Below are 72,089 nucleotides of genomic sequence, written 5' to 3'. Positions count from 1 at the left end.
CTAAGCTCATGTGTGCTAGGGCAGGTAGAGGTTAGGTTGCGTGTGCTCAAAGTATAGCGTAGCACCATGCTGAGGGTGGTTACGTAAAATAGATTGGACCCCTAATGCTTGTACATTAGTTCGTACCCTGGTGGTTATTCCGTTATGATTTTATGCATTCGATAGAGGATAGATTTTGTTCGGTTGCAACACCAAGAGAGTGTTCCCTTGAATAGAATATTTTCCTGTTGAGTATGCTTTAAGTTGAGATGATATTCTCGTGATAAAAAATTGTTACAAGAGGTAGGCTATAAAAAGGACTTGAGATCTCAGATAAAGGTACGTTGTTTCTAAGACTGAAACTAGTTACTTCTTGTGTTTCTTATAAGCCCTGTACTGACGTCGGAGTGCAATCAATAGGTTCGCGTTCCAACTTAACAAAGAGAAGAGCATATTCCAACATAGATAGACAGAGTCAAAACTTGTCTTCAGAGTCAACCGGCGAGCAGGTAAGCGGTGAGAACAAAAAACATTTTCAATTTTTATGAGTAATTTGTTTAGAGGATAAAAACTAAAAAATTCAATTAATGAATATAAAAATATAAAAATATAAAAAAGGTAAAGACAATAATCTAATCTCATTTATGGATGATGGTAATAATATTAATAAATAATAATAGAAATAAATGTTTTTCTATTTTTTTTCGACTTAAAAATGTCCTTTTAATTTTTTTTCTCATCTATTTCTTTTTTATTAAATCACGTTCATTTCTTCTCATGTTTATCACTTCTTTCTCTTCCTTTCCTTTCCTTTATTTCTATTTCTTCTACTGTTTTTCCTCTTTATCAAAATACGGACTGTGGGTTTATGACTCACCTTTCCGTTTTCTTGTCATAATTGGGAGGTTAATTGCCACAATTAATTGCAATCAATGGGAGATTAATTGCCGCAATCAATTGCAATCAATGGGAGATTAATTGCGCAATCAATTGCAATCAATGGGAGGTTAATTACCATTAATTGTATTTATTATTGTTGTCTCCTAGAACCACTATATATAGTGACTTCCTTCAAGCAATGTAATACACAACAAACAGCAACACACACTTGCTTCCTCTCTCTTTTCATATACTCTCTATTTTTGTTCTTGGGTGTAATTGTTTAACCCATATAGAGAGGATTTGTTTTAGGGCTATTTATCTATTAGTCTGAGAGGAATTCATTGTACTCCCAGTATCATTATAGTGAAATTTTTGGCTCTCTCGCCGGTGGTTTTTTACCTCTATTTAAAGAGGTTTTCCACCTAAAAATTCTGGTATCATTCTCACTTTACTTGTTACTTTAATTTCACATAATCTTTGGTTGAAATTATCACGCTTCCGCACACGATATCCCTACAAATTGGTATCTTGATGGGAAACGATGCTCAATGCAAAGTTGTTGGTGAAGGAACAGTCAAAATCAATACACATGATGGAATTGTTAGAACTTTAACAGGTGTCAGATATGTCCCTGAGTTGAAACGGAATCTCATTTCCTTAGGCACCCTTGAATCTCATGGGTGTAGATACTCAGCTGAAGGTGGAGTTTTAAAAGTGTCTAAAGGAGCTCTTATGTTACTAAAGGCAATTCGATGTGATAGTTTGTATGTGCTGCAGGGTTCAACTGTTACAGGTTCTGCAGTTGTTGCCTCACCCAACAAAGATAACACCAAGTTGTGGCATATGAGATTAGGCCACATGAGTGAGAAGGGAATTCTAATCCTCAAGAAGAAGGGTCACCTTGGTAACCACTGTACTGGAAAGGTTGATTTCTGTGAACATTGCATTTTTGGTAAGCAGAAAAAGGTTAGTTTTTCTAAAGCCATACACAGAACCAAAGGTACCTTGGATTACATTCACTCGGATCTTTGGGGTCTGTCAAAAGTTCCCTCCAGAGGTAAATGTCGTTATATGATGACAATTATTGATGATTTCTCACGAAAACTATGGGTGTATTTTCTCAAACATAAGAATGAAGCATTTTCCACTTTTAAAGAGTGGAAATTATTGATTGAGAATCAGACTGGAAAGAAGATAAAGAGGTTAAGGACAGACAATGGCCTTGAGTTTTGTTCAAATGAATTCAATGATTTCTGCAAGAAGGAAGGCATTTCCAGACACTTCACCATCCCAAGTACTCCACAACAGAACGGGGTTGCAGAAAGAATGAATAGAACTATCTTGGAGAGAGTTCGTTGCATGTTCTGCCATCTGGTTTGAGCAAATCTTTTTGGGCTGAAGGCATGTTATCTGATAAACCGCTCTCCTAACAGATCAATTGATTGCAACATTCCAGAAGAAGTTTGGTCAGGTAACCCTGTTGATTATTCTAATCTTAAAATATTTGGTTGCCCTGCTTATTCTCAGGTAAACGAGGGAAAATTAGAACCTCGTGCTAAGAAGTGCATTTGGGTTATGGCTCAGGGGTTAAAGGTTATCGTTTGTATGACCCAGAATCTCACAAAATAATTCACAGTCGGAATGTGACCTTTAATGAAAATGCTATGCTCTCTTCTGTAAAAGATACTGTCATTTCCTCAATTGATACAGGTGGTCAGGAAGAGGCTCGAGAGAAGGTGGAGTTTGAGATTAAAACACCCGCTCATGAGGAAGACGTTCCCAATTCCTCCAGTACTCAAGATCATCAAGTCACTGTTATTGATGGTACAAATGAACATTTGAGTCCACATGAGCAATGTCCACCTAAACGACGAGGATTACCACAGCCATGGTCTATGGCTAAAGAACTTCCACAACAGAGACCAAGAAAACCGACTCAAAGATTAATTGCAGAATCAGCCAACATTGCTTATGCATTAACTATTGCACAAGAGATGGGTGAAGAAGGTGAACCCAAGAATTACTCTAAAGCTATCTCTAGTGATGACTCAACAATGTTGATTGCTGCAAGAGATAAATTTTTAGTTAACAAGTTAAAGGCTCAACTTAGCAGTGAATTTGATATGAAGGACTTAGGTCCTGCCAAGAAAATTTTGGGAATGGAGATCAACAGAGATCGTCAAGCTGGAAAACTTTTTCTATCACAAAAGAAGTATGTTCTTAAGATGCTTGACAAATTTGGAATGCGAGATTGCAAAGCTGTTAATACTCCAATTGCCGCCCACTTCAAGTTGTCATCAGATCAGTGTCTAAAATCAGACGAGGACAAAAGACGCATGTCACATGTCCCGTATTCAAATGCAATTGGAAGTCTCATGTATGCAATGGTATGTACTAGACCTGATTTAGCTTATGCTGTTAGCATTGTTAGCAGGTTCATGCATAATCCAGGCAAGGCACACTGGGATGCCGTTAAATGGATACTTCGTTATCTGAAAGGTTTTCCAGCTCTTGGTTTGGTATTTGATCAACATAGAGCCGATCCCGGAGGAGCAGTTGGCTATGTTGATGCTGACTATGGTGGTGATTTAGATCGGAGAAGGTCACTTTCAGCTTACATCTTTACCCTATGTGGGTCTGCTATCAGCTGGTATTCTTCACTTCAAGCCATTGCGGTTTTGTCCACCACTGAAGCAGAATATATTGTTGCTACAGAAGGTATGAAAGAGGTTATATGGCTTCGAGGCTTGGTAAGTGAACTTGGTCTTCAACAAGATGTTCTTGTTATATTTTGTGATAGTCAGAGTGTTGTTCACTTAACCAGGAACAGTAAGTATCACTCAAGGACCAAGCACATTGAAATTAAACACCATTTTATCCGAGACATTGTTGATACAGGAGATATAATTATTGAAAAAATTCATACGACCGAAAATCCTGCAGACATGTTGACCAAGCCACTTCCATCGGCTAAGTTCGATCATTGCCTGAACTTAGCTGGTATTATCCATACTTAATCAAGGCTTCATGTCGAGAGAGTGTTCCAGTCAAAGGCAAGTCAAGGTGGAGATTTGTGGGTTTATGACTCACCTTTCCGTTTTCTTGTCATAATTGGGAGGTTAATTGCCACAATCAATTGCAACCAATGGGAGATTAATTGCCGCAATCAATTGCAATCAATGGGAGATTAATTGCACAATCAATTGCAATCAATGGGAGGTTAATTACCATTAATTGTATTTATTATTGTTGTCTCCTAGAACCACTATATATAGTGGCTTCCTTCAAGCAATGTAATACACAACAAATAGCAACACACACTTGCTTCCTCTCTCTTTTCATATACTCTTTATTTCTGTTCTTGGGTGTAAGTGTTTAACCCATATAGAGAGGATTTGTTTTAGGGCTATTTATCTATTAGTCTGAGAGGAATTCATTGTACTCCCAGTATCATTATAGTGAAAGTTTTGACTCTCTCGCCGGTGGTTTTTTACCTCTATTTAAAGGGGTTTTCCACCTAAAAATTCTGGTATCATTCTCACTTTACTTGTTACTTTAATTTCTCATAATCTTTGGTTGAAATTATCACGCTTCCGTACACGATATCCCTACACGGACTATTATTTTTCTTTCTTTCATTCCTATCAAAAACTTAAAATGTTATTTTGCTTTTCTTTTCCTTTATTTTCTACTAGTTACCATCAAAGAAAGCTATCATGAGACAAAATTGAAAATGGAAGACAAGTGGAAGTAACCATATTAAGTGGGATTCTTTCTATTGAGTGCTAAATCATGATCACACATGAAAATATATTAGTAGCAAACATCAAAACTCATGGAGAAATGAAGGAGAGCAATATTGTGGTATGTGGGAATAAGATGAAGCATATTACATTTTAGATTTAGTGCGAAATACTGTTGTGTCAAAGACTTTGAGAAAAAAACGTGTTCTTGGTATAGATAGGTTGGTCTGCAATATTGTGCCAATGCTGTAAATCAGATTTTTCTTCACTTCTGAATTTATACCTCCCATTGAAACTATCTCAGCATATGCAGCTGGTTCTTTATTGCCCTCAAAAGATATTGGCACTGACCCCTTCAATATCACCATCACAAACTGCACATATATAGCTTTCAATCATTGTACATTCTACCACAATGTTATCATAAGTGACATTAATTTACTTTTTTTTATAATATGTTAAATATAATTTTCAACCCTCTATTATTAGAATATGTTTTTATCAATGTTATTTTAAATAAAAATAATCTTTAACGTAAATTTTATTATAATGTTATATAATATCACGTGAATTATGAGTGATTATAAAATATTTTAGGATCTTAGTATAAAATATTAAACACACAAAATCTGTTTGCAAACTAATACTATCTATTTTAATAATTTTTTATTTACAAATATTTAGGAAATCTGAAGTTTAGACTAGAAAAAAAAAACTAATTTCACCTAAAACTAAAGTTAAAGGAAAAAAAAAACATACATATATATTTAGAGCGTTCTAATTATTTATATCCAATATTTTTGAAGTGGAGTTTTATATTTTTTACTATGAAAGAGAATGATGAGATCTCATCAAACTTATAATAGTAGGGTTACTGTGGGGTCTCACCAGATAATTAAAAGTGGGTGAGATGTGTTCAGTAACCATTTATAATAAAAGATGAAGTTAAACTGTTGTGAGTGCAATCACTGCACTGCACAGCACACCACAACAACTACCATTCTCCCACAAGCCATCTCCTTTTCTCTTGCACACTTGATTAAAACTAGAACTATTGAAACATATCCACGTTATTTAACTATTTATTACAGTACTATCTTTTATTTCAATTATCACATTTTTATTTTATTTTATAAAGTATTTAGATCTAATTCTTATACTTGCTCAAATTTGCAGTTTGTCATCACACGTTTATAACTTAGTGAGTCTGAAATTATATTATTTTGTTAATGGAAAGCTAAAATAAAAATCATGATATTCTTTCTTCTGGAACCTTTTCAGTTTAGTTACTATTTTTTTTGTTTTTTAAGAAAAAACTCTCAAAATCGATAACATGTGATGTTTATTACGTTGAGAATCCCAACATCAACATGAACGAAAAATAAAATTAATTTATAATATATAAATGAGAATAATTCTAAATTTTAAGATAAGTTAAATTTATATTCACTTTTTATATATATATATATATAATTAAAATTTATTTTAATAAATTTTATTAAATTTATTGTATCATTCGTCATTGAATCATTCAGATATATTTATTTTTATGATTAAGATATACATATCTGAAGAACAATTTATTCAACCAATAAATGAGAATGAATTAAATTTAAAATAGGAAAAGTTAACGTTATAATAGATAGTTACATTTTTTAGCATGAATGTCAGGAAATTACTTTTGTAGGATAAAATAATAAAGGAGTGCAAGTATAAAAATATTTATAATATCAATCAATAATAAATTATTTCCTCTATCCTTATGTATAAGAAACTTTCAACTAATTCACACCCTTTTATTAAAAGAATTAGTTAAATTAACTGAAACTAATAAATTAATCAATAATTTGCATTAGTGTTACAAAATAATCCATACCATATTCAAAATTAAAGTAATCGAATGTAAGTAAATTCTTATAATCAAGGAATATTTATTTTGAATATTCATTAATTTGTTTAGTAAAAAGATGTCAATTAATTAAGAATATTAAAAAAAATCATCATTAAATTATAAAAAAGAGTCATAAAAAGGAAATTAAAAAGAAAATGTCATAACCACACAGTGTTATTGATATGATCTTTAAACTGTGTAAACTTAGTTTCTATTCTCTATCATTTAATATCCTATCTTCAATGGCTTTCATTATCTTAAGGATGACAATGTTTGCATATGGAGTGCTGAATATCCTATTCCATTATTTTATATCCTAGTGATCCAATTGTTCAACAATATCAAAAAACACTAAAACATTGCACTCTGCCCTACACTTAGAGAACCACCCAACTTGCCTGTCTTTTTCAACCAACTTCTTTAATTGCCCATTTGGATTAGTTTATTTCATTTTCTAAAACAGTTTGTGTTCATAATATTACCAAGTTTGACTCACCTTATTCCACTTGAATCAGACACAGTAATGACCAAAATTCTGTTTATCCAATTTTAAAGCAGTTACTATATTGAACACACATGTAATTAATTAGTGTTAGAGTTTTTCACCATATCTCTCAACTGCGAGACTGAGGAGTGTGGTGGAATCATAGGATCTGATTGCAAACTATAAAACTAACTCTTAAATTAGAAAAGTGAGATTCTAATGTAAATTTTACAAGGTCTTTAAGTTTTCCAACAACAATCTTCCAAACGTTTTACCTATTTTCATCTAACAACAAATAAGTCAGTGAGTTCAAATTGACCATTTTATGCCAAATCGATGATACTTGGTAATAGTAAGTTAGTATGAATCAATATTCACTATCTGAAGATTTCAAGACTCTGACCAAACTATGCAATAGAAAAGAAAAGGGGCAGTTTCTCATCTGCAGAGCAATGAAAAAACTTCTGGATATTCACAGTTAACAAAAATCTGTCAAACATGTAATTTAGATTATAACAGATTGAGTTGTTGAAAGTATAGAGCTAAAAAGTGAACAATAACAGAACTGCATCCAGATTTAGAAGATCTGAGAGTCACAAGCATGTCTAGAAACACAACAAAAATGAAAATTTGAGGCAACCCAAAAGAATTTTCACACAGACTAAGAATTGAGAACAGATTAATTGGAAAAAAAGAGTGACTAAAGAGAAAGGGAGTGTGGCATACCTTCTCTGGTTTGCCGATAATAGTGGAAACAGCAGTAGTGGCTTGAGAAAAGATTGGATCGATGTTGATTCCATCTAAGTTAATGTTGGTGGAGATGTAAAGGCAAGGCATATCTTATCCTATCTTTTGCCTCTGACTCTTCTTCTCCTTTCTTATTGGGAAACCAAATGATAGTTTCAACCAATTCAAGTTGGAGTTTGCTGCAACCCCATCTTGTATGTGCATGTATTTATATGTACAATTAATTGAGTGGAAAGCTGACTTTCACTGTTTCCACCAATTGCTCGGCCTGGACAGTGACATTAATCTCACCCTTTCTTTTTCATTTTCATAAAAACATAAACAACTCATTTTCTGACTTCCTTCATTTCTGGTCTAACTTTCTCAGTTCTGCCTAATAACCCAAGACTGATGTTAGATTAAATGAAGTTACATTCTCTGTAATTCAACACAATTGTTATGATTTTGAAGTTGTAGATTGTCTGTTCTTATTTATTCACAGCAAGGGAAATTACAAAATATTTCCCTTTTTTTTTTCTTTACATGTTCTGTTTTTTTAAAAAGAAAAAGTATTTATCTTACTAAAACTTAATTTCTTCTACAAAAGGGATATTTTAAACTTTAATGTTGTCCAAATTTATTTGGAGAATTAATTATTTTGTTCTAATATGTTTTGTTTTAATTTAACTCACTTAATATATGTTAAGAACTTAGCCCCTTATAAATAAATACTTTATGTTAATTATTTTATAAATTTGATCTCTTCATGCACATAGATCTTGAATTTCAATTTAATTAATTTTTAAAAATTTACTCCTTTCATAAATAGTCTCTTGTATTAAATTGGGGTTAAATTACTAGATAAGAAGAAATCTCGACTATTTATTTATTTGAGTCTCAACCATATATTCATTTTTTTAAATCATCTTCTCAAAAATTAAAATAAATAAAAAATTTAGAATTAAAAAAAATAAAATATTTTTGCTCTATTAATTAAGTTTTATGAATTTCCCTTTTATATCTTATAGTTCATATTTGTCACTGTGTTTTAAATATGCAAAAATTAGTATAGCAAAACTAAAATAAAATAATGAATGGTTAAATTTTAAGAGAAATAATTTACTGGATAAAATATAGGTTTTAAGGATAAATCGAATAGCAATTAGATCTTGAGGCGTTTATTTTGTAAAATAAATAAATCTTAAGATCAATCATTATAAAATTAAAGTTTATAATGACTATTTGTGAAAATAAAAATAAAAATAAGTGAGATAAAATAAAAATTTAAAGTATTATTTTCAAAAGAAATAAAAGTAAGGAGAATTATTATTTTTAATATTTTGACAACACATAAGTTTGATACAAATTGGACTTTTACATAAATGTAATAATAGATTTGACCTGGAAAGTCTAAAGGGAAGCATGATGAAGGTCTCATCCCCAAACATCTTCTAAGAACTTCCTTATTATAAGTGTCATCCACATATATTTTTATGTTAATTTGATGCAATTATCATAGCTTTAAACTATATTTATCTTTATTTTTGTTAATATAGGAGTGAAAATTTTTTTCAATAGAAGTTCTCTCTTTCATTTCCCTTTCCATTTAATTTTTGTTTTTAAGGAATTTTAAAGAAGACAATTTTAAAGATTACAAGAACCCTAATCAATGGAAAGATTAATGACAAAAAAATAAGAAAAGTTGATGTTTTTGCATAAGAAAGACATGGTTGCTTGCTTAAGTCTACCTTCATCTTAAGATCTAGAAGATTTGTTAAAACATTTTGAGATATACAAATTAAGGTATTCTAAACCAAATGATACCTTTGCATTTCAAGATATTAAGCATATACCGGTTTTACATATGTAACAACACTATAAATAAATAAAAAGTAATTAGATGATTATATCTTAATCCAAAGTTGTATTTGACATTTGATGAAAATATATATAGATAAAATTTTATGAAATATTTACTTATTTATTATATTTTTAATAGGTTATTACTTTCTAGAATGAAAACGTAATCACGTAATTAGTTTTTTTTTTTTTTTTTTTTTTATATCTTAGAAGTTATGTAAAGGCAATATACATTACAGATCATGAAATATATATGGGTGTTGTTTGGTATTGGAAATCCATTTCATAATAATAAATTCTCATTAATTTTATCTAATAATATAATATTATTAAACATTTAATACCACTATGGCATTCTTTTATTCATGAATAGGGTTACAGTATTTCTCTTTAATCATGAGTACTATTACAGTATACTCTCAGCACAAAATACGGCAAAAGTTTAGCTAAGTCAAAGTACGTAGAGATACGGTAATTAATCTTTGACTAGCTTTGTTAAGACTATATGAGAGTGATAAATATTATTTATATTTCTCTTAAAAATTAAAAATATTTATTATATATTTTAGACTCAGATTTTTTTATCATTGATCAAACTGTTGAATTTTGTTTTCGTTCCCAATGATTTTTCTTTAATCTTTTTTCTTTCATAATAAATTTTCATTTTGATTTTATCCTAATTTTTTAATTAATTTTGAATAGTGAAATAAAGTGTTTTAAATAACATTTTAGGGATAAAAAAATATAAAAGATGAATTTTTTTAAGATATATTACATACCGAAAGAAAAATATATTTTTCAGATTAACAAACATATTTAAATCTGTATTTTAATAATGTATTTCATATAATTTTGGTGTTTTAGAAAATGTTTTGGCCGAATTATACGATGCTCCCACATTTTTCAAATTACTGTTTTTCTTAAAGCATTTAAGTATATTTTTTCATTTTATTGGCTACTTTAATCTATTTTATAACTTTTCTTGGAATCGCTGTCTTTTTTTTTTGTCTCAGATGCAGCAAACTGTCAGTTAATAAATAAAGTTAATTTTGATTTTGTTAGTTTATGGGTGCACAGAGGAAAAAAAATTAAAAGTTATTTATTTTCTGAATTTGAATTAATATGCACTATTTGAATGTTTTTGAAATAAAAAAATAACATAGGTTCATATATATCTTTATTTTAATAAACATTTTATCAAACTAATAAAAGGCCAATGATTTTCTACACTATCATCTAATAATAATTTCTTGAGTTTATTTTTTCAAAAATAAAATAATATTTTTAAATCGCTTAAAAAGTATAATTTTTTTTACCTTCTTAATTATATATTTATTAACGATCTTAACAAAATTTGTATAAAATGTTTTATTTAATTATATTTTTGCTTTCGAGAACGCTAATTTGATTTCTTAAAATTTGCTATTAGATACTAAAATTATTTTTAAGAAAAATTAAATTATTTTTTTAAGTTAAAAGACTAAAATTGAATTAATGGAACTAAAAATATAATTAATACTGATGCTAAGTAAGTCTTATTTTCCTGAAAAAAACCTATTCCCTTTTAATTGTAATATAATGTAGAAGAAGTTGGTAATTTTTATAGAATTTTTTAGAATTTTTATAACACATAAAATTTTATTTATTAAATGTCCTCTCTTACATGTAACCTCTACTATCATTGAGAAATGCGCAAACCTGATATTTTTTCCAATGTAATACAATTTTAAAAGAAAATTTCTAATATGGACAATTTTTTTTTTTTAAAAAAAAAGTAAATCACAAAATCAATATATGATTTATTCAAACGAAAATTGTCAAATCTATTTACGATTTGAAAAAAAGCAGTACATTTCATATACGATTTCTGTATAAAATCATATAAAAATTATATGTTTTCAGTGTAAAATATTATGATCCATCAAATTAAAAGAAAAATTAAAAAAATTGAAATATATGAAATATACAACTTTCAATTATTTTCTAAAATTGTATATAAAATATGTGTTTTTAATTTTAAAAAATAATATATAAAATAAAATAGAAATTTAATAAAAAAAAGGAAATTAGAGAAATATGTTTGAGTTACCTCTTTAATTTTTTTTATATATAATTGTATCGACCCGTCCCCGGGTGTTGACCAAAGTCAAAGTCAAAGTCAAAGTCAAACATATGGTGAGACCCACCAAGGGGCCCCAAGGAAGAAAGTCAATAGATTGACCACTTTGGGCGTCGCTAGGTGAGGGCGTCGCCAGGTTGAGGCGTCGATAATGTCACCCCCCGATACCTAAGGGTAGGGAAAACCGTGGAGGGGCGGCATAGTAAGAGGCCACGGTACGGGCGAGGAGGCCTCGGGCCCCGGTACCTCAGAATAGTAATAAAGAGAAGAGAGGTGGCTTCAAGGCCATAGTCCCAGTACCAATGGGGAGTAACTTGACTCGTGAAGTACCCACGCCACTTCTAGAGAATCCCTGGGAGAGATACGACCCAGGAGAGGGCCACGCCCAGGGGTGAACCATGTGCATGGTACGAGAGGAAGGCAGATACACTCCCAGGGCGAGTGACTAGAAGTTGGGGCGCATGAGTTGGCACACAGGTAGTCACCCCTCGCGCCATATGTACTTCGAGGAAGGAAGACTTACATGTTGGAATTTCCCTAAGTTGGGTTACAGTGTCGTAAGGCCTTCCACGTGGAGTTGCGGTTAAGTTAGAAAGGCCACGTGGCAGTAAGCACTGAAACCCAAGGTATATAAGCTTCTCTGAAAGCTTAGTAAGGTACATTTTACAGATTTCACACAGACTCTAATCATTTGCTCGCTTATGAGTGATTGGAGAGAGAGAAGTTAGTTACAATTCTGTTACACACCTTCAGAGCATTCAGTTACGGTGCTCTGATACGGAGGTGTTTGGTGTTTTCTGTTTGCTAACTTGATCGTCGGAGTGCAAACGGCTGCGAGGGCGCCCTTTGCTCACTTTTTTTCAGGTACTCACGGCGGTGTAGGGTGAAGATCTGAATCGGAGGCGAAGGAGTTCTCGGTATTCGAGTCAAAGCAACGCACGAAGATCTTCTCGGTCAACCAGCAGGAACATTTGGCGCCCACCGTGGGGCAGATTTAAAACATCAGTCCCACCGCAATTCTTCAGGGGTTCAGTCGTAGTTTTCATGATAGTTTCCAAGAATATTCCAAGATCCACCGTTCATCGTTAAGTTTACACAGTTTCACCGATCGCTTTCGGTCTAGTTCAAGTTTTAATCGTTCGTTGGTGAAGTTCAGATCAATTCACCGTTCATCGTGGAAGTTTGCTCAGTTTCCACCGTTTGTTCGTAGTTTCTTTGGAGTTTGCTGAAGAACCACCGCTGTTCGTGGTTTGTTCGTGATTTGCTCTGTTTGCACCAATCATTTTCCGGTCCAGTTCAGTTTCCACCGTTTTCTTCGGTCTTGATCAGTTTCAACCATCTGTTCTCCGTTTTCTTGAAGTTTCCACCGTTCGTTCGCGTTTCCGTTTCTTTTTCCGGAAAAGTTGTCAAGAACCACCGTAACAGTTGAAGATTTCCAAGAATTGCAAGAAAATGAGGACAACCAGGAAAAGTTCGACACATGCTGAGAGTGGAGATATGACCATGCAGCAGGTCATGAATATGATGCAGGGATTGCAGGAAGCAATGGAAGCATCAAATGTTGAGCAAGAGCGCATGCAGGCGGATCTCGCGGCGTCTCAGGCAAGGGGGAAAGGCAGAGGACAGTCATCCAGGAAACACTCAAGACGCCGCAAAAGTTTGTGGCAGATAATAGGGTGGATGTCCTCCATATCAGCACGACGAGGGGAAAGCCGAGGAGTCATCGGTCTTTAATTCAAGACACGGCGAGGGCCCCCAGAATCAGCGTTTATGCGGCCTCGCCCGAAGAGGAGGGTGGAATGCAGGTGTGCGTCTTGGAAAAAGGGGATACATGGATGACGCCTTACAGGCGATACATCGTAGATGGGATTCTCTCAGCGGAGCCTGGAGAGGGCAAAAGGATAAAGAAAAATTCCGCAAGGTACACTCTCATCGATGGAGTCTATTCAGGCATGGGTTCACGCACCCAATTCTGACATGTGTGAGCGGCGACGAGTGCACGAGGATAATGTCGGAACTCCACGAAGGGATCTGTGGAAGCCACGCAGGGGGGAGATCACTAGCATCCAAGGTGATCTGTGCGGGGTTTTACTGGTCGTCAGTGAGGGAGGATTGTCTGAGGTATGCCCAGCGATGCAAGCAGTGCCAGATGCACGCTGATTGGCACAAGGTGCCTCCAGAAGAGTTGAGGTCGATTTATAGCCCGTGGCCTTTCCACACTTGGGGAATCGACATTCTGGGGCCTTTCCCTTTGGCGATGAGGCAGATGAAGTACTTAATAGTCGCCATCGAGTACTTCACGAAGTGGATAGAGGCAGAACCAGTGGCGCAAATCACTGCACATAAGGTACAACACTTCGTATGGAAGAATATCGTATGTCACTTCGGTGTGCCGAGGCGTATCATTTCAGATAATGGCACTCAGTTCGCTAGCCTGCAAATGAATAAGTTATGCTTAGAGGTAGGCATCAAGCAGGTGTTCGCGTCTGTCGAACACCCCCAGACAAACGGACAAGTGGAGCCCACGAACAAAATATTGTTGTGGGGGTTGAAGCGAAGACTTGAGAAAGCTAAGGGGGCGTGGGCAGAAGAAGTACCAAGGATCGTGTGGGCTTACCACACCACGCCTCAATCTTCCACCATGGAGACGCCGTTCAGCCTAGTGTACGGGTCGGAAGCCATGATCCCATTAAAATTCACGAGAGCTCCCCTCGTTTCCAAAGCTTTGTGGCAGAGGAGTCCAACGAGGAAAGAAGGGTGAATCTATACCTGTTAGATGAGGCCAGAGAAGAGGTGAGGATAAAGGCTGAAGCTGTGAAAAGAAGGGTAGAACATCAGTACAGTTCTAAGGTGAAGCCGCGACAGTTCCAAGTAGCTGACCTGGTTATGTGAAAGACTCATCCATATGAGTTGGAGAACAAGTTGTCTCCCAAGTGGACCGGACCCTTCAGAATAACCGAGGCTAAAGGGAATGGTTCGTACAAGCTTGAAACTCTGGAAGGAGGCCCCATTCCACACAGCTAGAACGCAGCCAATTTAAAGTTTTATTTCAGTTGAAAACATTATGTAGTACACAGTTTTAAAGGGGACACTCTTTTTCCCTCTCGGGGGTTTTTTAATGAGGTCACCCAAGTAAAAAAGAAGTTCAAGAATACTTTGTCTCATCTCCCTTTACCTTTTTTCCTGTAATGTAAGGAAACGCTAGAGAGAAAGGCGGCCGCTCTAGGCGTCGCCAGGGGCAGGCATCGCCAGGTGTGGGCGTCACCAGATGAGGGCGAGGACGCCAAACGCGCAAAAACAGCTTGGACGTGGCGCCACCCCAAAAGGAGCGGCGGGAGCGCACTCCTCGGGCGTGGGCGTCAAGTTTAAAAAGTACAGATAGCAAAGTTAAAATTCGGGTGTTTAGTCCCTGGGCAGGGGTTAACGGATTCCTTCGGGACGCCCCCTCCCTAGGTGAGAAAGGCTAGCCCCAGTGTCTGATGCCTCGATACCTCGCAAGGAAGCGACGAAGGGCGTTTCCTTCGAGTATGGGCATCAGGCAGTGAGGAAGTTTGGAGCAGTGGAGAGCCAGGCGACTCTGGTGTAGATACACGCCATATAGGAGAAGCGCCATCCTTTGGGAAACCTTCTCCTTAGGCGTAATCACCAAAGTCCCTGGTCGTCTTGGTGTTTAGACACACCGGGGACGATACGACAATGCTTTCAGCATGCCTCTCCCCGGGCGTGGACACCAAGAACACTGATTCGCCTTGGTGTTTTTAGACACTCCGAGGACGAAACGACACTGCTTACGGGAAGGCCTCTCCTCGGGCGTGGGCACTAAGTGCGCAGAGATAAGGGCTAGTTGCCTTGGTGTTTAGACACCCTGAGGACGATACGGTACTGCTGTCGCATGCCTCTCCTCGGGCGTGGGCACCAAAGTGCGACTTTGTCCCAAGTGTTTAGACACGATGAGGACGAAACGACCTTGCATTCAGCAGGTCTCTCCTCGAGCGTGGACACCCAATGCAAGAAAAAGGGCTTCGACCAAGATAAGTCCTCCTCGCCCTCGAGCGATGTCGAGGCCACAAAAGAGCTAAGTCTTCCCTCGCCCTCGTGCAATGTCGAGGCCATAGAAGAGATGGACCCTCCTACATCTTTAAACGATGACGAGGCCAGTTACACCTTTGGCAGTAAGCGCCTCAAGGCATAAGGAGAGTAAGTAAAGATCGAGTTGAAGTTGTTACAAGTCAAAGAAGCAGAAGGGATTCGAAGAGCGAGAAGAAAAAGCATAGAGAACACAAGTTATCAAAGGCATTAAGAGTAGAAGAGAATGCACAGGAGTATGAAGACAAAGAGCAATCATATTCAAATACGTGGAAAAATATGTTCACAGCAATTGCAAAGTTGAAAGAAAACAACTATCTACGCATGTACAGTATTACAAGTTCTGCAAAATTACAAAGGGAGGCTAATCCTCAGGAGCCTCTAGTGGCACAATCTTGCCTTCAACTATCTCATTGAAGGGGTTGCAGTCGGAGACGTTGATTCCTGGGTTCGCGTAGGCCGCATGGGCAAGAGCCTCAGCAAACCCGTCGGTGAACGCAGTCGCAGCTTCTTGGACCAGCCTCTCCTTTGTTGTTTGGAAGTGTTTTGCTTGTGAGGCCAGCTCCTCATCTTTGGCCGCTACAGCTGTGACCAGTTCTTGTTCTCTAACCTCTAGAGCCTTAATCATCTCTGCTCGCAGCGTTGTGTTTTCGGCCTCCAGTAAGTCACAAGTGTTCGCCTTGGCCTCAAGTGCTGCCTCGGTCTTGGCTAGTTTCTGCTCTCGGTCGACGCAGTGGTCTTCAAGTTTTTTCTGTTGAGCCTTAGAAGTTTCCACTGCGTCTTTGAGGTCCGCGACCTGCACGCGAAGAGGAACCATTTGCCCCAGGAGTTCAGCATGGGCTTGCTCCGCCTCGTGCAGTCTTTTGCTAGCTTCCTCCTCGGCCTTCTGAGCCATCCTCAAGGAGTCCTTGTAGGCCTCCTCTTGGTGGGCCCAGCGACGTGCCAAGGCTTCCTTCTCCTCCTTCAGAGAAGCGCATTCCTTCTCTAGAGCTTGAAGGGCGGAGGCCTCGCTAGCTTTGGCCTTGGCTTGGTCGCACCAAGTGTTGGCACAAGCCATGAAGGCGCCAAGATAGAAGTTCATGCCTTCCTTCTTAGCTCCCTCATCTTGGCTCCCTGGGGAAATCTTGTGGAAGTAACCCCACAACATTTCTTGGACTGGTGGAGGAAGCTCTGGTGAAGATGCAGCTTGAGCAGGTTCAGATTCGACCCCGCCCTCCAAGGCCATTTGTTGTGGAGGTGAGGTGGCGCTTGGAGGGTGCTCCCTTAGAGAATCAGCACCATGGTTTGAGGAAGATGTGGAGGAGACAGCCTGGGGGACAGCCTGGGTGATCCTTCTTCTCTTGAAGACTTGTCCTTCAGCAGACTCCTCCTCACCCTCAGAAGGCACCACCACCACCCCTTTACCTTTGTCAAGGGGGGCTGGTACAGCAGTAGTTTCGGCCAAGGCAAGGGGCATGGCCGCGATAGGAGGTGGTGAGTTTGGGGGGTGAATTGGAGAGGGAAGAGTTTGGGGAGTTGTTGTTGGAGGTGGGTTTTGGGGGCGAAAGGTTAGGGAGGTGGGAGCGGTTTCAGAGGTTGGAGGTATGGAATCCCCAATCCCTTTGGACGAAGCTTCACTCTTAGACTTCAAAGCTTGGGCGAGTTTCCATCTCCTGCTCTTATCCATCTTTGAATTTGCATCAAGAAGACAAACACAGTAAGAGTTAGGCACAAGCTAAGTTGCTGCATGAGAAAAGCAGATAATTCATGTACAAGCAAAAACAAGCAGAAGCAGAGAGTAAATAGTTAAAGAGGGTGATTCTCGTACTTATGTAACGGGTGAGGGCTTCAGCGTCGTATTCACGACTTATCAGAATAGAGGTGTCGAGGACCCCCACGCTGGCCAGAATTTGACAAACCTCTCGATCAGTCGAGGGCAACTCATCTAAGGACTTGGGTTTGGTCAGCTTGACTTCTCGCACCCAGTACAGGGGGAAGCCATCCAGAGCAGCATGGTCGTGCTCAGAGCAGCACACCCTGAAGAATTTTCCCCTCCAGCCTCTGTAAGATTGCTGGAATAGGGAAAGGAGGACTCTTTTGGCGATGCCACTGAAGCTCACCTAGAGGCTTTTCCCTTATTTCTTGACTTCGAAGAAATGTAGGAAGATGTCGACGGAGGGAGGTTGCCCGAAGTACCCACACAAGATCCCGAAGGCCTTGACGAAAGCCCAACTGTTGGGATGTAGCTGGGCTGGGGCAACATTAATCTCCGTGAGAAGTTCCCTTCCAAACCCAGAAAAAGGCAAGCGCATCCCAATGCGCTTGAAGACGGTTTGGTAGAAGAAGAAAAATGGTATCCCGTTGTTGGACCTCTCTTCCCCACAGACAGGTTCGCTTGGGGTGCAGGGAAGCACAGAGATATCCACGTCGTGCCTCCTAGCAAAGGCGCGATGTTGGTAGACGCTTAGGTCGCCGATGTGGTCTCTCCAATCCTTCATGGAGGTTAGGCTCGAGCACTCCGAGAGCAACTCGTCGAAGGCCCAAGGGTAAAGGGCCTTATAGTTGACCCTTAGAGGTGGAGGATTGGCAGTCATTTTTGTACGCGCCATTGAGAAAAGCTGAAGAATAAAGAAGAGAAAGGGTTTAGCAAATGAGGTTTAAGGTGAAAAGGGGAAGAAACCCTAGGAAAAACCCTACCCACGTGAGAGATTGAGAAGAGGGCAAACAGAGAAATGAAGAAGAAAAGTGCAAGTGCGAAGGAAATAAACAGATCCAGGCAGTGATATTAACATAAAAAGTCAAGAGAAAGAGCCATCGAAGGATAAAAATCATACCTTTTGATGATCGAGTTAAGGAAGATTTGAGGTTTGAAGAGAGAATGCAGCGGAAGCTTTGAGAAGATGAACAGTGTAAGAGAATGTGAAAAGTGATGAAAGAGTAACTGGAGCGCGCGTTTTTGAAAGATATAACGTAAACTTGAAGAGCGCGAGAGGCGTTAAGTTGTGGCCGTGCGATTGGGTCACGTGTTAAGAGATTAAAGCGTGACTACGTCACCATAACAGAGAGTGTCATGTCAACTGTGCAGAGAATGTCACGTCATCAGAAGTGCCACGTGGACAGTAGGGCGAGGCCTTAGTCTTAGTCTTTTCGCTGAAAACAATTGTCAGCTCAAGACTTGGGGGCTTGTGTACCGACCCGTCCCCGGGCGTTGACCAAAGTCAAAGTCAAAGTCAAAGTCAAAGTCAAACATACGGTGGGACCCACCAAGGGGCCCCAAGGAAGAAAGTCAATAGATTGACCACTTTCGGCGTCGCCAGGTGAGGGCGTCGCCAGGTTCAGACGTCGATAATGTCACCCCCCGATACCCACGGGTAGGGAAAACCGTAGAGGGGGCGGCACAGTAAGAGGCCACGGTACGGGCGAGGAGGCCTCGGGCCCCGGTACCTCATAATAGTAATAAAGAGAAGAGAAAGGTGGCTTCAAGGCCATAGTCCCGGTACCAGTGGGGAGTAACCTGACTCGTGAAGTACCCACGCCACCTCAGAAGAATCCCTGGGATAGATACGACCCAGGAGAGGGCCACGCCCAGGGGTGAACCATGTGCGTGGTACGAGAGGAAGGCAGATACACTCCCTGGGCGAGTGACTAGAAGTTGGGGCGCATGAGTTGGCACCCAGGTAGTCACCCCTCGCGCCAGATGCACTTCGAGGAAGGAAGACTTACACGCTGGAATTTCCCTAAGTTGGGTTACAGTGTCGTAAGGCCTTCCACGTGGAGTTGCGGTTAAGTTAGAAAGGCCACGTGGCAGTAAGCACTGAAACCCAAGGTATATAAGCTTCTCTGAAAGCTTAGTAAGGTAAATTTTACAGATTTCACACAGACTCTAATCATTTGCTCGCTTACTCACTGTACGCACGAGTGATTGGAGAGAGAGAGAGAAGTTAGTTACAATTCAGTTACACACCTTCAGAGCATTCAGTTACGGTGCTCCGATACGGAGGTGTTTGGTGTTTTCTGCTTGCTGACTTGATCGTCGGAGTGCAAACGGCCGCGAGGGCGCCCTTTGCTCACTCTTTTTCAGGTACTCACGGCGGTGTAGGGTGAAGATTTGAATCGGAGGCGAAGGAGTTATCGATACACAAGTCAAAGCAACGCACGAAGATCTTCTCGGTCAACAGGCAGGAACAATAATTAAAAATATTTTTTAATTGAATAATTTTTATAAATATTTTTTTATTATATACAATGAAAGAATGAGTGAATTCTTAGAAAATAATTTTTTATTATATATAATTAACAGATTAAACATAACTTTTTTATTTTTAATACATGAAAATGATTTTAAATTTTTAATAAAATTAATGGTGTAATATTTTAATAATAAAAAATAATATAAATAAATTATTTAAAAAATATTAAAATTAATCTAATTCATATGATAAAAATTTAAGTTGGTAAGATCACAAATCTGAAACACTGAAATCTAACTGGAAAGCTAAAATAGATAAAAAAGAACATGTTTAAAAAAACATGAAACTCTGACATTTAGTAAAAGCAAACAAATATGACAACCTAATTTAAAAATTACGTCATTTAATTTAAAGATGAACAGACTATTTGTACTGGACCAGACTTCGGACATCGACACTTGTGGAGCAGGTTGATTTGGTGGTCTGGTCGCGATAGTGGGCTACACAAGTGGGACCCCAGAGATGCGTGTGTTGAAACCTGTATATAAGAAAGGCCTAGTCTATGAGAAAGTTCGTGCATGAGGTGTGTATAGTACAATCGGGTCTAGCACAAAATATTCCATGAAGACGCCAAGACCCAAGAGTGCTAGGGTTTTCAGGGGAAGTTGCATGCATCATACGTAAAGGATTAGGGCACCTACAGAACATATGAGCCCCATAGTGCTTGTACATGAGTTGGTACCCTGACAACCATGCTGTTAAGATTATGCACTCTAAAGAGGAAGATTTTGTGCAGTTGTTGTGCTAAGATTGTGTAACAAAGTAACAGATTGTCCTCCCAGTAAACCTAATTTTACTAGAGATAAGGGTCGTTACAATGACGTAACCTAAAGTATTCTATAAAAGGGAGTTGAGATTCCTGGTAAAGGTACACCGTTTCTAAGCTTGAAACTATTTACTTACTCATTGTTTCTATAAGCCCTGAACTGACTTGATCGTTGGAGTGCAATCAACAGGTAGGGCCCCCTCTGTTTCAACGGAGTCGCTTTCCAACATCCAAGAGGAAGCACAAAATCCATCGGAAATAAGAGGAGCCACCGCTTGCCTTTGAAGTCAACCGGTGACTAGGTCAATCGACAAGAACATTTGGCGCCCACCGTGGGGCCCGATAAAACTAGGTCCCATCCACAGTTGCGTTACAAGCCATCTAACAACATGAGGAATATGAGACAGGGTGCAACTACACTTGAGGAAGGCGACAATGTCACCATGCAACAACTCATGGAGACCATTCACACTCTTCAACAAACAGTGGTAACGTCCAAGGATGATCAGGACAAAATTCTGGCTAAGGTTCAGGCCGAACAGACAGCCAGTCAGAATCGATTCTAGGTTGATCTAGACGCATAACGAATAGGAAATGAAGAGTTGCGTAGGGCCAACGAAGAACTGTGCAGAGATCTGCAACGTATGGGGTAGCGCACGACGGGGGAGCAAGTCCCGCCCTTTCCAGTTAGGGCTCGCCCCATGCCCTTTTCCCAGGCAATCATGAATGCGATAATACCCACCAACTTTATGACTCCAAAAATCACCTTTACGAGTATCGAAGACCTGGAGGCCCACATCACGGCCTTCCACACCCTAATGATGATCTCGAGAGGAACTAACGATATGCACAACGTTGGACTGGTTCATCAGTCTCCCCGATGGACACATCACTTCATTCGACCAGTTCTCAAAATTGTTTAGGGAACAATTCATCGTCAACCGGGCTCCCCCCTCCCCCCATCTCCTTCGATATCTTCAATGTGAAACAATACCAGGGAGAGCCCTTGAAAGACTTCCTGAACCGGTTTGGGGCACTGGTGGTAAAGCTGCTCACCAAAGACGAAGCCATGATGGTGCACACCTTCAGGCGGGGAATGTTATCAGGACCTTTCAGTGATTCTTTGATAAGGTGTCGTCCAAAGACGTTTAGTGAGATTCACTTTCCAACATCGACGTAGAGGAAGAGGTGACGAAAAAACGTGGAAGCATTGGACCAACAAGACCTCGGGGAATTGGTCGTCCTCAACCCATGACGGTGCACGAGGCTACGACAGAGAAGAAACCCCCGGCTAGGCAGGCGCCATACGAGTCGAGAAAGCATCAGACCAAGGCATGAACAAGGGAAGGCGCGCCCATAAGGCATAACTTCAAAATAGACCTCAAGGAGATGATCGGTATCCCCAACGTGGCCGATAAGCTGAAGTCACCTCCAAAGACCGACAAAAGATTGGGACCAAGTAAGAACACTTGGTGTGAATTCCACCAAGCCTTCGACCACAACCTGCCCAACTGCTTAGCACTCAAACACCAACTAGAGGAGTTGGTGAGGGATGGTTTTTTGAAGGAATACCTATAAGAAAATCAGGAAACCCCGACGTCGGTAGCCTCAGCAGGAGATTAGGGGCATGAGGTGCCGGTTCATGGGAGGTTAATATGATCTTTGGGGGTTTTTTGGGAGGAGGATGTACCGCCTCCCAACGAAAGAAGTATGCCAGAGAAGTCCCCTGAGCCTGATCTCTTCTTGGTAAAAGATTATGAGTTCAGGCGCCCTAAGTATGTGTTATAAGGCAAGACGACCTTTGTCAGAGTAAGTTTTGAGTTCAGGTGTTCTGAAGTTCTGTTTGCCACAACTCCAAGTGAGTTTAAAGTTATCTATCCGAGGTTAGGGTATGCTAACCTACCTCGAGGTTGTAGAGTAGACTTTGGAGTGTAAACAACACTCAAGTCATATACTCCAACTAAATTACTTATCAGAGCGCAGGTAAGCCAACCTACCTCAATATTGAAAAGGAGACTTGGTGTTGTAAGCTAACTCCAAGCAAAAGGCATTAATATGATAGACATGGCGTGTGAATTGACACCCAGGTCAGATGTCCTAAAGGAAAAAGATATGAAAGAAGTGCCTATGTGGCTTATCCCAAGAAAGATGACCTTTCCTTGGTAAGATTCCAAGGATAGGAGTGTATATGTATATGGTGATTCAGATGGAACGACCCAAGCTCAGTAAGACTCTGAACTCGCGTGCCCAGAATCGTAGCTAGCCATGACTAAGATTGTTTTGCTTAAGCTAGCAAAGATAACTTGTCTTAGTAAGATTCTGAGTTCAGGAGGTACTAAATCGCAATTAGCGGTAGCTAAGAAGCTCGCAACTAAAGATATAAAGAGCAACCTACCTCGATATTGGTGAAACCATCCGAGATCGAGCACTTTGTGGAAAAGAAGCAAGAAAACCTTGTGGGGGTATAGTTGCAACACGAAGGTGTTAAGATTAGACTTAGTGTGTAACACTCAAGTCAGACACTCTAAGCCACAAAATGCCATTTAAGGGCAAACTTGGTGTAGAGATCGGCCCCAGGTCAGAGGCTTAGGTCACCCGTGATCTCGAGGAAGGATGTGTGAGGAAAGCGGTTAAATTTTCCAAGTTCAAAAAAGTCATGCGCGACCAAATTAATTCCCTGCTCATGTAGCTATTTAGTGCTCGAACAGGTGAAACTTCCTTTGCGGCCAGAAGGTACAAATCGTCCATAATATAGCTTCTTCGAGAGCACTATGATTTACCATGCTTAATCAAATGCATTACGTTGATAATGTTGTCCGTTATATTACCATCAGTTAATTAAGGCATACATTGGCCTAAGCTAGTTGAGGTTTATTGGGTTATCACCTACCCCCTGAGAAACTGTTGTTAGCCACCAGAGCACTCAATAGTCTCTCCGTTGAAGCAAGCTCAACTCGAGACTAGGGGGCTTGTGTACCGGACCAGAGCAGTGCTCAGTGATCGGACATCAGCGCCTGAGTCAAGCAGGTCAACTCGGTGGTCTGGTCGAGTTAATGGGCCACGTAAGTGGGCCCCAGGAAGGCATGACTTGAGGTTTATTCATATAAGGCATGATCAGCGAAAAAATGCATGTGGTACCAGATGGAAAGTATCAACTTAACCACTCGGGCAAATGATCCTTCTTGAAATATAAGGATTGTAGTTTCGTCTTATTTTCTTACAAACAAGAAAAGACCTCTAGCTAAACTTGTAATTTATACACTATTGGAACTCAGAATAGAGGAACGAATATTTTGACAATTTTAGAGAGTGTTTCTCTGCTAGGGTTTTTCCCTGCATCTTGCGATCTTATCAAGAATCCACCAATTCTTGTGGCGATCATCCTTAAGCTTATCAAACTTTGTTTGCGGCGCCTTCCTTTAACCAAGTTTCTATTGCTACTGTTTTGAATTTATTCCGTTCTGTAACCCTAAATTCCCAATTTTATTGTCATTTCTATTTGGATTCATATCAGTTGGTATTCAGAGCAAAGGTTTGAGTCATAATATAATTGTGCATCCTGTTTTTGTTTGTTTTTTTGTCCTCATTACTGTTCACGGTTATTGTTCACGGGTACTGTTCACGGTACTGTTCATTTTATTTAAAAAAAAAGAAGAAACGGAAAAAGAAGAAGAAAAAGAAGAAATAGAAAAAAGAAAAAAAAAAGGAAGAAGAAGAGGAAAACAGAAATAGAAAAAAAAAGCACAAGAGGAAAACAGAAAAAATAGCTCTTATTCAGTGCATACTTGGTGTTTGTTAAAAGTTCTAAAAGTGTCATGTCTACATATTTTATTTTCTCTATATATTGTTTTGCTTGTTGTGTTTTAATTGTCTTGCTTGTTTGTTGATAGTGAAATTGTTCTTCACTATTTGGTTATGTACTATTATTTTTAATTGATTCTGATTGCTACCTTTGAAAGTGATTCTGGATTATTGATTGCTTGATTCTTGTAAGAACCTTAAGTAGAGAAAGAGTGGTAAAAGGCAGTGTGATCATTAAAAAAAACCTTATTGTGTGAAACACGAATGTTGAGTGTAAACACGTGAGAAAGTGGTGGGAGACCCAAACTTATTGTTATTTGTAATCTGTTTACTTGAGCATGGCAGGGGAATCGTCAGATAGTGGACTTTCTCAACTACAAATGCAAGCCTTAACAAAACACTTGGAAAGGATAATGAAACAACAAAGTGATGGACTCCATGAGAGGTTGGATCCAATGGAGCAAGCAAAACAAGTAAATCTAGAAAATAGAGGAGGAGATAAGAGGAGGAAAAGAGAAAATGAGGGAGAACAAAGAACTCTGAGAATTGATGGAATAAAATTAAATATTCCCACATTCAATGGGAAAAGTGATCCTGATGCTTACTTGGAGTGGGAAATTAAAGTAGAGCATGTGTTTGCTTGTAATGAGTATAATGAGGAGCAGAAGATGAAGTTGGCAGCAACTGAATTTTCAGATTATGCTTTAACTTGGTGGAATAAATACCAAAGGGACAAAACTAGATAGGAAGAACCCATGGTAGAATCTTGGACAAAAATGAAAAGGATTATGAGGAAGAGATATATTCCAGCAAGCTACAATAGGGATTTGCAACTCAAGCTCCAAAGAATGACTCAAGGAAATAAAAGTGTGGAAGAGTATTTTAAAGAGATGGAGGTAACCATGATTAGAGCTGGAATGAATGAAGTAAACGAAGCAATCATGGCAAGGTTTTTGAATGGACTGAACTACGATATTAGGGATGTTGTGGAGCTGCAAGAGTATGTTGACATTGAGGACTTGTTGCACAAGGCTAACCAAGTAGAACAGCTACTCAAGAGGAAAGGAATCATGAGGAGGAGTTATAACAATGATAATAATTCCAACTGGAAGAATAAGGCAATGAAGGATAAAGGAGTTCCCTCAAGTTCAGCCATGTCTTTAAGTGGGAAGTCATCTAATAGATATAATAATTCACCACCTAAAAGGAAGACAAGTGATGTAAAATGTTTCAAATGCTTAGGAAGGGGACACTATGCTGCAGAATGTCCAACAAAAAAAACTATGTACATGTTATCAAATGGACAAATAGACAGTGAACGTTCAAGTGAAGAAGAGAAGGAGGATGTAGAGGTGGAGTTGGATGCATTAGAGGGTGATTTGTTGATGATTTGAAGGCTTTTAGGAAGCAAAATGCAAGCTTTGGACCAAACCCAAAGGGAAAATATTTTTCCATACTAGATGTTCCATTCAAGGGAAAATATGTTCACTCATAGTTGATGGAGGAAGTTGCACCAATGTAGCTAGCTCAAGACCAGTTACCAAATTGAATTTGGAGACAAAACCGCACCCAAGGCCATACGAGCTTCAATGGCTTAGTGAAGATGGAGAGATGACAATGAGTAAGCAAGTGTAGGTGCACCTATCCATAGGACAATATAATGAAAATGTCTTGTGTGATGTGGTTCCAATGGAGGCAACTCACATTTTGTTAGGGAGGCCGTGACAGTTTGACACCAAGGCTATTCATGATGGTTTCACCAGTAAAATCTCTTTCATGCCGAATAATAAGAAGATCATTCTCAAACCCTTATCTCCTAGAGAGGTGTGTGAGGATCAAATCAAATTGAGAGAAAAGAGAGTCCAAGAGAAAAGAGAGATGAGTGAAACACCTAAACAGAGCAAGAGTGAAACACATGAGAGAAAAATGAGTGGATTACTGAAAGTGAATGAAGTGAAAAAGCGCTACTTTCTAGCAAACCCCTTTACTTACTTTATTGCAAAAACAACACTTTGGTTGCTGACCATTCTAATCAAATTAATTTTCTTCCTAGTGTTGATTCTTTGTTGCAGGAATTCTAGGATGTGTTTCCAAGTGATGTTCCTAGATGACTCCCACCCCTAAGGAGAATTGAACATCACATTGACCTTATTCCAGGAGCATCTTTGCCTAATAGGCCAGCTTATAGAAGCAACCCTCAAGAGACAAAGGAAATCCAAACTCAAGTAGAAGAACTGATGAACAAAGGATGGGTACAAGAGAGCATGAGCCCCTATGTTGTTCCTGTTATTTTGGTGCCTAAAAAGGATGGTTCTTGGAGGACGTGCACAGATTGTAGAGCACTCAATAACATTACCATCAAGTATAAACACCCTATTCCAGGTTAGATGATTTATTGGATGAACTGTACGGTGCTTGTATATTCTCAAAAATTGACTTAAGAAGTGGTTACCATCAAATTAGGATTAGGGAGGGGGATGAATGGAAAACTTCCTTTAAAACAAAATATGGATTGTATGAGTGGCGTGTGATGCCATTTGGGCTAACAAATGCCCCAAGCACTTTTATGAGATTAATGAACCATGTTTTGAGAGAATTTTTGGGCAAATTTGTTGTGATGTATTTTGATGACATCTTGATCTATAACACTAGTTTGGAATTACATGAAGAACATTTGTGTGCCGTTTTGAATGCTCTTAGAAAAGAAAAGTTGTATGCTAATCTTGATAAATGCAGATTTTGTACTGAACAAATTGCGTTCTTGGGTTTTGTGGTAAGTGCCAAAGGAGTTCAGGTAGATTATGAAAAAGTGAAGGCTATCCAAGAATGGCCTATCCCTAAAAATTTGAGTGAGGTTAGGAGCTTTTATGGCCTAGCTAGTTTCTACAGGAGATTTGTAAGGGTTTTAGCACCTTGGCAGCACCCCTAAATGAGATTGTGAAAAAACATGTTGGGTTTAAATGAGAAGAAAAACAGGAAAAAGTCTTTGTCGCCCTTAAGCATGAATTGACTATTGCCCCCATTCTTGCATTGCCAAACTTTGCAAAATCTTTTGAAATTGAATGTGATGCATCTAATGTGGGTATAGGAGTTGTTTTGATGTAAGAAGGTAATCCAATTTCTTATTTTAGTGAGAAATTAAATGGTGGTTCCTTAAACTATCCCGCTTATGATAAGGAATTGTATGCCTTAGTGAGATCATTACAAACATGGCAACACTATCTCTTACCAAAAGAATTTGTGATTCATAGTGACCATGAGTCTTTAAAGTACTTAAAATGCCAAGGAAAATTAAATAAAAGACATGCCAAGTGGGTTGAATTTTTAGAACAATTTCCATATGTCATTAAGCATAAAAAAGGAAAAGGAAATATTGTGGTTGATGCTTTGTCTAGAAGACATGTTTTGATTTCTACTCTTGAAACAAAATTGTTTGGTCTTGAATTTTTAAAAGATATTTATCCACATGATTCTGAATTTGCTGACATCTATAAGACTTGCACAAAGTTTAGTACCAATGGCTATTTTAAGGACAATGGTTATTTGTTTAAGAAGAAAAGATTGTGTGTTCCTAAATGTTCCATTAGGGATCTTTTAGTAAGAGAAGTACATGAGGGGGGGCTAATGGGGCTCTTTGGGGTTCAAAAGAGCTACGACACTTTGCATGAACATTTTTATTGGCCTCACATGAAACGTGATGTACAAAAGTTTTGTGAAAATTGCATTACTTGTAAAAAGGCCAAATCAAAAGTCAACCTCAAGGTTTCTACACTCCTTTACCTATTCCTGATAGCCATTGGATTGATATTTCAATGGACTTTGTATTGGGTTTGCCACGAACTCAAGGAGGGAAAGATTCTATTTTTGTGGTTGTTGACAGATTTCCCAAAATGGCTCATTTTATTCCTTGTAAAAAAATTGATGATGCTTGCCATGTTGCTGACTTGTTTTCAGGGAAGTAGTAAGACTTCATGGGCTACCAAGAAGTATTGTGAGTGATAGGGATACAAAATTCCTAAGTCACTTTTGGAGGACTTTATGGGGTAAGTTAGGTACCAAACTTTTGTTTTCAACTACTTGTCATCCCCAAACAGATGGACAAACAAAGGTAGTGAATAGAACTTTGGGTACCTTAGAACTATTTTGAAAAAAAATTTTGAAAGCTTGGGAATTATGTTTACCTCATATTTAGTTTTCTTACAATAGGGTTGTTCATAGCACAACAAATTGTTCTTCATTTGAAATTGTGTATGGATTAAATCCTTTAACTCCATTAGACTTGTTACCTATGTCTAACATTTCTGTTGTAAAGCATAAAGATGCACAGGCTAAGGCTGACTATGTGAGAAAGCTACACGAACAGGTAAAAGCACAAATTGAAGAAAAGGTTGAAGGTTATTCTAAGCAAGCTAACAAAGGAAGAAAGAAAGTAATCTTTGAGCCTGGAGATTGGGTCTGGGTACACATGAGGAAAGAAAGGTTCCCTGAACAAAGAAAATCAAAGCTCCAACCTAGAGGGGATGGACCTTTCCAAGTGTTAAAAAAGATTAATGACAATGCCTACAAGATTGATCTTCCAAGTAAGTACAATGTGAGTAACACTTTTAACGTTTCTGATTTGTCTCCTTTTACTGCAGATGATGAAGCTTTGGAATTAACTTCAAGTCTCTCTCAAGAGGGAGGGAATGATGAGTACATCCAAACCAGTTTAAAAAGACTTCGTTGATTACATGCACAACATGTTTGGATCCTTAAAAAATAGAATAATATTTTTAGTTTTTTTGCCTCAAGTAGGATTTGAACCCAGAACTAGATGGAAAGTATCAACTTAACCACTGGGAAAAATGATCCTTCTTGAAATATAAGGATTGTAGTTTCGTCTTATTTTCTTACAAACAAGAAAAGACCTCTAGCTAAACTTGTAATTTATACACTATTGGAACTCAGAATAGAGGAACGAATATTTTGACAATTTTAGAGAGTGTTTCTCTACTAGGGTTTTTCCCTGAATCTTGTGATTTTATCAAGAATCCTCCAATTATTGTGGCGATCATCCTTAGGCTTATCAAACTTTGTTTGTGGCGCCTTCCTTTATCCAAGTTTCTATTGTTACTATTTTGAATTTATTCCGTTCCGTAACCCTAAATTCCCAATTTTATTGTCATTTATATTTGGATTCATATCAATTTGGGTCTAGCACACGTAAATATTTCCTAAAGACGCCTAGGCCCAAGAGCGCTAGGGTTTTTAGGGATAAGCTGCATGCTTGATACGTGAAGGCTAGAACGCCTACAATAAATAGATGGGGCCCATGATGCTGGTGCATAAGTTAGTACCCTGGTGGTTATTCTGTGAAGATTTTATGCACTCCAAGGAGATAAGATTCGGTGCAGTTGCAACACTAATCAAACATGCTTTCACTGGAGATAAGGTTCTCATGAGAGAAGGTTGTTACAAGAGGTAACCTAAAAGTAGTCTATAAAAGGGACATGAGATCCCTGGTAAAGGGACATTGTTTCTAAGACTGAAACTATTTACTTACTCATTGTTTCTTAGCCTAGTACTGACTTGATCGTCGGAGTGCAATTAACAGGTAGGACCCCTCTGTTTCAAAAAGAGTCGCATTCCAACATCTCGAGGAAAGAGCAAAATCCAGTAGAGGCAGACAGAGTCACGACCTGCTCCCAGAATCAACCGGCGACCAGGTCAACTGACGAGACCAAGTGTTGTAAATGTTTTTATTACGACGATTATATAACTGTCTTCAAAAATTGTTTTTAACCATCATTATAAGTTCTTTCTATAGTACTATAGGAATTGAATTAAACACAATAAAAAAACAAGAATAAAAAAAGTAAAAATTGAAAACAATAAGAACATACAATGGTGGTAGGTTTGTGTGCGAATGGAATTTGAAGAAGTTTCAAGCAATTTTGACTAAACAAATCACAATATAAACTATTTAGAATTTTTACAAGAGATATTAAATGGTCAAACATCAAATAAAACACACACAAAAAACTGATTAATTAGATAAAAAAGAAAGAACAACAATAAGATTTGGCACTGGAAAAAGTGACAAGGTGTTTGATAAAAGTTTTGATGATTTTAAATGGTGGAAATTAGTTTTTAATCGATGGAATTGAACTATAAACAATAGAAATTGATTTTAAACGGAGGAAATTGATTTTAAACGGAGGAAATTGAAGAACAAAGAACAAGTGAGAAAAGCAAGAAAGACAAATACTGAAACAGAAAAAAAAAATCAGAAACTTAGTTGAATTGAAGTTTTCTTTTGGATCTTGAAACTTTGATCCACCTTATGTAACCCAAGGTGTTCCTTGGATGAAATGAGATGAAGTTGCAGCAAAAGATGAGAGTTGCACTGAATATATGGAGGTTTTGGTGGGATTTGAAGTGTTTTTGGTTCTAAAATTAGGGAAAGGTTTGACGAACTCCCTAGGGTTTCACTAAGCCTCTAAGCTCTCTAGCAAAGTGAGTTTTGGAAGAGAATGAAGTTTGAAATTCAGTTTACTTATACAAAATATAAAATATGAAAACAAAAAGGAAGGAGACACCTATTTACAGACTTCCATGGGTAAGGTTTAGGGTTTAGTCTAGCTAACCCACAGTGAGCTTTTGAAGCTTCTAAACAATGGAGGTGTTGTGACTACTCTATTCACTTGTGCTCTAGAAACCCTTCCTTGCATGTCAAGTGATGGTTTCTAAAGTGTAAATATTTTATTTACTTCTACTCTAGAAAATGGTCTAGAAATATTAGACCTGAAATAACTATTCTACTTTTTAAAATTTTTATATAGACTAAGACAAATATTTATAATGCACATTTTTCTGTTCTTAGTCCTATATCTTGTTAACTTGGAACTTGTGGATGGTCCTCCATCACTTCTCTTTCTTTCTAGGGATTCTGTCTTCCATCTTTACTAAGTTCATGGGAGCTATCCTTACTATTGAGCATGAAAAAGAGGTTGACTACAGAAATTTGTGAGTGGAGAGTGATTCTACTCTGGTTTGTCAATCTTTTTCTTCGGCTCAGATTGCTCTTTGGTTTATGAGAGACATGGAATAAATGTTTGACTTTTTTTGTAAAGAGATTGAGTTTAAAGTTTCTCACATTTTTAGGGAGCACAATCATTGTAATGATAAACTAGCTTCTTTAGGGATAAATAATAGGTTGGAGTTTTCATAGAATAGTGGTTTGTCCCTTAGCCTTTAATTTAACTTTTTTTCATAATAGGTTTAAAATTCTTATGTTTCATTTTGCTTAGATTACGTTTTGGAGTGTTCTTGTATTTCTTTGCATAGGTTTGGTCTAGTCTCCCATGTTTGCCTTTTCTTTTTCTTTTTTATGATATGTTTCATGAGATACCAGATTTCAGAGTGATGCCTAATGAGTTTGTTTTAAAAAAATCCATATGAAACATTTTGTGTTTAATCCTTTAAAGTGTATATGATATTGGATGTTTTACCAATCTTAATTAGTTTTAATTTTAAATCAATATATATATATATATATTATTATTATTAGCTCATTCGGTGTTTGCATAAAAACTCCTTATAGAGATTTACAAGAATTAGAATCCCCATTTTTATACTGAGAAATATGTAACAAGAATTGGTAAAATGGTAAGCAAGGAACATTGATATTATCAAAGATTATGCACAACATAGATAAAAATAGTGTTTATATTATATATGCTTATGAATGTTATGACAAGGATAGCTAAGCACATGTACGAGTAAAGAAATTAAGAAAGAAACTAAAACCATTTTAGCAAAACAATTTTGACTTCTCACCATCATTTGGTAACATAAAAACGGTGAAATTTTGAAAACATTATGGTTGCAGCGACGTAGACGAAGGTGGTGATTGTTATTGACTAGATTCTTATTGGGTAGGAGGTTGAGTTGAGGTAGCCGATTCAGCAGGTAACATTAACAATCCTGAGAAGTTGAGCAAAGGAACTTTGTATCTCATAAGCAGAGGGGGACGCAACTTGCTTTAGCCTAAGCGCTTGTCGATCCTCTGTAACCTGTAGTTGTGTTGCAATGGCAAGGCAGTCTTCATGCAAGGCGTCTTGTATCATGAGTTATGTAGTGTCAACAATACTTGCTGGTTGACTACTCACAAGTACAACAGGCTTTTGCTTATTGCTTTGGGAGCTAGAAGATGGACGTATTGCATAAAAACTATATGATTGTTGTCCACCTCTACTTTTGTATGGGTTTGCACCAGAGCTTCTGCAACAATTTTGGCTTCTTCATCTTCTTTTGCTCGAGCCTTTGTAAGGATTTGAGCTTTTGTTAAGGCTTTGACTCTTCTTGTCTAGCCAACAAATATGCTATGATCTTCTTTTTCAGCTCAACTTCTAGACACTTCTTTTCTAAAACATCTACTATCTTCTGATCAAGCTAAGGTTGGATAGTGTCTAGAGAAGTTGTATGTAGATCATAAAAACCAATCAGACATACTGCTTCAGGAATTTTGATCAACTTCTTCCATAATTCTGTAAAACAAGCAATCACTCACTGAAAACACTCTTATTTGAATTCCTCTCTATTGTATTTCTTTCTGTGGTGCATATTACAATTGAGAGAGCATCCTTTTTATAGGCTTTAGGAAGCTCTTCTAGAAAAATCTTCATTATGGCCTTAAAACCTCACTAACAACATAATTAAAATCCCACTCCCAACTTTTGACCTTTTACATATCCAAACTCCCATTCTACTCTTTTCTAGTAACTTCTAACTTTAAAACCCACAAATTACATTAAAGTTTATTCAACGAAACTCCCCCATAAACTTAAATGTTTCTACCATCCATCATGCCAATCATTTTCTTGAATTTGTCGAAAAAGACTTTCGGTAGCGGTTTTGTGAAGATATCTGCAACTTGATCCTGACTTGCCACATGCACCAATTCCACACTTCCTTTCTTCACATGATCACGAATAAAGTGAAAACGAACGTCAATGTGTTTGCTTCTTTCATGGTTCACTGGGTCCTTTGCCAACTCAATTGCTGATTTGTTGTCAACTTGAACCACGGTTGCACCTAGTTGCTTTAGCTCCATCTTGGTCAACAAGTTTCTAAGCCATATCGCATGACATACACACCAAGAAGCTGCCACATATTCAGCTTCACACGTCGATAGCGTCACAATCGGTTGCTTCTTTGAAAGCCATGAAAATGTTGTGTTCCCCATATAGAATACATATCCCGATGTACTTTTCCTATCATCTATCTCTCCGCACCAATCGCTGTCAGAGTAACCCACCAACTTGTAATCTTCTACTTTTGAGTAGAACAATCCAAGTGATATAGTACCTTGGATGTACCGTAGGACTCGCTTCAACGCCTTCCAATGTGAGTAAAACGGTTCCTCCATGAATCGACTTATGATGCCGACACTTAATGAAAGATCCGGCCTCGTGCATGTGAGATAACGAAGGCTTCCTACCAAACTCCGGTATCTACTTGCATCGACACGTTCTCCTCCATCGAACTTTGAGAGTTTTGCACCTGGTTCCATTGGTATTGATACTGGGTTGCAATTTTCCATCTTGTACTTCTTCAAAATATCCTTTGCATATGTCTCCTGTGATACAAAAATACCCGTCTCTTTTTGTCTAACCTCTAAGCCAAGGAAAAACTTCATCAATCCCAAATCTGTCATCTCAAATTCCCGTCTCATTGTGCCCTTAAACTCTTCTATCATCTCATTATTGTTACCCATAATAATGAGATCATCAACATAAATAGCAACAAATATCATGTTACCTCCATTGTTCTTTGCATAAAGAGCATGCTCGTAAGGACATTGCTTGAACCTGTTCTCCTTGAAGTATGTATCGATACGAGTATTCCATACCTGCGATGCTTGCTTCAACCCGTAAAGTGCCTTCTTAAATTTTAGCACCTTCTTCTCCTCTCCGATTTTCATGTACCCGGGTGGTTGTTCGATGTAGACTTCTTCTTCAAGCACACCATTCAAGAATGCCGACTTGACATCCATTTGAAATATCGGCCATTTAAATTGAGCCGCTTGGGAAATGAGCAATCGAATTGTCTCCATTCTTACAACGGGAGCAAACACCTCATCGTAGTCAATTCCCTCCTTTTGTTTGTATCCCTTCGCAACGAGTCGCGCCTTGTACCTCTCTATCTCGCCTTGAGCATTCATCTTTTTCTTGAATACCCACTTCACACCAATGGGCTGACTTCCGTCTGGCAATTCTGTTAGCTCCCATGTGTTGTTGCGGTCAATCGCTTTAATCTCCTCATCCATGGCAGTTTGCCACTTCTTGTCTCGCACCGCCTCTTCAAAGTTGATATTTTCTGCATCTGCCAAAAGACATACAAGGTGTACCTCATTTGTCGAATCATACAAATCATGCAAACTTCGAATTTTAGGTTGTCGTGGTTCATCTTCATCATCGGTTGTTTCGGAGTTTATACTTGTCGGTGCAACTATTGATGATTCTCGAACTTCAATCATAACCTCTGAAGAATTGTTCCAATCCCACTTGCTTGTTTCATTTATTCGCACATCACGACTCACCATTACCTTCTTGCTTATCGGGTCAAGGAGCTTGTATCCTTTTGTCTTCTCATCATACCCAATAAAAACATACCTTTTGCTTTTGTCTTCGAGCTTCGTTCTTCGTTGATCAGGTACGTGTGCATAAGCCACACTACCAAACACTTTGAGATGAGAAATTGTTGGCTTTTGTCCGCTCCATGCCTCTTGTGGTGTTTGATCATCTAACTTCACATGTGGACATCGATTTTGCACATAAATGGCGCATTGCACAGCTTCCGCCCAAAATTCCTTTGGCATCTTTTTGCTCTTAAGCATTGATCAAACCATGTCGAGAATGGTCCGGTTCTTCCTTTCGGCCACACCATTTTGTTGAGGAGTGTATGGTGCAGTTAGAAATCGCCTTATGCCTTGCTCCTCGCAATACTCCATGAAAGCCGTTGAAGTATACTCGCCACCTCTATCAGATCGTACAACTTTGATCTGTCTATCAGTTGCCCTTTCCACCATCACCTTGAACTTTTTCAACACCTCAAATGCCTCGGATTTTTCCTTCAGAAAATAAACCCAAGTCTTTCGTGAGAAATCATCGATAAAGGTAACAAAATACCTTTTACCGCCGAAGGATTCTGGAGTAATTGGTCCACATATGTCGGTATGAATCAATTCGAGAGGTTGCTTAGCCCAATATTGAGCCTTCTTTGGAAACGAGGTTCTCATATGCTTGCTGAGCACACATTCTTCACAAAATTTTCCCTCGTAGTCCATGTTGGGTAGCCCGTGCACCATATTCTTCTTCGCTAACTCTTTTAGTCCACCATGATGTAGGTGACCAAAACGAAGATGCCACAATGATGCCTTGTCTTCTATGTTGACTTGCAAACATTTTTCTTGTATGCTTCTCAAATTCAGCATGTACATCCGATTTCTTGCCATCTCGATTTGAGCAACCAAACGCCCTTGCTTGTTCTTCAAGTGTAGTAGCCGATCTTTCAGAAAAATCGAGTAACCTTTCTCCGTGAGTTGCCCCATACTCAATATGTTGGTCTTGAGGTCTGATACGTAATAAACATTTTGGAGTGACCCAATTAAGCCATCCTTTTGTAAGTAGCAAACTGTACCTCGCCCTTTGACCTCCACCTTTGATGCATCTCCAAATGACACATGACCATCTTCAATCTTTTGCATATCTTTGAATAGGTACTCGTGACCGCACATATGGTTGCTTGCTCCTGAGTCGAGGTACCACAGAGTGTAACTGTTAATTTTGACTTCATCTTGAGCCATCAAGAGAACACCTTCATTCGTTTCGACTTCCAAGGCTAGGTTGGTTGTTTCTTCTATCTTTATATCAACACGACAATCTTTTGCAAAATGCCCCACTTTACCACAATTGTAACATTTGTCAGAGTTACAATCCTTCGCATAGTGACCATATTTGTGGCATTTGTAGCACTCGATGTTGGAATAATTCGATCGGCCGCCTCTTCCTCTACCACGTCCTCTTCCACGCCAATTTGGTTGGCTCGACTGTTCCTTTTCCTTATAATACCCTTCATGGTTGCTACCTTTTCCACCACGACTGTTTCCACGACTTCCACGACCACGCCCTCTATATTGAGAATTTTGATGATAGAGTAACTTTTCGTCTTTGATTAACGCCTTGGTTTGAAGTGCTTGCTCGAGTGTTTCCTCCTTCTTCTTCTTCTTTCGTTGCTCGTGTGCCTCGAGAGAACCGGCAAGCTTGTCGATTATGAGTGTCGTTAGGTTCTTTGACTCTTCTATTACGCACACAATACTCTCAAAATTATCGGTTAATGTTCTCAAAATCTTCTCCACAACTCGTGCATCGGTCAACTTTTCACCATTTCGGTTAAGTTGATTCACCACAGTCTGTACACGCGTAATATAGTCAGATACACTTTCCGACTCCATCTTCATGCTCTCCAACTCGCCACGAAGAGTTTGTAGACGCACTTGCTTAACTCGGTCGAATCCTTTGAACACCTTTTTTAAGATGTCCCACGCTTCTTTTGAAGTAGTTGCACTGGCAATCTTCTCAAAGCCCGACTCATCAACCGCTCGGAACAACATGTATAGTGCTGCCTTATCCTTTGATCGCATCTCTTTCAACACCTTGGTTTGAGCTGCCGTATAACCCATGGTATTTGTTGGTTCTTCGAAACCTTCTTCGACCACCTCCCATGTATCTTGAGAACCGAAAAGAGCTTTCATTTGAATGCTCCAATTATCATATGTGGTTGCCTTCGATAATCGTGGTAGCGGTATTTGACCCATCACATTCACCATTGGCTCTTGATACCAAATTGTAAAACAAGCAATCACTCACACTTGAATTTTCTCTCTATTGAAAACACTCTTCTTTGAATTTCTCTCTATTGTATTTCTTTCTGTGGTGCATATTACAATTGAGAGAGCATCATTTTTATAGGCTTTAGGAAGCTCTTCTAGAAAAATCTTCATTATGGCCTTAAAACCCCACTAACAACATAATTAAAATCCCACTCCCAACTTTTGACCTTTTACATATCCAAACTCCCATTCTACTCTTTTCTAGTAACTTCTAACTTTAAAACCCACAAATTACATTAAAGTTTATTCAACAAATTCAAAGTCTGGTTCTTGTAAAAAGAATGTGGTGACATCATTGGGTAGGTCGTAAGAAGATTTGTGCTGATCTAGACATTCTTTATGAAATAATCTGGATGAGGACGCTAAGTTGGAATCCTTGTACGTCTTCTCTTTTGATGTTTGAATATTTTCGCCTTCTGTAAGAGTTCTCTTGAAGCCTTATTTTTTAGCAAAGGCATTGGCCCAACTATAAGCCTTTACAGAGAGATCAACCTTGGAAGGTTGAATAGAGAGTGTAATTTAGGGTTCCCGAATAACTTTCAGCTTCTTCAAATTCAACGCTATAAAAGGTGTGGACACATACAGTCCGAAGAAACTTTGTAGACTGTCTTATGCATAATCTGCATAGACGGTTGAGCAACTTTAACTTGGTCTTTCAAAAACTATTGCAAAAATGTGATGTCTCTTTAAGGTAGATATGACTAAGGGGTAGAACGTATACGAGGTTTAAACTTCTGAACAAATATCTAGATCTTCAACTGCTTGTTAGTAGCTTTCTTAGCTTGCTCAACTGCTATACTGTGACTTTATATATGCAACTGCAACAAGTTTTACTATTTGAAATAAAAAATTATTTTAAGTCAAAATTTAATATTTTAATACAAAGGAGGTGACTTAATGATGAGTAGATGGATAAGAAAGATCTTAAAATAGTTTTAAGCAAAAAAAATTTGTAGGGTAGAATTTATTTTGTTTGTAAATTGTTAGAAATAATAGAAAACATTAGAAGATATTTGCACAAAACATTATGTATTATTCCCTTACATCTTCTAATAAGGCGCATATAAGATCAAATGATACAGACATATAATATTAGAAGACATAGACTAAGATAACGTCGAACTACTCAAATACAAATATGTGCTAGTAATATGTTGTAGGAAAATGTTTGTTGCCTCTATCTTACCAAATATATCAATTCAAGATAAAAAGTACAAGTCAAAATCAAAATCTCGTTAAGTTCGAGCTAAAGTTGTTGTATTAGTCAACTTCCTGACACAAGCTATCTTCAACTTTGGACCAGGTATCTGTCTGTAGAGTGTACTTTTACCATGGATCAAAAAATGTCATTAGAAGAACACTGAAGGTGTTCATTTATCATCAAGGAGAGTGAACCTACATCTTGTATTCGTCGAAGGACGTAACCCCTCCTTAGAGTTTTTAAACTACTGAACTAAGAGAGAAAGCTCAAATTATTGTATTCTTCAAGAGATGTAAACATTCTCTATTAATCAAACCAAATAATCAAATGATCATTTAAACCTTTCAACTTTCTTATATTATCTAGGAGTGGCTTGAGGAAAGAATAGTTATAGACAGTCAGGAGTGACTACATTATTAAAGAATACTCGGTTATCTAAAAGTGGTTAGGTGTAAAGAAAACTATGTGTTAGCCAAAACTGACTTGAGTAAAGAATACTTGGTGTCAACTAGAAATGGCTTGAGTAAAGAATACTGGATGTTATCCATGATTGAGTTTAGTAAATAATATTCCAGGGATTAGCAAATAATGATTACGAGGCTAAAAAATACACAAGTGTACTTTGCAGCGATAGTTTGCCAAGTTGAACTTTGCTTGTTGGCTAAGAACTGGATGTAGTCTATTGCAAAAAATGAACTCGTATAAATTTTTGTACATATTTTCTTTCTTCATTATATCCTATATATGATATGTTATTATCATCCACACTAACTCAAGAAGGAGAGTTAGATGAGATATTTATTTTGCACCTATAGTGGTTGGTCAGACGTAAGAACTATGATATGATCACTCGTTAAATTAAAAGTGAAAATACACCAATCAAGTGAGTTAGTTGAGTTATTTAGTTGAGTTTCAAAAGCTAGAAATGTTGTGACCTTTCAAACAAAATATATTCGTTTAAAATAAGATTTCAAATATGTTTGTCTAATTAAATATAAGATGAAGTGTTAAAGTGGCATCCTACCGTGTTCAAAACTACTTATGTAAACACACTTCGTTAAGTCAATCTGTTTCAGCAAATCAGTTTAGTTCAAAGTTTTATCAAACGAAACATTTACTATTTGAAATCTTAACTGGAAATTTTGTTGAAAGACTCATAGTGAGACTATGCTTGCTTAAAATTTTAAAAATTAATTAAATTAAAATTTAACCTTTATTTCTTGTGATTTTCCTGTTTTTCACCAACATGTTTCAATATTTTTGGCCAACTCCTTCGATTTTCATCATTGTATTTCTAAATTTTGAACCTAAAAATTTCATCCCTAAGATAGGATTAATTTACGAACATTAGATCTAGATTTTAGATTTCACATTTGAATGAAATTCTAGGTGAATTTATATTTCATCTAACTTAGGAAAAGTGACTGTAAATAGTTTTTGCATTTTCTTTAGAAATAAACTTGTGAGATATTCAAGAATTGAGAGATTTTCTAGAGCCCTTTTAAAGTACTTTGAAAGAGATAGTTCACTCTTCTCATTTAAATCGTATTTTGAATTATTGGATTAAGTCACAACTTCATCAACACTTATCTTAGAACTTTTTCAAGTGGCATGACAACCTCCATCACTCCACAAATCAATCTCTTTTATGTTCATGTTCTTATTTTTAAAGCAAGCCCTCACACTTTAATAATGTCATGAATGAAACATGTCCAGTGACAAACTTCTTAGAGTTCTTATTTTTACCTTCTTCCTTGTGTTGTATTGTTCTTATTCTTGTATTCATATTCTTGTTCCACTCTTAGATATAAAATTTCACACTTAGATACTCCTTATGGATTAATTCCTGTTTAGTGGTGAACATCTTTAAGTTTATTTCTTGTGATCTAAAATTTCATAAAAAAAAGTATTGCAAATCAAGTTTCTTAACTCTAATATACTAATTGAAGTTAGAGACTCATCACTTTGTTCAAAATTTAATTTGTTAGATTTTTACTTCCTCCTATCATTATTTCATGTAACTTAATTTTGTGTCTTCACTCATCATTTGCAGATAAATAAACAAAAATGTAATTTAAAAAAAAAATAGGAATAAATCTTGCAACTCAAATCATAAATTAAAAGAAAATTCATAACTTATATTCTACTCCACAAAACTTATTCAACACAAGGTTTTTTTTAAGAAAATAAACTTGAAAAAATTAAATTTAGGATTTGGAATCACCAAAATAATGTTTTGAAATAATAGTGTTCTTGATGAAACCCTAATTGATAGAGCACGTACTGAGCCAACCCAACCTTCTAGAAGGATGATCAGGAGGGTGACATAGAACTCAGGGCTTGGCCAGACACATTCCATAGCCAATGACTCAGGACCCATTATTCCTCAAAAGATTACTAGGAGCATAGCACAAATGATTGGACCTGAGCATAAACTATTTTCCTTGCTTTGTATTTCTTTAGAGTAGGAGTTAAATAGAATAATTGGGTTTGTGCAGGGTCCAAATTAAACCTTAGCTTTTATAAACCTGATCCTGCCTGTTGACCAGAGCGCAAGAGCCTTGCCTCGTCAAATCTGGATCGACTTTGCACCGTGCTAGCTTCCGTCCTTCACCTTGATTCACCTCAAGAACCTGCAAAAGACAGAACGGCGCCGCTGCGGCCGATCGCGCTCCGACGCTCAAGTCAGCGGCTGAACCACCAAAATACTAAGAGAAATAAGAACTTCAGGAACCGTGCAATGTTCTCTCTCAGCGTACTCAAGTTCTCGCAAGCGTAAAAGAAGTATTCTAAAACGCGCGTACCTCAGAAGTTCGTTAGGATCCCTTATATACCTGTGCGCTTTCTCTCTCCTGACAGTTGCACATCTGGACACGTGGCTCGTATCCAGCTGTACCCGTGTCACCATCTGGAGCATCCTTGACTTGAGCGTCACCTTTTACTCTTCAGGCTGTTTGAATAAGTTACTTATGCAGGAAGCAACTCAGCGTGTAGCTGCCTTGGAGCGCGATCTCTTCTGTGTGGCGAGTACGAGTGTCTTCATACACACCTTCCTTGTGGTCTCGCCGGCCGCCATTATATTCTACTTTACTTGCTTCACTGTGCATGCTCGGGTAAGCTGCTCCCCGACCTCAACCTCTGGCCAGCTAGGGAATGACCATCTGACGACTTCATCCTTTGCTTCGAAGCTTTCCTGATCCTTCGGCGATGTCCTCCTCTCGGCGATCTCCGATCACCTTGTCGCCTGGGTTCACATCCGACGACTACGACACAGACCTGGTGACCGCCGGTTTAGGTACGCTAGAGATCGGGGCACGCCAACTTAACGACTGGCGACTACACGATCCCCCGACTTCCTTCCCTTCTACCAGCCAGGTGTCCCGTTCAACACGCCTACATTATAGCTTGCTGCCACGTCATCTATTCCGACTACCTGGGCAATACAAAACCTTACATACATCATGCCTAGTCACACTTCCCAGATGCTCAAATGTTAAAAGTGTGACCTTCTAGATCCATGACCAGTGGTGCGTAACTAGGGAGCTAAGTAGGTTTACCTTGAATTTTGAATTTCTCTCCATACACTAAAGTCACGACACCTCTTTCTACAAATGGTGGCCTTTCCTCTTGTAATTCACACATTATTTTGAGTAAAGAAACTCTGTGTGAGTGATTTTTTGAGTGCCTAAATTCCTCTGAGTCTTATCTTGGCTAAATACTTCAAGTGGTGTTATAATTAATGGCCTAAAAAAGAGGGGGATGAATTATTTGACAAATGATTTTTGCAAAGATTGGATAGGAATGAAGTTTTATCAAAAATCACAGAAGAACAATCAAGGAAGTCAAACAATCAAAGCAATTAAATCTGTTTGCAGTAAATCAATCGGTTGAAACTTCGTTTTAATCGGTTGTTTATAGCAGCAGTAAAACAAATTCAAATCAAACAGTTTATAATGAGTGAGTGTTAGAGAGAGAGGGATTACACAACCAAATTATACTGGTTCACTCAACCCTGAGTTACATCCAGTCCCCAGAACAACCACTGTGTTTTCCACTAGCAATCAATTACAAATTACAAAATACAACACCACAAAGAGGTGATCTTGATACCACAAGAACACTCACCATCCTTTCCTTTCACACAAACTTAGTTAGAACACCCTCTAACCTTATAGGTTTACACACCTTTTACAAGTATAGAAAAGAACTATTACAAGAATCAGAAAGGAACAGATTACACTTGGTAATTCAAGAATCACAGAGCTCCTAAGATCAGATCTTGAACCAATGCACAACTACTTAGCAATCTTGCAAAACTTTTGTATTAAATCTCTTCTAAAAAAACATTTTCATTCTCACTTGTTGTGTCTTTTTGAATACAAAGAGAAACCATATTTATAGCTCTTAAAACTAGTCGTCATAGGTAATCACGAGCCAAATCAATTTTAATTCAACTGAAACAAAATTTAACAGGATTTTGAAAAGCTGTTAGGAAATGTGACAATCAACCGGTTGAAATTTCGTTTTAACCGGTTGAATTGGTTATGACAGTTAGTCAACTAAGTCAAAAGCACTTTCGAAAACCTTCAAATAAGCTAAGTGTAAAACAACCGATTATATCGTGATTTCAACTAGTTGTTTTTCTCTTTGCTTTGAAAAACATTTTTCTCTTTAAAAAAGATTGATCTAGCTTGTGCATAGGACTAAGAATGATCTTTACAAGAATTCTAAATACCTTAAAACTAAGCTTCAACCAAAACAGCAAAGCATCAACCCTTCAACACAGATTTGGATCATCAAAGGTTCCACGTTCTACAAGTTGAAACTCTCCTCCATGTGGCATAAACTCCTCCACTCCTCCACCTCCATGTAAGTCTTCAACCATATAAGTCTATCCTTCTTCTTATCTAATTCCACTTCTTCTATAATTGCCAATTCTAATTCCTTTTGAATTTTAATTTCCACTTGCATTTCTCCTTTGTGTGAGTCTTTTTTCTTTGAAGAGAAACTGATGTGATTCCACTAGCCATATAGAGAATGATTCTTGACATTCTTAGGAATCACCTTGAGCTGGACATTATTGAGGCACTTTTCTTAGAGTTGGATCATTGTTCTAAGACAAGAACTCACCAAAAACTAGTACCAAATCCCAAACTCATTTGGATGTTCCACATATTGTCAAATTGAACCAAAAGAGATGGAGGAAAGGCAAAAACACTAATTAACAAAACAAAACAGTAAGGTACCGAATCAAATTGCTGGAATTGAAGAAGAAAAGATGAAAAACAACCAAGAACACAAATGAACCATAGCTACACAATAACAAGCTGAAATTGCCGAACCAAAACAACTAGGAAACAAGCAAATTAACAAGGGAAGAAAGGAAGGAGAAGAGAATGCTCATGAAGATGGAAGAATGGTTGGATGATCACACCACTAGAAGTATGGATGCTCCTAGATGAGTGTGCAAGCCGCCACTTGAGGAAACCATGATCCTTCAAGATAAGACTAGAGAAGAAGGCTCAAAAGCTCTCCAATGCTCACTCCAATTTTGAGTATAGTTTCTTTAGATAAATTCAAATCTGAAAAATACAAAGAGAGCACCTCTATTTATAGCCTAAGGTGATGAAATATAAGCTACACAAATTCAAAAACTCCCTCCCAAAAAGCTTCTAGAATTTGCGCCTAAAACAAAGCATGAGGAAGGTGTGACTTCTTCCTTCACTTTGGCACCTCCTTTTCTACTCCTACACCTATCTACTAACACACACCCCCTAAGACTCCTAACTAAAGACTAAAAGATGCTTTAACAATAGAGGTTTCTAATGTTTCCCTCTAAGCACCTTCAACAGTATTCTTTATTATTTAATACTTGGCCTTTCCCTTCATAGGATGGACTTGGGTTTGGGCTTGGGCTTTGGGCTTGGGCCTCTCTTTTATTTTATGTCTTCTTTTAATTTTGAGAAGACTAGAAGGAAGAACTTCAAGTGTGATGGTGAATTGCCTCTTCCTTCATTAATAAAAACCTCCTTTACTTGACTCTCATCATACTCCCCGAGTTGGAGAGAATTCGTCCACGAATTCTGAATCCTTGCATATAACAAAGTCAGTTTACTTTTACAATCAAAAGTGTAAGAAAAAGGAAGACATGACTTAGCAGATGGAACCAAAGGGATTGCAGAAAAGGATGTCCTATAAATCGACCAAGGTGGAAAAATTTGTTTGGGAATGATGATGTTTTTTGGAAAAAGACCTCTTAAATGGTGAAACCCATTAGGAGGTATGAAAAAATCATCCCTAACATATTTTAACCAAGGTGGTGTTGAAATAGGAACCTTGGGTAATGAAAAAGATAAAGAAGAAAAAGACCTTGGAGGGTCCATTTGAGGTATAGCACGAGTCAACATGATGGATTTAGAGGAGAAAATGGTGTGACTCGGTGTAGTACTTACTTCTTTTTCTTTCTCATTTTCTCTTTTAGTTTTCATTTTTATTTGGTCCTCATGAACCTCTTTGGGAGAGAAGGGTTTTAATATAACCTTGCGCCCTAGGAAGGAAAAAGACATTGTATTGGATAGGCCATCATGTAAAGCATGTCTATCATATTGCCAAGGCCTTCCTAAAAGAAGATGAGATGCTTCCATGGGCACAACATCACATAAAACTTCATCTTTATACTTTCCTATTGCAAAGTTAATGAGGACTTGTTTATTCACCATGATTTCACCTACTTCACTAAGCCATTGTAATTTGTAGGGCTTGGTATGAGAGATAGTGGGTAAGGCTAACTTCTCCACAACTCTTGTACTAGCCACATTAGTGCAACTTCCCCCATCAATAATCAAGGAACATAACTTGTTGTTGATAAGACATCGGGTGTGAAAAATATTTTCTCTTTGAGTATCATTCAAAGATTTTGGAATTGTGCCCAACATACGTCTTACCATCAATAAGTCACTTTCACAAGGACTTTCACTCTCATTTTCACTTGATGGTCTAGAAGGTGAAGAATGCCTAGGTGAATTGGAATCATGCTCACTAACTACAATGCCTTCATGCATGTACATACTTCGTTTAGAAGGGCAATTAGCAGCAATGTGACCATATCCCAAACATTTAAAACACTTTTGACTAGACGATTTAATTGGGGATTTAGGCCTAGAAGTAGATGGCGTAGGATCCTTGGGTTTGAAAGAAGAATCTTTGGAAGGATGTTTAAAATAAGAATTTTTATTTCTCCAAGACTTGGAGTAGTATCCATCATTGGAAACATTTTTGAAAGAGTTTTTCTTAGCAAGTTGGGCTTCCACCTTCATTGCAAGATGAACTAAAGAGCCCAATGATGAATACTCTTGTAACTCAACAATGTCTTGAATATCCTTCCTAAGACCACTCACAAACCTAGCAATCATAGCTTCCTCACTTTCCTCTAATTCAATTTTAAGCACAAGCGTTTCTAGCTCTTTATAATATTCATCCACATTTAGCGTGTCTTGTTGAAACCGTTGGAGTCTCAACATGAGGTCTTTCCTAAAATGTGGGGGCACAAATCTAGCGCGCATTTGATCCTTTAAAGAGTTCCAAGAGTCCACGGGAGGACCCTTGTGATAGATAATGTCCTTTACAATTCCATGCCACCATTTCATGGCATAATCACTAAACTCTAGGGTGGCTAGCTTAAGCTTATGCTCATCTTGGATCTCATGGATCTCAAATATTTGTTCACACTTAGCCTCCCAATCTAAATATACATTAGGATCACTAGAGCCATTAAAACAAGGAAGCTTGACCGAAGGTAGCCTAGCCTTTGCATCTTGGTAGTAACCATTGCCGTAGTGATGTCTTTCTCCTTGATGATGAGGTCTTTGTCCATGAAATTGTGGTGTATTCCTCCTTCTCCTATAATGCTCTTCTTCACGACCAAAATCATTTGAAGAGGCTCTTGAAGATGGTCTATGAGAATGATGCCCATCATGGATAGAAGGAGATGGTCTAGCTTGTTGGACCTCCATCTTTTGCATTTTCTCTTCCAAACGTCTAATAGTTCTTTGTGCTTCATGTAATTCACCAAGGATTGAAGCTTTGGAAGGAGAATTCTGCTTGTAGGATGCATCACTTGAAAATCCAGCCATTTGAAATTAAAAACAGCAAACACACAAAACAGCAAACAAGTCAAAATTAGCAAAAATAGTGAGTGTTTTAAGCAAAAATGCCGAAGTGAATTGAGGCAGAAAAATATAGGTCACTCTCAAAGAAATAATGTCCTTGCACCAATCTGATCTTGAGGCCTTGGAATCCTCAAATGAAAGATGTCAAAGCAAGCACACCAATCTCAAAAGCAACCACCACAAAACCAATGAAACAATAAAGACAAACAAGAAAAGGTATAAGCAAGGAAAGGTAATTGCAAAAGGAAAACTATATGTAAGACAAACTCAAAGAGTAAGAATGAAAGACAATCAAGAAAATAACTCAATGAGAAAAGTAGGCACACAAAAGAATACTTAAGGAAAAACACTAGAGTAGATGAAGAAAAGAAAAAATTTAACTACTGGAATTTTTTTTTTTTTTTAATGCAAACTGTGCTTGATATTCACTGATTTAACTGGAATGATGTAGAGCGAACTGGATTATGAAATTTAAACCACAGAAACTTCAAGATGTTAACTCAATAATGGCACTGGAATCAATTAAAAACAGTAAACCAATTAATTGAGATAAAAATTTTAAAATCGCTGCCAGATTACCGTATTCTTTTCGGCAGAATTGTACACTTTTTTTATTTTATTTATCATTTTTTGTGTACTTTGAATTTTTGAATGATTCTTTTTTCTATTCTTTTCTAACACTTTGAATATCACAAATACAGAATTTCAGAATTTTCCAGTGAGTAAATCAATTGCAATAAGGAAAAACAGTAAGCACTTTTTTTCAGAAACAGAGGAATCCTAATAGGAACAAAAAACAGAATTATGAACTAGCAAAGACATAATGGAAAATGATGTATTGGAACTTGTATAGGTCTAGAATACAAGTATGAACTCAATTCTAAAAAGAAAATGCACAAAGGATCAATATCAATTCAGAAAATTATATGACACTAAAGCAAGAAACAATCAAAAACAATAAAAGTACTACTAGAAGTAATGACAATTATGGAATAACATGACTAAGACAAAACTTGACATGATTACAAAATTAAAAGACATATGACAAAAATAACAAGTGAAAGGAAGCTTAAGGTAAACTCTAGGAAGGAGAATGCCATTCCAAAAGAGCAACCATACTCGTATGAATAATGAGTGCCATAAACCTTTTCACAAGCACTTGGTGTAACAAAAGAAAAACAGCAAGAAAACTCTATTAACACCTAAAACAGAAACTTAAATTGCAAGAAAATTAAAGAGCTCTTGAAATTAAAGTGCACACAACTCAACAATTAAACAAGAAGAACCTAAGACTCATGATACCACATGATGTGATTCCACTAGCCATATAGAGAATGATTCTTGACATTCTTAGGAATCACCTTGAGCTGGACATTATTGAGGCACTTTTCTTAGAGTTGGATAATTGTTCTAAGACTAGAACTCACCAAAAACTAGTACCAAATCCCAAACTCATTTGGATGTTCCACATATTGTCAAATTGAACCAAATGAGATGGAGGAAAGGCAAAAACTCTAATTAACAAAACAAAACAGTAAGGTACCGAATCAAATTGCTGGAATTGAAGAAGAAAAGATGAAAAACAGCCAAGAACACAAATGAACCATAGCTACACAATAACAAGCTGAAATTGCCGAACCAAAACAACTAGGAAACAAGCTAAGACAAGGAAATTAACAAGAGAAGAAAGGAAGGAGAAGAGAATGCTCATGAAGATGGAAGAATGGTTGGATGATCACGCCACTAGAAGTATGGATGCTCCTAGATGAGTGTGCAAGCCGCCACTTGAGGAAACCATGATCCTTCAAGATAAGACTAGAGAAGAAGGCTCAAAAGCTCTCCAATGCTCACTCCAATTTTGAGTATTGTTTCTTTAGATAAATTCAAATCTGAAAAATACAAAGAGAGCACCTCTATTTATAGCCTAAGGTGCTGAAATATAAGCTACACAAATTCAAAAACTCCCTCCCATAAAGCTTCTAGAATTTGCGCCTAAAACAAAGCATGAGGAAGGTGTGACTTCTTCCTTCACTTTGGCACCTCCTTTTCTACTCCTACACCTATCTACTAACACACCCCCCCTAAGACTCCTAACTAAAGACTAAAAGATGCTTTAACAATAGAGGTTTCTAATGTTTCCCTCTAAGCACCTTCAACAATGTTCTTTATTATTTAATACTTGGCCTTGCCCTTCATAGGATGGACTTGGGTTTGGGCTTGGGCTTTGGGCTTGGGCCTCTCTTTATTTTATGTCTTCTTTTAATTTTGAGAAGACTAGAAGGAAGAACTTCAAGTGTGATGGTGAATTGCCTCTTCCTTCATTAATAAAAACCTCCTTTACTTGACTCTGATCAGAAACTTCACACATACTTAACCATTTGGTTAAGTTTGTGTCTAGTGGCAATCCTCATTGCCATCAATATATTTTCTAATCCAGATCTAATACAAGTGAGACCAATAATTCAATGAGTGTGTCACCTAAATCAACTCATATCAATTCTTACCGAGAATGAGTTAGAGTCTTTTGAGGTGGATGTTCGAGTTGTGTGAGTGAATCGACTTCTTCTATGAAGGGTTATTAAGCTTTATGTTGAAAACCGAGTGGTGATCCACCTGCAAAAGACTCTCTAATGTTCAATTCAATAAGAGCTTTAAGTATATTGAGTAAAAGGTGAGTAAAAAGTATTGGTTGAGTGAAGAATACTCCTTGATATGGTATTTATAGGCCTTTGGATTTGTGTAATATCTTAGTAACTAATTCAATTATCTAATAGCTGACTTCCATGAAAACATGGATAAATTATTTTCCAATATTAACTAGAGATGCGGTAACTGCAAGTGATTAATGTTCATTGTTATAAATAGATATTATTTTCTTGTTTTTGGTACCAGGTAGTACAAAGAGTTATGAACCTTAAAAGAGTAACACTTTTGTTCTAAAATTTTCAAGTAAAATAGTATACTTTTGTTCTAAAATTTTCAAGTAAAATATCACAATTTAATAACTTTATTGTATCATCATATAAGAACGTTTTTCAAATAATCGTAGATTCCGAAACTACATATAATACACTTACAATTCATAATTTTTTTGGATATCATTTACAATTTTTAATAAATTTTTCTTGTGTATGCCTGAAATAAGTCTTTACTTCGTGTAGATCTATTTTAATGTTTTAGTCATTAAATTGAGTTGCAACAGTTTCGTTTAGAGAGAAGACTAAAAAAATCTTCATGTTTAGCTTTTGATAAACTAATTTTTCTTTTAAAATAAATAAGTTTTTTTTTTTTGGATGTTGATACTTCAATTTTAAAAAGTTTAAATAAAGTAACATGTTCTTTTTATTTCTATTTAAATTGGTAAAAAATTTAAAATATAATCAAGTTATGAATTTAGACGTCACCAACAATATATAATTTTATAAAAAAAAATTATAAAATAATGTTAAACATCATTATGAGATCTCTAACATTTCAAATATACTCAAATATATTGATACTTCATACTTCACAATCATTTCTTATCACATAAAATAATTTATCATATATAATTTATAATTTATAATTTATGGATATTATTTACTATTTTAAATAAATTTTTATTTGAAGGTAATAATCTTAAATCACTGTGAAAGGATGTTTTCTGTCTAAAGTTTGCTTTGTTTGATGTTTAAAAGTAATGTAAAGAGTTAAAAAATTGTAGAATATATATTTATAAATCTTTCATCTTATAATTTGGATTAACATATTATTAAATAAAAACTAATTTTAGAAATAAAAAATAATTACTATATTAACTAAATTAAATACTACAAAAATTATTAATATCTAAAATAATTTATATTATTAATAAATAGTTTCTAAATTCGTATTTAATTAGCTACCAAAGTCTTAAAAAGTCATAAGTGAAAATAAAGAGTAAGGTACTAAAAGAAGCTAATGATATTCTACAATTCTATATTAATTCAACTTAATAATGAAATTTATACTTGAACTCAATCCATAATCTTTTTGTTAGATTGATGACTATTTTACGACAAGTGTATCGAGTTATAAGTATTAAATTGTCCCTAAGGATGGATATTGAACCCACAAGAAACAAGAAATAGTTCTAAAATCTCAAGTATAACATTCACTGAATATAAGAAAATGTGTAAAAATTTTGTTTGAAAGGTTGTTTGTACCATGAATTTGTAAAAAATTATATAAAAATAAAGTAAATGATTGGGAAAATTGCAATTGAGATTCATCCTTCTCATTCGTATGTATTTTTTATGAATAAAAACATATAACATTTCATCTTGATTAACATTGATGCACATATAAAAATCATTTGTATTGATTCCTTGCATACAAAATTATTAAGAATGTCTCCCAAATATTAATTCATTGCATATTTATAAAAATCTCTTATCATTACGAACAAATGTTATAAAACAATTAACATTTCAAATTTATTCCTAACTTTCAAATATGTTAAGCATTATTCTTTAGGTCATATGCTTATAAGTACTTTCCAGTCAAATCTAAGAATCAAAATCAAGATAAAGATTCAAACTTTAACAATAAAATGACAATATCAATCATCAATCAAGAACAAAATATTATAAATAAATATCACCTCAATACATAAGAGTTTGGGAATAAATCATTCACATTCATCTTATAATCCAAAAATATGTAAAAAGATTCAAATTCTTAAATTAGGGGTTGAATTATAACTATTTTATCAATTAAATTCCACAAGTGCCTATCTTTTTGTATGAAATATTACTAAATTATGACACTTATCATAGATGCGTACATACATACATACGTACAAATCAAACATGAACTCACATATCAGGAATATTCACCAAGAAATATCTACTAACATCTTCTAGAAGACTCATATTAAGCGTTATCTACCGAAAACTAATACTTCATAATTTTAGTAGCTCAGGTATCTAACTTCAACTACCTGGATTATACTAAGTTTAAGGTATATCCATATCTACGCTTGAACATGTATTATGAAAATACGAACTTTCATTCAACTTCTCACAATCTGATGTCTCAGTCTACATTACATCAATGAAGTTATAAATCTATGTTAAAACATGTATTTTTGCTTAATACATGTATTCAACCATGGTTCATATATCCTCTTTTATACATTTCATTCATGTATATCACAACATACTCAACAAATATTATTATTCAATACATTCCAACTAAAATTATTTTTCTTCCTTCGTCATACAAAAAATTACACTATTAATAAACATGTCATCACTACTATAAAAGGGTGTTTAGACGACGGTTTTTAAAGCATTAGAACACCAATTTTAAAACCTTGTTCTATCCAGCTGTCGTTAAAAAAATTCAATTTAGAGGACAATTTAAGCCATCGTCTTTATTTTTGCCTATAGATGACGATTAATAAAAAGCATGTTGTCTATTTTGTTCCTAACATACAACGTTTTTGTCCAAATTGTCATCTTTATTGTCCATCATTTGAAAAAAAAAATCACCATATTGACGATGAGTTTTGCTAAAACTGTCGTTGTTATGTAATATTGACAACAATTTCGGTTTTAACCATCGTCTATGTGGCAAAAGAATTTAGTTTAGTTTTTTTATCTGATATCCTCTTCTTTATTAACATGTATAAACCCTAGGAAAATTCCATAATAAGATAGAAAAAAATATAAATGCACATAAAATAATAAAAAATTAACCACATCAAATCAAATTGTAAATTAATTATGTAAAGTCAAAATTTATGTACACAAAAAGCATATAAAATAAATCTAATATTAAAGAACATAAAATTAAGTTATTTTAATCAATCATCTATCCTAGGATGTTGTAGAAGTTGATAAAATAGGATGCCCAAGTTTTTCTCACATAATCAATTGATGTAGAATCTTGTGATTGAACATCCATAAAATCCTGCAACACATAGTAAGTTGAAATTAATCCATAAAGTAGAAATAGTTTGTGATATAAAGAATTAGTTAAACTTGATTACCTTGTCCCTACCTTTTTCAATATGGACTTGTACAATGGTTACCAACTATTGCATTACATAATAATCACACTCATTCCCCCCGTTTGTTTACTGCACTACAATTCAATATTAATGAAAACTTAATGAAGATATATATTTATTTTACAAACAAAAGAAGATAGAAAATTAATTAATGAAAAGTACAAATAAACTTAAGGTGTAACCATGTTAGCTTTTGAACCTTGCACTTGGTCGACGTCTCAAAATTTAATACATAGTGCATTAGCTAATTATAAAAAAAAACACTCATTAGGAGTTGCTTAAGTAATTTACGTAGCAAATTGAGAATGTAATTAAAAATTCATTATTTGGTTGAGATACGTAGGTGACTTCTTGTGCAATGAGTAGAACCACACAATAATGTCATCAGTTAGGGATATCACTAGTAACTCCCAGTGATGCTTGCATTAAAAAAGCTATTAGTATAACTATAAGTGATGGAGCACTTATAATTTATTTCTCCCTTGTAACCAAGCAGTTGATGATGTATGTATGGGTTTCAACTTTCTTATTTCACAATAGATTAATTAATTAGGGATTCATAAATCCATATACATCCTATTTCCCCTCATTAATACACACTCTAGAATATAGTTACAAGTATAATTAGTTAAATTATAATCAATTATTTAATTATATAAATTAAATTGAAATAATTTTTAAGAGACTTAGATAATCTAAAGCTAAATGACTAATACATTAAGCTCTTGATTGTCAGTTACAACCCCTAACACATTAAACATGTATATATATAACGAAATGGAATTTTTCCTTCCAAAAATAGTAACATCTCATGGAACCTCTGTTGGGTTTGTACCTATGGACACAACAACCTATAATAATGCGACAATAGGGTCGTCGATAGAAACAAGTTGCTTCTTTCTTTGTGAACTTGGTTTTCGATGTTGTTGATGCAAAGTAAACAACACTAAAATTAACTTAAATGTACAAATCTATTCATATATAAATAAAAATTAATAATTACAATTTATTTTCTTACCGGGGCATGTCCACATATAACTCACATTGGCATGTCAAGCCAATGTCAGTCCCTAATGAATTATTAGTTGCACAACTCCCCTATGTGATAACTCTCACTGTGGGAGCCACAAAGGTCTATTGGCAGGAGATGTTTGCTATGATAGACTAAGGTCTCGATGTGCTACTCAAACTCCTACCTTAGGTTTTGAGTAACCTCTTCTGTGACCTCCTACGTGATCTGCTACCTCAATTGTAGAATGGCTTTTTAGTTGGGTGTCTTAGAGAAATACTATCGTGAAAAAGTTCCAAAGAATTGATAAATGTCAACCCCTAATCATGCAACACACACGATCAAGGTGGTCAGGTCGCCCAATAATAGCAACAAGTATGTTTTGACGACCCTGAGTAATAAAAGCACATTGAGACCTTTGCTCAACAAAGGAATCCTGCAATATCCCAAAATTATATAAGTATTTGATATTATGTTGTAGTAATACCTAAAAATTCATGACGAATAATAATTGGAAAAATTAAAATTAAAATTAAAATTATATCACTAAAAATACCCTAAGAAATATCACTTAACCTGGTGGAGGTAGCGTAGATGGCTGGAGGCGCAGTGTAGGTGGTTGTAGGAGTGTAGGAGCAAACCAATATGCAGTGCATTAGTGTTGGCTTTAGAGGCGTATTGATGGTCGTGTTGGCTCTACAAACTCAAAACGCAAAAAAAATAAAAAATAATGCAGGCTGGACCCACAGTGGGAATGAAGTAAAGAATAAGAGAACAAAAGCAGAGGAGACTACGAGAAAGTGCAGAGGAATGATGGGAACACGAGGGCCAATAAATAAGTCCATAGACTGTTCATAGGACATAACCGTCATCTATTTGGAATTTTTACGTTTGGACAATGGTTCTCCCCCAAACCGTCATCTATTTTGTATTATTAGACGATAGTTTTTAGCCAAATTGTTATAATTTTTTTAATTTTTGTTTAGAGAATGATTTTCATGTAAACTATCATCTATATGTTGAATTTATTTTCAAAATTTTCACTGCGTTTTGTACAATGACAAACAACTCTAAATCGTTGTTTATATATGTTGTTAAACCGTGTTTTTGGTGCATTCACATTCACATTACATGTATTTCTTAAAATTCATTTTAAATATAGAAATAAATCATTGAAGCATAAAATTCAATAAATTTTTGCATATAAACATACATATACATAACCAAAATATTCAGAAAATTAGGAAAAATCCATTGTAATATGAACACCAAACGATATCTCTGCTTGAGCGAAAAAAGTTATGCTTAGTTAGTGTATCAGACGAAGCACTGACTAGAATAAATCGGACGATATCTCCGCTTGAGCGCTTCTAATTTTGCTTCGGCAAGGATATTGAACAATACTCTCACTTAAGCGACTCAATTGAAATATCTGCTTAAGTGGTTCAGAATTCGTTAAGCAAGGGTGTTAGACAAAGTCCTCACTAGAGCAACGATACCTCCTCTTAAGTGCATGATGGACTATCTCACTTGAACTTCAAACAACATTCCCATCTCTTTTCGAATTATTCTTTTCAAAATAAAACAATTGAGTTTACCTTACTTTTAATACTTAAAATAAAATGAAGACTCCAACTAGGCATGTAACCTAGTCCAACATGCAAAGTAAAGACTCTAGACCCAATGTGCACCATATATACCATTGATAAACTTTGGACTCCATATATAGTATAAGAGTCTCCAAGTTACACATGGCACATGAACTTTCAAAGTCTATATGCAATTGAAGAACATTAGACACACATATAACATAAATTCCTTGAAATTCTACATGCAACTGAGAACATTAGAGCACATGAAACATAAGTTCTTTTAATTCACATCCAATTAAATAACATCAAATGCACATGCAATCGAACTTCAAACTCAACACGCAACACAAAATTATTCTACTAAAATAATCTAAGTCAGATTTCTTACTTTAAAAATCTAGCTTCTCCAATCCAAAACTCAACAAGTCTTATTTTCAATACTGGAAACTCAAACCGGCTAACAGAAACTTTAATCATCAAACTAAAGTTATCACTACTACCTTAGATTAACAAATATCCATCTTCTGTGTCCATCAAATTATATATGCAAGCATTTAATCGTAGCATGTAAACAAGCAATTATCTCAAGAAAAAAAAGACAAAAAAAAACTTACTCTAAATAAAATTCAAATAGATTATCTTGTTCTCCCTGCTAAAATTATTTAGATAAACTCAAATCTTGACCATGTTGTCCCAACAGCTCACTTCTTGTATTTTATTTTGCTAAATGCTCATGTCCAAGTTAATGTAGTTTGGAATTGTGTTTGGATAGCTGTAGTTAGTGAATTATGGAAGCACATGAATAAACATATTTTCCAAGGAGGGGTGATCGATCATTCGGAAGTGTTCACTTTGGCACAATTAAAGGCTTGGTCTTGGGTAACTTCTAACACTGTTTCTGCAAGTTTTACTTACTCTGAGTGGTGCATTGATCCTAAGGCTTGTATGTTTTCAATAAAGTGAGCTTTTATAAGAGATACTCCTTCGGTTGGATTGTTTGTTGTTCTAAGCTTCTGTTGTTCTTTTTGCCCCTTGTTGTGGTTGCAAAAAGATTGTATTGGGTTTGGTTTTGAGTTTGTACGTGTTAGATTTGAATTTGTACGGGTTAGTTTTGAATTAGTACGGGTTAGTCTTGAAAGTGAACGGGTTGTACGGGTTTTTAGTGGTAGATTTGTTTGTCTTTCTATTTGTTGGTTTGGGAGACCAGAAAAATTGTCTCATATTGTTTAGGTATGTATAAGGGTTGAATCACCTCTTAAGTGGTTCCTGTTACTCCCAATTATCATGTTTTGTTGATTCAAATGATTTCGAAACATTTTATTTAAAAAACTTAAAATAGTTTATATATATAATTAAATATTATTATACTTAAGTAATAAAAAAAATGAACACTAGCATGGTTACCTTTAAAACCAAGCTTTTAAAATTGTAGTTATAATTTTTTTCTTCTTAACATTATAATTGCAGTATCTATTAATATCTTCTTAACTGTCCTTAAAAGCTTATTATTATAAACATGAAATTTAATAAACATTTGGTAGAACTTATTTAATTTTAGTATCTGAACTAATAAAGGACAAGTATACTTTGCTTTTAAGCCGAATAAGGTTTTGTAGTCACATGATCATTATTGTAGGCCACATGTGTACAGTTTCCATCAAACAACAGCAACCAGAAATCGTGGGCGGAATAGATGGCTTTCAACAGGTCATAGTTGCCTCTAATGACCAAACTGAGCATTCAATTATTAAGACTTGTTATTTACTACTGTTGTTCTTGACTTTCCTTCCATGTGGTTGAATTCCCAATCAACTAAGCTCAATTAGATTAAACACAACATTAGTTTATTAGTTACAGTTCAACTCCCTACCTTATTAATAAAATAAACATGTTTATTTTATAATGTTATGATCTAGAGTTAATTAATACAAAATTATTATAATTAATTATGGTATTTAAAGCGCTATGTTAATTTATTCATCGCTAATAAAAAAAATAAAAATTAAAGCGCTATGTTTTGAAAGTTTATTTTTATTTGTATATAGTCTTATCTTTTATAAATTACCACGATGAATTAGTATTTACAAACTATTCCTATACTTCAATTTCTAAATTATATTAAACTTTCGGATGTACCAAACACCTTCCATGTGTAATGTGTAGGGAAATGAATCATATAGTCCAATATTTAACAAGTGGTCCATCTTTGAATCAAAAGGAAGGAATACATGGTTTATTGAACTAAAAACAATACATTTTTCTGTCGATGGCTTCTGTAGAATTAACAGCTTATTAGACGTTGATGAGCTTGCGTTAGATATTGGAAAGTGGATCACTTTATACACAAGATAAAGCATATATTTTTAGGGTATAATTAAAAATAATTAAATATAAATTAATTTTAAAAAAATAATAATTAATTACTACGTTAACTAAATTAAATATTATTTTAAAAATTTATAAATTTATTAATAAAATTTATAAATTACTTTTTATATTAATATCTAATTAGCTCTCCAGATTTTAGCTATCAATTTTAGAATATAAATTAATTGGTAGCTAATTAAATACTAATTTAAAAATCTTATTAATTATAAAAAATGACTTTAATATTTTTAGTTTTTAAAATAGTATCTAATTAGTCATATAGTAACATATTATTTTTATCTTTAAAATTAATTTTTTATTTAATAATATTTTTTATAAAAGCTCTCATGTTAGGGATCATTATGAAACTTGACATCTCACCTTAAGTAACAATAATCATTTGTCACCACATGAAAAATATATTATTAAAAAAAAGGAAATACAAGTAAATATGAGGGGATTAAACCAAAACTCACATATAAAAAATCTAACAAAAGCGAAACTTAGGTAATCTAAAGCTATTAATAAAGAATTACAAGAAAGATTAGATAGAAGTCTATTATACACATGCAATTGTTTTCTATGAATAAACCCTATGTGGGAAAATCAAGTTTATGATTTCCAAAGTACTAAAGTTTTGGAAGGAGGGATATATGGAGACCAATTGATTTTACCCCACCATAGAGAACTCCTGGATCCAAGAAAAAATTCCTTGTAGATTTGAGACTGAAATGACTATAGTCTTCCAAAATCCAATTAGGAGTATCCCGTTCTTGCCTAATCATGATATGTTCAAAAAAATGATTCACCTGTTGTAAAGGCAAGGGAATAATCCAATCACGACCATTTCAGAATTAGGTTGTAGTCATCAAGATTCTAGAACCATCAGGTACCCCTACAATGTTTGATAAACAAGTAGAAGAACAACATTTATCATTCCAAAAATTAATAACAGTACCTGTACAAACAGTTCAAGAGGTATTCAAGAATAGTGTAATAAAACTGTTTAACCTCAAGCTAAATAGAAGAGGAGCTATAAGCCAATCTAAGTTGGTACTAGATTTAAGAACTATGACTTTCAAGAGAAGAGACCAATACTTATTACTATAAGCAAAATTTCAAGTAAACTTGAGAAAGTAAACATTATTTTTGTATGGAGGTTGAAAACAAATCTTAACTATAATTATGTCTTTCTTAATATATCACCGGTAGAAATAAAAAAAAATTCTCCACTCCACTCTATATACACATTGGAAATATCTTGTGTTAGATGTTTAAGGGCATGATCGAGAGGCATAATTATGGATGTGACATGTTTTACTTGAGAGTACGTCTATGTAATAATTGAGGAAAAATTATCAATCACTTTTCATGGTTCATACCAGTGATTTTCCACATTATACATTTCTTCCTAATGGGTTGTCTAGATTCTCCTAATTTACTAATTGACGTGTGAGTCATGTTTTTCTTTTTCCTAGATTTTCAATTGCTGGAATGCAATAGCAAAGCTTAACACATGGATAATCATTATAGTAATTATTTTCTTCTATATGTGCCTTTGTCTTAATTATATGCCAGGTGTTTAAATTTTGATCGTTTTAAAACAATCTTTTTGTTAATGTCTTTGTTGTAATTATGATAATGTAATATCTCTCGATATATAACATTATTAGATTTAGCTTGAGCGTATGTATTAGACTTTTATTAGACTTTTCTTATAGGTCACTTTCTTTTTCACACTTAAAACAATTTGCAATATATAATATCATAAAATAATGTGTTTTCTTTTAGTTACTGAAGGCAAGCATTCTTATGTATTGATATAATTCTTTTCATATATTATGCAAATAGTTGTTGCTAAGAATCATTCAACTATTATTAGATGATATATAAAAAGATTGTGTATTGACACTGCATTTGAACTAATGGTTAAAACAAGAAATATGATTACCATTAAAAAATGATTTTATATATAGAAATAGGTTAATCACATTGTTTAATGAATTGTTTTAACATGTTTATTATAAGCGTTAAGCCTCTAGTTGTTTATTACTGATATAAGGTTCTTACGGTTTATTAACAAAAATTTTGTTCAGTGATTAAGAAATGTAAATGTATAGACATACGGAATAATAGTATAATAGAAAATAAGCAGTTTAATGTTTAGTCATATTTATTATATAAAAAAATTGATATGTTAGAGTAAAGAGAAATAGATATTAGAGCATGTAAATATGCATAAAACAATATGTACTGATACATGGTATTATATTATATATGCATGATATGTATTGATACAAGGTATTATAATGGAGTATTGTAAATTATCATTTTCGACTTTAGAAAAAATGTTACTTTAACATTAAATAACATTTTGACAACATTTTCTTAAATATAAAATATGCTTGACAACACTTTCTTAAATATAAAACATGCAGCCGTGAATTTAGATTTAGATAACATTTTTTTTTTCATCGTTGCCTTGCGATTAGTATTGTAATATCTATATAAATTATGCGTGTCATAGTGATACTGAGTCAATACCAAAATAACTACGTTTTTGTCTAATTTTTCAATATATAACTCACATATAATTTATTAGATACATAAATAAATTTAATTCAAATTTAGTTATGTTTTTTGAAACACAAGTTGTCATTTAGGACTTTTATCATATCAACTAAATGTTAATGTATGTAATAGATTATGAAAACATCTATCCATAAATATATACATGCATTACGAATTATCATAGCTTAAGATTCAATTCCAAAATTGATCACGCAATTCAATTTCTAACTCACAAAATTGTAGATCATAATCATGATTTAACATAGAGATGCTAGAACTAGAATAATGAGGGAGAAAAGAGAGAAAAAAGTAACTAAGGATATGAAAAGGTTTAAAAAAGGAATTTGGATCCTCTCTTTCGAATTGCATGTAATTTATTTGTACTAATACCTAATTTGACTTAATATAATTGATCAAACCCTCATTAGGCTCATTAATTCAAAATACAATTGGGCTAAAAGTACAAAAAGGAGATGTAATATCATCATGTTATAGATTATAACAACATCTTATACAAAAGGGAGAAGTGAAAGAAATTCAAAAGTTTATGGGTAATCTGAAATTATGTACAACTAAGCTATGATTTGTAAGTTCTTATCCAAAGCACACTTATTATAAATGGTTGATTTTCCTCTTATTTAACGAGGTTCACAATCGGTCTATACTGTTTAAAAATGGTGAATAAGTAGTGTGATCTAGACTTTTAAATAATTTTGACCTCAAGACCGTTACAAAATTGGTTAATATTTTATTTACATAAAAATGACAAATAAGTTGCACGATCTACATCATTAAATCATTTGGCCATCTTAGACTATTACAAATTTATGTACTTCCTATCTACATAAAATGGTAAAGAAGCTTTGTGGTCCACATTCTTAACTCAATCCAAAGTTCAGACCATTACAAATTGGTTAATTCCTATTCTACACAAAAATGGTGAATAACTGGTGTGGTCCTAGGTTTTTATCGATAATTGATCATTCATTGTTTGATGTAATTGCTAGTTAAATTTAACAAGTGGTATAATTGCTAAGTATTATAAATAATTGAGAATTTGTTGAGCGATCTAATTATTAGTTAATTATTATAGTAATTGATCATTAGTTATCTGATTTTATTAATATTTAATTATTATGAGAAACAGGAAAAACAGAAAAAGGGAGATTGAATTGTGTTTTAAAGACTCTTCAAAAAAATTTGCTAATATCGTCTCATGTTAACTACTCAAACGATAATTTTGTTTGTTAAGTGATCTAGTAGTAAACTATTAACATATATTGTGTCTGATGTACCATCATACACACAACTTCATAATTTCAAAAATTTACTTGTTTTAAAACATTTTCTAAAGTACTTTCAGAATTACTCTCCTTCTTAAATTAGTGCAGATAATCATAACAAGTAATAACAAGGAGATAAGGAAGATATAAAATACACAAAATATTTTATAGTGGTTTGTTTGTCGCGTAACAGACTACATTTATTTCTTAATCAACAGATTGAGTTTCAATAGGCAAACGAACATTTTGAAGTACAATCGAGTATTATTTGGACTCGGAGCCACTCCTTGCTAATCTCTTGACTATTCTTTTCACAACTCATTCTTGGCTTACCCCTATGTATTCTTTACATAAGCCACTCCAAACTTAATGAGTATATTTTTTAGCCCGTAACCACTTTTGGTTAATCCCTTGAGTATTCTTTTCATAAGTTTAACCTAGTATTCTTTAACAAGTCATTTGTGGCTTAAATGAGTTTTTTATAAACAACAATCACTAGTGGTTAATAATCGGGTATTATTTGCCAAACCGACATTATTGGCTAAGATATGAAGGTTATGAGGGTATGATTAACATATAATTGGTTTTGCCTATTAGGGAGGGATTACATCTTTTGATGTATACAAGGTTTAAGCACTCTTTCCCAGTTTTTTAGGTGAACACTCATAGTTGTTGAAAATGAAGGTTTGATGCCTCCAAATCCATGAAGGTTGCTAAGTGAAACTCACAACTGAATCAATATGGTTTCAAAAAGAAAAATCTTTTTCAAAGTTAAGTGAAAAAACAACCTGTTGATTTATCGTTTTGATCAGTTGTTTTTCCTCAGCTTGTGTGAACGGTTTTTGAACTGTTTTGGTTTTGGTTGACTAAAACTGTTAAATCAATTCAACCGGTTAAATCGACGTTTCAACCGGTTGATTTTTGAATTTCTTAACAACTTTTAATAAATCTGTTCTATCTGTTTTTAGTTATTTACAAACTGTTTTGGCTCATGTTTAACTTATTAAAACGGCTACTTTGATGAGCTAAAAATCTGGGATCACCCTTCCTATTTCAAAAAAAGAAAAAGTGATTCAGAAAAGATTTTGTAAAAGTTTGGATTCAAGAAAGCAAGATTGCCTTGAGTTGTGCTTTGGTTAAAGAGTGGATTAAGAGCAACTATGATTCCTGTAATCAGGTGTAATCTGTTTCATATTCTCTTGTAACTGTTTTTCAATTTGAATACATGTTATCTGTGTATCTATAAAGTCAGAGGGTTGTTCTGACACAAAGATTACGTAGTTCTTCCAGTAAGAATTAAGCTTCTTTTAGAAAATATTTATTTGTTTGTTGATATTTTTTAATTTTTGTATTTGTTCTTACCGGTTGACCTGGTCGTCGATTCACTCCGAAGACAAGCTCTGGCTCCGTCTATCTCTGTTGGAATTTTCTCTTCCCTTTTGTTACGTTGGAATGCGTCTCCGTTGAGACACATGAGGCCCTACTTGTTGATTGCATTCCGACGATCAAGTCAGAACAGGGCTTATAAGAAACAAGAAGTAACTAGTTTCAGTCTTAGAAATAACGCCCCTTTAACCTGGGATCTCAAGTATCTTTTATAGTTTACCTCTTGTAACCATTTTCTATCACGAGAATATCATCTCAATTGAAAGCGTACTCAATAGGAAAATATTTTGTTCAAGGGCCCACTCTCTTGGGGATACAACCGAACAAAACTTTTCCTCTTTGGAGTGCACAAAATCATAACAGAATAACCACCAGGATACCAATTCATGTACCAGCATCAGGGGTTCAATTTGTTTTACGCAGCCACCCTCAGCGTTACGCTATACATGCAACCTAACTTATCGTGCCCTAACACACATGTTCTTAGGTTTAGCTAAAACATTTTACTCGTACTAGACCTATAAGCACTAAGCGCACCCCTAGGTCCATTACTACCCCTTGCTGACTGCTTAGACCTTGCGCACGAAGGGTTATGTTAAGTATACAAAAAAGACTTAACACACATATCTTGAGCCCAATCACATGGCCCATCAACTTGCCTCAAAAGCCGAGCTGACCTGTCTGAGGCAGATGCTGAGCTCCGACCAGCGAGCACTGAGCGCTCTGGCCTAGTACACAAGCCCTTCAAGCTCGAGCTGAGCTTGCTTCAGCAAAGAGGCTACTTGCTCGCCCTTGGTGACTTACGTGTCTTGTGGGTAGTGGCGCATGCAGCACGATGCACGAAGCGTTTCTGAGTGGACATTTCACCACACTCTATCATGAGCGCACATGTGGCCTTTCATCAATGGTTGGGAAACATTGTCGCTTGCCCTTCCCAACACTGTGTTTTATAACGTTCAAAAAACTTAGTCGTTTCTCACTGCTCCATCTTCCTTTCACCAAGCCTTCGCGCCTTCACTCAAACTCTTTGGACCTCCTTCCCCAACCTGGGCAACCTTCTTGCCTCGACTCGTTCTTCAACCCAAGGTACCCCCTTTGATCCATAACTATGTACTAGCATCATTTAATGCTTTCATTATCATCATATCAACTATTCTTGGACTGTTCATTCGATTCTGATTGTTGTGTTTGTTTAGCTTCGTTGTCTTTCTTGAATCTTGAACACGTGTTGCTTTCATTGCCTGAATGTGTGCTTGCTTTCTTTTCTTGTTTTAAATACTCTGAGTGATGGATTATCGAAAACTGTATCCCTGGGCCTCTAATAACCTTTTAGGAGAAACCTCTATGTACACTTCCTACGAGCAAATACTGCTTTATATGAAAAGCGAGCGTCCAAAAAATTCTTAAGTTAGTGCCCTGTAAGGAGGATGAGCCGATCTGCTGCAATGAATCCTCGGACCCAGATGGCCCCTTTTGTTATTTCTACACCACTGTTTTCAAAAACGTTCTCCTTCATCTACCTATGTATAACTTCGAGAAAGCACTCCTCACCGAAATTAATGTTGCCCCTGCCCAGCTACATCCAAATAGCTAGGCATTTGTTCGGGGATTTTCCATTCTTTGCACCCACCTCGCCCATCTGCCATCAGTAGAGGTCTTTTTGCATTTCTTTGAGGACAAATGCCTAGGTCGCCAACTGTGGGTGTCCTTCAACAGGGTGGCTGGGAGAGCCTTGTTGTCACTCTTCTAGCAATCTAACAAGAGTTTCAAGGGAAAATTCTTGAAGATTCGCTGCAATAAGAGGGTCCCAACTCTGCTAGATGGGTTCCCCTTGTATTGGACTGAGAAATCGAGATTTTAAGGTGTCAGATGCTTGGAGGAAATGCCCCCAACAAGAGCGAGAGGTGTGCCTCTTCTTCTCCAGCTTGAAGGTTTTGACACAACCACCCTCATAAGCCAAGAGTTCTCCCAGTGGGACTTAAAGCCTATATTGGTATCTCTTCCTCCTTTACTCTTGTTGGTGCTGATTGGTATATTTGTTTACTGAATTTCCCCTATTTTTCATGCAGACAACATGCTGGGTATGCTTAACAAGAAGGAGTTGGCGGCTAGGGCAAAAAATATGAAGGCAACCGTCCAAGCTTCCCCTACAAAAGACTTGAAGCTCAAGGCTGTTGTTGAGGTTGTCCCCTCCGATGATGAAGAAAGCTACTATGGGCTTGTCTTCAAGAGGAGGTGAAAAGTTGCCACTGAGCCTGCTAAACACTCTGCTTCAGATGGCTGTGCACTTTCCCCTCAAGCTCCTCCACCCAATCCTTCTCCTTTTCGTGATATAGTGGTGCAAGAGAGTGTGGGTGTGAGTGCGCCAGAGGGAGGACTGTGGGATCCTACCTTGGATGCCTCTTCCTTCCTCGAGAAGACCCTGCTAACTACCAATGCCAAAGAAAAACTGAAGAGCTTGGAGGAGGACCAGCTGGTGAAGCAAGCAGTGAGGTAGGCCCGACCATTTCCAAACTAAGGGGATGGAAAGGCTCAGCCAAGAAGGAATCCCACAAGGTTGCTGAGCTCTCGCAGTAAGTTGGTGGGCTCCCGCAAGAAACAGTTAAGCTTCGTGAGGAGCTCCAGAGGTCGCAGCAAGAAGCCAAGGCTCTCCTGACTGAAAAGTCCAAAGAGGTCTTGAAATTATCTAACAAGAACGTTGAGCTTCAGGCCGATGTGGAAAGGTTTAAAGAAGAGCTGGCCAAGAGGGGCGAAGAGATGGTCTAAAAGGATGAGAAGTTGGAGAAGGTCAAGGAGGCTCTTACTGACGATGCTGCCAACTCATACCTGACAGGTTTTGAGGATGTCCTCACCCAAGCTTTGGGAATCTACCCTGAAATGGATTTCTCTCAACTTGGTTTCGACAAGACCATGGTAGATAGACGATTGGTGGATGAGGAGGAGTACTGTCTTGAGTCTTCCTGTACTCAACTGCCTTTTGCAGCTTTTTGAACAATTTCTTAAACCTTTGTATGTATATGTACCTTTATTTATTTAACTCGTTTATCTTTGTCACACTTCGACTAGGGTATCGACAATGCATGCTTTAGTAAACATGACTATCGTAACTTAATCAACTGATGATAATATAACTGACCACCTTATCAATGTAATACATTGATTCAGCATGGTAAATCATAGTGCTCTTGGCAGAGCTATCTCATGGACGACCCATACTTTCTAGCCACAAAGGATGTCTCACTTGCTCGAGCGTTGACTAGCTATGAGCAAGGGATTAGGTTTTTCGACTTGGTCGCGCAGGACTTATGCACTTGGAAAGTATATTCGCTTTCTTTACACATGCTTCCCCAAGGCTGGGGTTGACTTGAGCATCTGACTTGGGGCCAATCTCTATGCCAAGTATGCCCTTGAATGATTTTAGTGGCTTAGAGTATCTAACTTATGTTGGGTTTAATAGTGCCAAAGTTCAAGAGGGGGGGTGAATTGACCTTTTAAAACTTTCTCGCAGAAAAAGTGTTTAACATAGTTTTACAGAAAATAAATCGATTTATGTAGAAATGAACAGATTTATTTCAGCACTATTTTTGTTTGAAAAGCTTTTAATTCAGCAAGGTTAATCACAAGATTATGCAGATAGAATTTTCAGATGCACACACACAGATATCAGATTTGAAGAATAGTGTAACACAAAAACAGCAACCCTCAATTCCAATTCATGTGATTTAGGTTCAGTTAAGGGCTTGACAATTAGTGAGACAATCTATCACACAACCTGTTTTATTAACCTTTAACAGATTATCAGTGTTCTTATTGAAACCAGACAGTTTTCCAGAAATTAAGAACAATGAATCACAGAACAGCAAGCTTCAACTTTAAGCAATTGTTTAAGGTCCAATTGATAACTTTAACAATTTCTTGAGCAACCTATCACTGCCAATCTGTTCCAGTGGCTTTTAGCAGTTTTTATATGTTCTTATCAGATTAAAACAACTTTTTCAGAAATCAAGAACAGTATGCACAGTGCCCAGAAAGAACAAATTTATTTTCAATTGAACAGATTTATTTCTTTGCTGATTTATCAATTATGCAGAAACGAAATTGCAGAGAGTGAGAGAGAATAAACACAAGCAATTATACTGGTTCACTCAACTGAGCTACATCCAGTCTTCACCAACAACAGGTGGAAATCACTAACACACAGTACAACCAAGTACAATTCCCACTGTTCTTGAAACCTACAAGAACTTAGGTACTCTTGCTGAAAAAACCTATTTCAGCATACACACACACCCACTCTTCAAGAACACCTATCAAGAAGAGTGTTCAACCAAACTATTACAAGAAATGAGATGTGAAACGACTACACCTGATTGAGGATACACAGATCTGCCTTAAACCAGTAGGCAAGATTGCTAGAACAGTAGCAGCACCTCACACCAAGCTTTTGTAACCAAACCAAGAACAAGCACTTTGTGATTTTTGAAATCTTTGAAGAACAAATGCTAATCCTTTGAAAACACTTAACTCTCTGCTGTCAAAACTTGTTTTTGCAAATGTATGAATTGTTGTTAAACTCAGAAACAAGTTTGCATTTTATAGAAAGCCAGCTTATAACAGAATTTTGAAAAACAGTTAAAGTTGTTATAAAATGAACTGATTGAAAATAAAATGAACTGATTTATTTTCAAAAGTAGTTAGAGAATTTGTTAAGTGAGGAGACTTAGTCAACCATTCTGGTGCTGAGATAAAACTGAAAAACGTTTAGGCTTGACATGGCACCAGAGATAAAAAGAATCTATTCATTTACAGATGAACAGATTTATTTTTCAAAATGAAAACAGAGAAAGTTTAACTATTTGAAACTCAGTCGTTTTGAAAAGAAGAAGACATAGTCAAAATACCTGATGCACAAAATCTAATTTTTACAAGACTTAGCCAAGGCATCAGTGAAAAAAAAATGAATCTGTTTATTTAGAAAAGAACAGATTTATTTTTATGCAGTAAACGTGTTTTTGTGTAAAACATGTGAAAAACAGTTTAAGAAAACTTATGCTTGTTCTTATCACATGGCCAGTGGTTATGAGGTGAGTTACTTAGCAAAAAGCCCACTCTTAGACAACCTCTAAGCACTAACTAAGACATACTTAAAGCAAAGCAAAAATACACATGAAATGTACATAAAAGTCTTCATCAAACACTACATATAAGTCTTCATCAAACACAATCTTGAAGGGGCAGCAACCATCTTCAACAACTTAGGTGTTGGCTCACACAGAAAGTCTACTCTCAACACCTTTGTGGTGCATTGCTACCGCACAGGGTTAATCTTATTTCATTTCCATAGAGTGCTCGAGCTTGGATGGTTTCACAAACACCAAGGTGGGTTGGCTTACCTTCCCTTGGTTAAAGAATCTTAAGTCCATTCAGGGTGTTTAGACTCAGAATCTTACTGAGAAAAGGTTTACCCATCTGAATAGCATGGTCGTCAAGTCACCTAGGCCTCAAAATCTTACCAGAGGAATATGAGACCTTGTTTAATTGTCAATCATGCATACATTGCGCTTACTCGGATAACATACCGGTCAAGTCGCCTTCTTGTGTGTTAACAGAGTATCTTGGAAAAAGATCTTCCAAGAATAGTTTTTTCATTGGACGACCTCATTAAAAAAATCTCGTAAGGGAAAAAAAGTGTCCCTTTAGTTATTCAAATTGTTCAAAAAGATCGACAAAATATATTAATTAAAATAAAACTTGAGGTTGGCCCCATTCCACGTTTGGGATATAGCTCACCCTCCAAAGTATTGAGCCAGTAAGCTCCATTTCCGAGTGCCTCTACCACACAGAATGGGTTGGTCCACTTGGGGGACAGCTTATTCTCCAACTGGTAGGGGTGAACCTTTCGCATCACCAGGTCAGCAATATGGAATTATCGAGGTCTCAACTTAGACTTTTGTTTTTGTTCCACCATTCTCCTCAAAGCTTCAGCTTTGACGCATACCTTCTCTCACACCTCGTTGAGTAAGTCTAAGTTCACTTTCCTCCCTTCGTTAGATTCTTCTATCACGAAGTTCTGGAATCGCGGCGAACTCTTTTGGATTTCCACAGGGATCATGGCGTTTGATCCATACACCAAACTAAAAGGCGTTTCCTTCGTGGTGGATTATGGAGTGGTGTGGTAGGCCCACAAGATTCAAGGCACCTCTTCTGCTCAAATCCCTTTAGCTTTCTCCAACCTCCTTTTCAAGCCTCTGAGCAAGACTCTGTTGGCGAACTCGACCTGTCCATTTGTTTGAGGATGCTCTACCGAGGCGAACACCTGCTTGATGTCGAGCTTAGTGCACAGCTGCTGGCTTGCGAACTAGGTGTCGTTGTCAGACACTACACGTTTTGGGATGCCAAAACGACAAACGATGTTCTTCCACACCAAGTGCTGAACCCTGTGGGCAGTTATCTGCGCAACTGGTTTAACTTTTATCCACTTGGTAAAGTACTCTATGGCCACCACTAGGTATTTCATTTGCGAATCGCTAGTGGGAACAGACCTAAGATGTCTATTCCCCAAGTGTGGAAAGGCCAAGGGTTGTGTATGGATCACAACTCCTCTGGGGGTGCATGGTGCCAATCGGTGTGCTTCTGACATTGCTCGCATCGATGTGCATACTTCAGGTAGTCTTCCCTCATGGTCAGCCAGTAGTACCCCGCTCGAACGACCTTCAAGGAGAGTGCTCGCCCTTTGACATGACTTCCACATATGCCTCCATGGAGCTCTGCCATGATGCGCGTACACTGATCCCCAGTTACGCATCAAACTCCTCATCAAGTGAAGATGAAAAAGCCAATCTGTATTTGATGGTAGAGGGAGAAGATGATTCAAGCAGTGTAAGTTCTTGTGCCTTTTTAAATGCTGAAAACTATAGTCAATTGCTTCAAGCTTTTAAAGAAACTCATGAGGAAGCTGACTGATTGGCTCTCTTGAACAACCGGTTGAAAGGGTTGAACAACTGGCTTGAAAATAGAGTCAAGACACTTGAAGAAGAATTAGAATATTCAAAAACTGATTTTGAAAATCTTGAAATGCATTACAAAAATTCTTCTTGCTTGTGTCACTCAAAAGCTTGTGAAAATTGTAAAACTCGTGAGAGTAAAGTCCACTATCTTGTAAGAACTGTGGATAAACTTTCAAAGGGTAAATCTAACTTTGAAACTATCTTGGCATCCCAAAAATTTGTTTTTGGAAAATTTGGTTTGGGGTTTAATCCTCAAAGCAAGAAAAATGGGATTTCAAAGCCTTTTTTAAAAGTGCTAGAAAAACAACCGATTCAAAAATCGAAACAACCGGTTGTTACATGTTTTTAATGCATGAAGAGAGGCCACTCTGTTAGATTTTGTAAAATTAGGAAATATTTTGTTCCTAAAGGTATTATGAGATGGATTCCAAAAGATTCTGAAGTTCCCAGTGATAAATGTAAAAGGAACCACATTTGTAAGGGGACCAAATCTTGTTGCTTGAATTTATTGTGTTGTAGGAATACTAAGAGAAGCATGGACTCTTGAGTCATCAGATCAAGCTTTTGGAAAGAAAAGATCTTGTCTATAATTGAACTAAGGATTCTATACCAGCTTAAGTCTTCTTAAAAGCCAAAAGAAGTTCTCTTGATCATGCACTATGACTCATTGAAGAGGCTTTATGACAAAAGGATAAGGCTTTCTTTGTTTCTGTTGTTTTTCTTTTCTTAATATGTGTTAAATCTTCATCTAAACTGTAATATATGTGGAGCAATTACATTTTCATTTTCCCTGCTATTGAAAATTCCAATTTGTTGCTGCTTCAGAAAAACAACCGATTGTTTTCTCGAAACAACCGATTGTTTCTTCTCTGATAGCACTGCATAATATTGATTTAATTTCTTTATGCATTCTATCTTTTACAAATTTCAATCTTAAAGGAATTATGAGTCAATAAAGCAGTCATAAGAGTGTGATTTGGTTCAGGAAGAGGTTACTTCTTGCCATAAAAGGAATATGTTCCATATCTTAGAAATTCAAGTGCCTATATGACTAATCAAATCCACATGTGCTAACCATGTGTTTTTCTGGTATGGGCTGACGTGATTACTGTGCAAGCTTGGACCAAATTCCTCTTCTTGAAGACTGAAACCGACTGCAACCAAAGGATCAAAGAGGATTTCTATTTTGCTATAAAACCCTTTGCAGCTATTTTTCTACACAAAAACAACCCATTGGCACATCTCTTGTTGCATCTCATATTTTTCTCTGTTTTCTTTCTCTCTCATTTTGTTATCATGGATTCCACTCCTACATCATAAAAAAGGATTAAAAAAACCAGGGCTGTAAGAACATGAGGGCGTTGAGACAATGAGTTGATTGAAAAATATCGATTTGAAACAAGTAGAAAAGTGATAAACAACCCAAAAGTTGTCTCTTTCAGCTGATTGAAAAGTCTTCTCAAAGAACAACTACTAAAGAGGTTCTTGGAGATGAAAGGGAACATTTATCCTGATCTTATTCGGGTTTTCTACACCAACTTGAAGTTTGTTGGCAACAACCTTGTTTCTCATGTCAAAGGTGTGATATGGAGATTACTCATGAGGTATGAACTGTTGTAACTGGTTTAAAGTATGCTGGGTTGAGAATCAACAAAGGGAATATTGGTGTGGTGGAAGATTTCAACAAGATTCAGTATTATAGAAGTTGTTCGAAGAATCCTCAAGCACAAGTAAGAACTTGTTCTGTTGGAGGGTTGAACTTGAATGAAAGGTTGTTGGCTCTCATTGTAACTTGGATTCTAACACCAAGAGCGAGCAATCATTCTGTTCTCACTCAGGAAGATCTTGTCTACATATATTGCATTATGAGCAAAGTCAAGATCAATTGAATACATATCATCAAGGAACACATGCAGAAATATATGAGGTTAAGTGACTATCATTATCCTTATGTTATCTTGATTTCTAAAT

At 36.2% G+C, this 72,089-nt stretch overlaps 2 protein-coding genes and 1 pseudogene across 2 annotated transcripts; 1 reads left to right on the top strand and 2 right to left on the bottom strand.

The window, feature by feature from the left end:
* Positions 1-4,612: 4,612 nt before the first annotated feature.
* Positions 4,613-7,923, bottom strand: LOC137818776 (uncharacterized). The gene is made up of 2 exons (XM_068622384.1): positions 7,706-7,923; positions 4,613-4,978 (listed from the first exon to the last, which is right to left on the bottom strand). The coding sequence occupies exons 1-2, from the start codon at positions 7,814-7,816 to the stop codon at positions 4,751-4,753; spliced, it is 339 nt and encodes a 112-aa protein (XP_068478485.1). The 5' UTR covers positions 7,817-7,923; the 3' UTR covers positions 4,613-4,750.
* An 8,211-nt stretch (positions 7,924-16,134) lies between these two features.
* On the bottom strand, positions 16,135-17,436 carry LOC137814713 (DNA-binding protein EMBP-1-like). Its single transcript, XM_068617600.1, has one exon. The coding sequence runs from the start codon at positions 17,434-17,436 to the stop codon at positions 16,135-16,137; it is 1,302 nt and encodes a 433-aa protein (XP_068473701.1).
* Positions 17,437-25,342: 7,906 nt separating this feature from the next.
* LOC137814707 (uncharacterized) lies at positions 25,343-27,495 on the top strand (annotated as a pseudogene).
* Positions 27,496-72,089: the final 44,594 nt, after the last annotated feature.

This window comes from Phaseolus vulgaris, chromosome 10 (assembly GCF_000499845.2).
Source record: "Phaseolus vulgaris cultivar G19833 chromosome 10, P. vulgaris v2.0, whole genome shotgun sequence".
NCBI lineage: Eukaryota > Viridiplantae > Streptophyta > Magnoliopsida > Fabales > Fabaceae > Phaseolus > Phaseolus vulgaris.
Note: the sequence above shows the minus strand (reverse complement) of the source record. Positions and strands in the feature narration are given on the sequence as shown.

What these genes read in the sequence shown, in the direction of transcription:
- LOC137818776 (XM_068622384.1), bottom strand. Translation starts at nt 7,816, where the DNA reads ATGCCTTGCCTTTACATCTCCACCAACATTAACTTAGATGGAATCAAC. An exon ending in TTATCGGCAAACCAGAGAAG is followed by an intron (nt 4,979 to 7,705) that starts GTATGCCACACT and finishes ATATATGTGCAG; the next exon opens with TTTGTGATGGTGATATTGAA.
- LOC137814713 (XM_068617600.1), bottom strand. Translation starts at nt 17,436, where the DNA reads ATGGATAAGAGCAGGAGATGGAAACTCGCCCAAGCTTTGAAGTCTAAG.